At 36.1% G+C, this 72089-nt stretch overlaps 1 protein-coding gene across 1 annotated transcript; it reads left to right on the top strand.

Annotated features, from left to right (window-relative positions):
• Positions 1 to 54964: 54964 nt before the first annotated feature.
• LOC149771509 (neuronal acetylcholine receptor subunit alpha-6-like) lies at positions 54965 to 59546 on the top strand. Its single transcript, XM_089948369.1, has 2 exons — positions 54965 to 55744; positions 57811 to 59546. The coding sequence occupies exons 1-2, from the start codon at positions 55292 to 55294 to the stop codon at positions 58651 to 58653; spliced, it is 1296 nt and encodes a 431-aa protein (XP_089804495.1). The 5' UTR covers positions 54965 to 55291; the 3' UTR covers positions 58654 to 59546.
• The last annotated feature ends 12543 nt before the right edge of the window (positions 59547 to 72089 follow it).

Below are 72089 nucleotides of genomic sequence, written 5' to 3'. Positions count from 1 at the left end.
GTAGCTGGTTTTGCAAATATAGTAAACAACACTTTGTTCTGACAAATTGATATGATTTATGCACATATTCTTGAGGGGAAAAAACAGTCCCGATTGTACTGTTCATCTTTTATTTAGAAGAGCTATTTGTGTTTTTGAAAATAAATACCGTATTTATTCTAATGGGGGTGTTTATCGAAATACTCTTAGCACCAGTAACATCGTCCTAACAATCCCGCAAAACCAGCCTAAAAATAGACTATGGACCCAGCAACAAGCCTGAAATGTAACAGTTATATTTGATCCAGTTCTATAACTTCCTTTCTTCATGGGACTAATAACGTACTATTTGAATTGTTTTGACATACCATAATGGATATAAATTAATCTACAAGCCTCGATAGGTTTGAAATTTATGTTGCTCTGTTTGGGTCGTGGTGTTATTAGAAAGGGTGAATACTATTAGAATAATACCTGTATATCTCAAAACAGATGCTATCAAAATATGATACATCGTCCTAACAATCCCGCGAAACCAGCCTAAAAATAGACTAGGGACCCAGCAACAATCCTGAAATGTAACAGTTATATTTGATCATGTTCTATGACTTCCTTTCTTCATGGGACTAATAGCGTACTGTTTTAATTGTTTTGACATACCATAATGGATATAAATTGATCTACAAGCCTCGATAGGTTAGAAATTTATGTTGCTCTGTAAAGGGAGTGGTGTTATTAGAAGGGTGAATACTATTCGAAAAATAAAGGTATATCTCAAAATAGGTATTATTAAAATATAATTGTTGTAAAAATGTTCTATATAAATACTGCTGCTGTTTATTGCCAGAAATGGATGTTGTAATTAGAATTTTCGCTATTTTTGCAACAACGGCGACTTTGTATTACTGCATGCAGTTGTACAGCTTTTAAGTTTAATAATATCACCACCATCACCGCTAATATGCATTTTGTACAAATGAAGACTTTATTCATGGTCATTACTCTCCTTAAATGAGCATTTTGACTAAACGGATTTCCCTAGGTGAACTAGCTGAAGCTCAGACTCAGAACAAACTGACTAAATGAACATTTCTGACTTTATTTACAACTTTATATTTCATTTACAGATTGATACTTCATAATAATAATAATATTACTATTTTTGGTTTAGTTTGGTGCTTTACGGCAAAGTAACACAAATGGGTTATTTAATGACGAGTCAATTGTCTTGTTCAAAGACACACACTGGTAGGTGACACAAGCTTGTCAAACGGCAGGATTCGAACCCGCACCCTTTCGTTAGTCTGTCGGGCGCATTTATCACTGAGCCACAGCGGCTTACTAAAATAAAATTAATAATAATAATAATAATAATAATAATAATAATAATATTATTATTATTATTATTATTATTATTATTATTATTTTTATTATTAAATAAATCTGTACACTTCCCTAAAACCTTGCAGAAAAATAAAGAATCCTAACATACATTTGTATACAGCTATCTAGCAAATGTTACAGTTACCAATACAGTGTGGACTTTGTGTTTCAGTGTTGAATTCTCTTTTCGTAATTCCTTACAACGCCATGAAAACAAAAACGCCTATCCCGTACAATATAGTATAAATTTAATGATAATTAATTACAACTGCTTCTTTGGGGTGACATGTGTAACCAGTTTTTATTAGTATTGTGTTAAAAAATTATTGCAACAAACCACAGTTTTAAAAAACAGTCACTTTTATGAATTAGACCACATCGTTTTGTAAATTATACTGTATAATTGAATTCAATGGAACGCAGAAGAATTTATTCATATAGGCACATCATGATTGTGTGTTTATACAGTTATATAAAGCGTGATCATTGTACATCAAAGCATACATTTACAAATTAATACTACAAATGAGACAACACATACATACATATGAATTATAACGTGAGATAACAAAGGATGGTTCATATTTTAAGATGTAACAAATACACCAACAAAATTACAGTCTATGAGAACTATCTTATATCCTTAGATATTCTTACCCCAAATACAAATTATTTCCTAATATGAAACTTAAATATTTCACACATTTAAACATATTCCGACCAGTCTGGAAACAACATACTGATGTCAATTTAGTTGTAAAATAAAGAGAGTAAATTGTAAAATAAATCTTTATTTCTAGCGTGTGATTTGAATAAAAAAAAGTATCTTTCTCAAGTTTTCTAACTACCACACAGTCATTAAATAAGTATATACCTACTTGCTGTACCCTGGCTGTATATATATATATATATATATATATATATATATATATATATATATATATATATATATATATATATATATATATATATATATATATTGTGTGGACATGTACAGTTAAATTAATACCATCCAACATTTGTGTAGGGGAATGCGTACATCACAAGCGCACGCGTAAATTTAAATCAAAACGGTGTATGTGTGTGTTTCAGTGACATGCAAATTCACACACAGCTTAGTGTGTAAAGAGACCTTTTCCTTTTTATAACCGACCAATATTCAGATATTTGCACGACAGTGGCATTTCAGATTGACCATGAGAAAGATATACTTTGAACTATACTAAGTCAACATACTGGTAGAGAATGGTAGCTAAGGATATTTCTCAATTCTATACTCCAGAAAGTACAAAACAAAACCATTTCTTTTCGTGGTTTAACGCTTTATGTACAACGAACTAGCAACCCGTGATTCCAAAGTTCCGGTTATGAGTGAAGTGTGATTACCGATTATTAATGAGGTGTGATCATATTGCCTTTTCTACAAGGTGTCTTTGTTAGGCCTTTATTATTTACTGATTATGAATTTGGTCGCTTTAACGACCGCCATTCTTCATCTGGCTTTGGCGAGCCAGGTAATAACAAACGTTATAATGAACATACTGTTCAAAGGCGGACCACACAATGCAAACGCATTTTAAAAGAAGTAGTTGTATATTAAAATATCGCGACTATCGTACTTGTAAGAACTAGAAAATAATGTTGTGTACAAAAGTACAGAAATACGATGATATATATTTGACAGATATATAACCGGTGTCCATTAACTCTCTCGAGTGAAAAAATAAAAAGTTGCAAAAGTATTTTTAATAATATGAAATGAGACACGTATATTGTATGGAAAAATAAATTCATAGGTACAATTTTGTGATACAATATAAACAGGATATCGTTGTACTTTGAAAGTTTTGTTTACGTTGGTGTTGTTGCTGTTTTTATATTGAACACCTCAGAAGATAGAATGGCTAATAACCGAACGTAATATTGAAACTCCTTACAACTTGTTTTTCATAGGCTGGTATAACATTCAAGCAACATATGTCGTACAAAGTCGTTACGATTTTTACTAATAAGTAGAACAGTTTCGAATTGATAAGGAATACAAGTCTTAGAGGCACACTTATATTTCAGTATTAAAATGTTTTTGTAGCACATTATGGTCCCTATATTTAAGGTCAAGGCCAATGGTGAGTGTGGTCGTTTTTTCAAGTATGTCCCATAATTTAAAGCAATTCGGGATAGAGGGAACAACTATTTATCTTGAAATAAAAAGTATGTAGGTTGCAGAATAGATGTAACATCTGCAAGGTCAAGATCATAAATGAAAAATTTGATTCTTTTTCTTTTTTATTTCATCACTATAATTATGAAGCCCAATGGGATACCGAGATACAACGTGATAGTATGTACCAGTTCCATAATTTATTTCCAGCATCCTTGGGTTATATTTCCAAGGTCAAGTTCACAAGTCTGTATTACTTGCTTGTGTTGATGCTCGGTAATTCCATAAACCATCAAAATAAAGGGAAAATTATTGGCTCATTTAAGCATTATTGATAGTGTATAAGTTGCTTACTACGTTCTACATTTTCCAAATTCGTTTTAAAGTAAGATGTACACATGGTTTACTACATTCGGCATTTTCAAATTCCAGGTAAACCTAATGAAGAAATTAATTGTAAACCAGTTTGCACGAACCTGTACATATTAGAATAGCCGTTGCATATTCAACTACCGCCATTCTGGTTTACCCTAAGGAACTAATATACAATCCTCAGTAAATAAGATGCCACATTAACCACTTCTTACAAAGTAGTACGTACGTAGAACGGACGTTTTAACACTGAGACTGATTGTCACGATAATTCCTATTTATTATTATTATTATTATTAGTAATAGTAGCAGTAGTAGTATTGATTGCAGCATTTTTCTCATTCGAATGATTAAGCTTTGCTATCTAGTGCGAAGGTAAGACACCCTACTTTGAGGAGCAACTTTTACAAAAGAGTCAACATTCAATCCAATACCATTTTAATATCTAATGTGAATTTTATGTTTCCTGAGTACCCGATTTAAAATAACCTCCACAATGCATGAAAAAATGGACAGGTACAGTAACAGGGGAATATTTTTCATAAATTGGCCCGTGTCAAATTTCTTAACTTACAATCTGCTAGGATTATTTAATAATTAAAGATATAGATTTATTTGGGAATTAAGTGTTTTGTTTCTAGATTGTATTGTTCACGTAATTGATGTGACAGATGTACACCTCCCTTAGTTACTTCACATTATTCAGACAGTGAAACACCCATACGTGAAACTTACAAAATATGGGAAAATAGTGGGGATTATAATGTATGGTATTGTTCTTTCTGCAAACGTCAAACTGAACATTCATATTTTAATGAATAGTATTCATATTTAAGCACAGAAACAAACATAGTATCTATACGTATTATTACACATTTTCCATAAAATCACAAACATACTGTTATGAATGGTGAATGCCGCCAATGGAACAGTCTTGTAAATAATTACGCACAAAGGGTTTTGCGGACCATATTTTGGGGGAAGAAAAGTGTTGGCACACTGACTAACTTTCTACCTTTATGACAATACTGTAAAGTTGACATCAGAGATTCATAAGTGACACTTAAGTATAATAAGAAATGTATCACTATTATACTTACATCTATCTTTAAATTTCTAGAATCAGTTGTTAAAGGAGGAAGTTTAAAACTAAGTAGAGAAAGTGTTGGACATAATGGATGAACCAGATGTATGTTATGAGGTAAATATTCTGTCAGGTTTATGCCATATATTTGTTCATTGCTTGTCAGCATTCTTGTAACAATAACTTGCATATAATATCTGGTCACTTTTATTCTTTATACTGGTATACCAATTTTTATTTGTACCAACAACTTGAATTCTATCCAGGCAGGGTATCAATAATTCATCTGCTAGCTAGAGAGTACGTTGTCAGAAGAACGAAGCATTGTTTCCTCCTGGTATACGATTGCCCAGACAAAAGTTGAATTACTTCAGCAACTGCAGGTAAAGGCACCTGCTTGTTTTCTTGTTTCTTTTTTCTGAGGGGTGGGAGTGGGGTGGATTTTAATAAAATAAAAGAACCATTATTAAACTGAGCATACTGAACCGTTATAGTTAGGTCAGAAACTTTGGTGGAGTAAACAGTGAAGATTTTTCTTTTGAAATTGTCAGGTTTTCACTGAGTATTGCAAGCACATCTATATCACTCCCTTCTTTTCTTTGTGCAGGTCTCAGTTCGCATGTCAATATATTAGGATTTATTGTTTGGTCATGCTGAAGGAAGCGTCAGCTTAAACACTGTCCAATATACATGCTGATCTAAGTGCAAGAGAGGCTGACTTTGACAGGTAAAGGTTTCCGCAAGAGTTATGTTTTGCGGTATATAATTTTGTAGTAACATTATTTTCCTTTATGCCATTTTGCTAGATAAGGTCTGAACATGTAATAGGAACCCAACTAGTGACGAAACTTATTTTGAACAAAATGTTTAATCAAGTTATCAGTGGATAATTTCGTTAATTGGCCCCTGTCAAATTTCTTAACCTGAGAGCGATTTTCTCAGCTTTAACTCTTTAATAATTAACAATAAGGATATATTTTGAATTATTTGTTTCGGGATTGTACTTTTTTATTTAATTCTCTCACGAAACGGCAGACTATTGTATATTGATAAATATTGACAGAAAGTCTGTTGAAATGCCCTTGCTTTGTGAAGCGGATTTGGTTCTTCATTTTGTTAAAAATGTTTGAATTTTGGCACCCTATAATTTATTACATTGACTGGGCTTATCCAATTATCCTACAAATGTTTGTTTCCGGTACGCTGAATGAAAGAGATGAAGAGAGACAAAAGGAAAATTTGCTAATTTATCAAAACTAAGTCACTTTAGCGTGAATTTCAGGTTTTTTGTAATGTAGTGACAATTTCTGTTTTTCTCACTTTTAACACCCAAAAAAATGACCGATGTAAATCGTGCATGGAATCTTTGTACTTTTTAAGAAAATATTTTTTTCTGTCTCCCTGTAAAATGCAGAGTGGCTCTAGACACACGGAAAGAAATATTACGATTTATATAGCAGAAGTTGTAAGTTTCTTTACCGTTACATTAATATATAATTGTTGTGCAAAAGCAGAGAAAGAGAGAGTGAAAATAATAGTTTGTAAACACATACCCGAAAAAAGTCAACACCATTTTATCTAAATCAGAAGTGTTTCATGTTCTTTAATCAGCCCCGCTAATTCAGGCATCAACAAACAAATGAGGAGGAATGATTAGGGTTAGTCCATCTCTCTTCCTGTCCAAAGGACAAACAAAATAAAATTTTAAACTAATATGAATCAGAAGCCATTTTGATGAAGAAAATGTACACAATGGTATCCACACGCTATCGAATCTGGTCCATCTAATCGACTGTATGCCTCTACCTTCTCACTTCCCAGAATAATCCCTTCATTTCTTAACAGTCAGGATTTTTGTCGTCACGGCACCAATGGTCATGGTTCAGAGATCTCCTCAACCTTTCTGTGGACACTCCTAATAGTTACCACTGAGGAGGAGTATGATGTTGCAGCATAGATGGTCCCTCTTGCACAACAATCCACAGATGCGCCACCACTACGCCCGGCTCTTGTCATTGCTCAGTCTTGACTAAATCTCTATGGATCCTGTTCACTTCGATTCACTGTGAGAATTGCAGAATAATATAGAAAATGCACACCTTACAAATCTACGAGAGCTGGTGGTGGTATCAGGTTGTTTTTTTTTAAAGGCATTTTGATTTAAAAGTAATGGAGCATTTTAAAGGCTTGGTTATTGTTAGATATGAAATGCACAATAGTAGCATCTGTTTTACTTCCAAGACATAGCTTATTCCCTCCAAAAGTCATCCCGTGGATAAGTTTATACTATTTTTCTTTACCTATTGTTTGTTAGGTTTTTCTTTATTCACTATATTCTATGGTAATGTGGCCTGTCCAAAGTCAAGTTGACTGTCTACCTGACCAGAATCATTTATATTTTTAATTCTATAAACAACTATTACATAGTTTATATTTCTTTCTGAGTGAAGTCTATATTTAGGATCATTATCTTAGTCTGAGTTAAAGAAATAATGTTCATTATGTTCTAATTTTAGTAACACACCTTCTAATTATAACTTAGATTGTTCTAGAAATTATCTTTTGGCCCTCATTGCTATGGTTCTTTTGTGTCTTAGTTTTTTTTTTACATAATCTTGTTGACTGGAAAACGTAAACATCTGGACAAAGATCAATCAATATTGTGTTTAGTATTTTGATTTGAATGAAACTGTTTAATCAATTATTCTTCTCTGGACGTACAAGTGCTCTATAACATTCATGGAAAGAGATAACTTGGAAGTAAAGCGAATTAAAACAAGGAAATACTGGATTATATTAATGTGATTCAACAAAAGACTGTTGGCAAAACATTACATTAGTACACCAGAGACTACCGGCCACTACAAGCACATCAACACTTTCAGCGTTGGAAATTATTTGGAATGCTACTTATGTTTATTCAGAACTTTATTCATTATGACTTGTGTTAGTAATTCTAGGAATATTTGGAATTTATTTTGCATACCGGATGTTCTTTTTACATGTTCACTTTGGAAATAAATTATTTGTTGAATATTTACAAAGCTTGTTGCTTCTCACTCTCTTTTATTACTTGTTTTAAGACTATAGAGTCGTAATACTAAGAAACTAACTTGAAAATATCATATCTATAACATGTACTTGTATATTAGACTGCATTCAGATATTTATTTTGAACTGTGTGCATAAAATAGATATTTGGTAAGTTTTCTAGTTTCTATGCTATTCTTTCTGTTCCAGCTTGCATACTTTTGAATATTCCTGAGAGGTTTTAAATTGTGGGATCATAGATTCTAAATTAGAGTCTAACCCCTGTTTGACCAAATAGGTTTATCTGATATTTCTCCATGAATTGAAATTTTACATTATTTTCCTCCAGTGCCTCCGATAATATTGAGATACCAGTATTGTAAGGTGTATTGTGAGTCTAAAGTTGCATCACGACATCGCCATGTTTTTGCCATATTTTGTTCTGACTAAATCGTCATGTTTGTTCTAGTTCACAACCAAATGTCAAGGCAAAGATTAGAGTTTTGTAAAACTTAACAGTCTTTTCACTTAACATTAGTACCCCATATACAAGTGTCTACTGAAATGTACCACCACGAATCTATTACAATATGCCAATAATGTACCTATTGAAATGTACCACCGCGAATCTATTAAAATATGCCAATAATGTATCTATTGAAATGTATCACCACGAACCTATTAAAATATGCCAATACTGTACCTATTGAAATGTACCACCACGAATCTATTAAAATATGCCAATAATGTATCTATTGAAATGTACCACCACGAATCTATTAAAATATGCCAATAATGTATCTATTGAAATGCACTAACAATGACGACACAGGTCCTCTTATCTACATTGCAGTGCACTGACAACTGATTTACGTCAGGTGGTTTTGCAGGGAGAGTATAAGGAAAAGAATCAACTGAGTTGCTGTGAAGTCACAATTATTTGTGGAGTATGGATTTTGTGTAATATTCTGCTTACTACAAACCACGAATTTAAAGACCAACTAATTTAAATATTCCTCTGTTAGGGCAAAATGACCGTTCTCATGTCCATGTACGTACTCATGAAACAGGCTTTGTGTACCATATGCACTCAACGAAAAACCTTTGTGTACCCTACATACACTTGAGCTGTCATTTGTGTATCATACATACTGATGAAATACCCTTTGTGTATCATAAGTACCTATGAAATAGCCTTAAACGTTTGAAATTAAGTTGAAGTTTAGACGTCATCACGCAAGAAAAGTGTGACTCTTTATTTGCAACTGAATTTATATCTGCAACTTGTATTAGTATTTTTCTCTCACAAAAGGGATATTTTGAGTAGTTTCAATTTTTTCATTCATCAGACTGAGTACAGTTTCAAGATATTGTGAACAACGACGAGAATGATATTCTTGTTGCTGTTGAACGTGATGATGATGATGATGATGTTGATGATGATGATGATGAATCTGTGTGGTCAAAAGATAGCGATGATGTCCACATTAAACATTACATCATTTCTGCTCTTAATTTCATCACTGCATTCTGACAACTCACTTGTTAATTACCATAAAAATTATAAATCATTGTCCTTGATTGTACAATGTAGCAAAGAATTATGAGCAAAAATGAAGGTTGGAATAATATAATCAGTGCCACCTGTTGTAATAAAGGGATATTACAGTTAATGTTCCCGTATGAAAACAGTATGCTCAGTATCCGGTATTATGACAGTTCTAATGACAACAGTATGCTCAGTATCCGGTATTATGACAGTTCTAATGACAACAGTATGCTCAGTATCCGGTATTATGACAGTTCTAATGACAACAGTACGCTCAGTATCCGGTATTATGACAGTTCTAATGACAACAGTATGCACACTGTCCGGTATTATGACAGTTCTAACAAAACTGGACATATCCAAGGGTTACCAGAATCCCCGAGTCAACTCACTGATCTGGCTGAACGCCAATGTGTCGCTATATAAATTCAGATAAAGTACTGATCGTTTTCAGATACTATTTTTAGCTTTCCCGTAGCCGCATCCGATACGGTCATGCGCATTTTGACGTAGGGCAACTCAGAGTGACCTACACTTCTTACAGGAATAGAACAGTTGTCATTATAGATCGCCGCAGATAGTATTAAACAATAATATGCCAGCACACAATTATAAGAGTTGAAATGTACGTTTTCATCAAGTATTTTTAACAATAAATGAGTATATATTGCTTTATGTTACTGCATCGTGACTCTCATCTAAACTACGCATCCCCCCCACCCTAATGCCTGCATAGTAATAAATAATCCGAAAATAAACAAGTTAACTTGTCTAATTAGCAACAAGCAATGAACACCAAAGGCGGCACATCACATATTAAGCAGATTCATCAAAGGTTTGCCCTTTAGTTAATATATTAAATGGGAATGAATGTGAATCCCAAAACTGCTTATTATACATTGGATTGGCTAAGAAATGTATTCTCTCTCTCTCTCTCTCTCCTTAGTTTGCTAACTCCATGAAACAATATGGATACTAATGATGAGTTAACTCATCCTGCGATACATTTGGATTGGCCAGTTGCTACAGTACTATCAACTATGTGCATTGATGATGCTGTATTCACCTGTATGCATCCATCCACTATGAAATTAATTATATGCAACAAAGAGATTTGTAAGTCCTCGTGTTTTCTAGAGTATATAGTCTTGAAGAGTCATATAAATACACGTAGATTTGTACAAATTGTAATTCTGGTCACATACGAAAATTGTCCACCCACCCTTTTCCTTTAAGAAATGGTTCATCCAACTTTGTAAGTCCTATCCAGGACCGCTGACAGAGTAGAACAAATTCCTCGAGACCACAACGGTCAGGGGGTCCACCGTTGTTTCAATTTGTGATTCAGTGGAGTTTTTTGAATAATTGTTCCAATGGCCCACAAATCCTGTCCGCTGCCCTGGTCCTCTCTGATTTTTTTTGTGTTCATATCTCCTTGTCTGTTTTAGGCAGGTTACCGAACTTATTACTCACGATTTTCAAACACGCTATTTCTGTGAAGGGTGTACAGATATCAAACCTTTAAAAAATTGTTTGAAACTTTCTTCACGAACATACACCTATGTTCATGACAATCGCTTAAAAGTTGTCCTGCGTTGATTGCGAATGCGTTAAATATTGGAGTGGTAAAACCCAGAATCGACTTCCTGAAAAAGGTTTATACATTGTTCCGGAAATCTCATTTTAACTATATTGGAAAATGGCATACACTTTCTTAATATGTATGCATGTTAATGTGTTGATTTCTCTTGGCATGCTGGTTGAGGAACGGTGATTTTTCTTTGACAGCCTGGATTTATTTGCTATACCATCCCGTGAGTATAAGGGAATTTTATGAAGCCCTACTTCTGACTGACCGCTGTCCATTCTGTATGCAGATGGTCATCCATCTGAAGCACTGGCTGGAAATTGACCAGCCATAAATCATATGTTGTCAGTGTGTGTTATAAATTTGTTTATGGCTTAAGTTTCAGTGTTTCTAAGAAATGAATCAAAGGCTTCACGTGCAAAACAAATTTCAGTTACAGTGGCATGCAAAATGTTCTAAAAAGGATTTCTGGTTCAGACCAAAGAATCACTGCCCAAGGGAGGGAAAGGAGGTTGTGGGGGGGGGGGGAGCTGGAAAATTTATGGGATAATTTTAATTTAGGCATTATTTAATGTAACGCAAAGGCATTAAAGATAACTAGGTAATGAAAACAGTCGTGTTACAATTTTTCTAATCGACCAGAAGCTTACAACTTTTCATTCTAACTTTCGATTTGTCTTTCGAGACTTCTTTATAAAAATAAAACAAAAGAAGAATAAAGAAGATTTTTTTTTACTTGCTACTTTTAACTTCGTATAACAGTATACTATCTGGAGCATTGCAATCGCCAATATGCACCATTTGCCACTCCCCTCCCTTTTCTCATGCACCTACATGTTTTTTTTTATTAATCTCATTATTGTGAAACACTTAAGGACCCACACATTACTCATTAAAACAGACGAGACATTTTTAAACTGAACTGAACGTTTTGAAGAAATGTCTTACGGATATACAACTTTTCCCCAGAACTTTCTTTTAATAAAAGAAATAAATCCAGCAAAATTCTAATTCCATATGATTTCATATTTCTGCGCTAAAAGGTAAATTTTTATTTATGTTGTTGTTGTTGCTAAAAACAAAGAATGTAAGTACTGTATTCATTATACTCACAATTTTAAAAATCATCGTGTAATATGTTTTTCCTAAATGTTTCCTTAAACAGCCACGCTATACTCTCTTGTAACATTATCCACGTATCCGGTAATGCTATTTAATTTAACTGGACTTATGCTGCTGATAAAATTCTTTGATTTCACATACATGTGCATTAATATGCACATTCTGTAAGCATCATTTGTTTTTATGGGAGTGTGTGTGTGTGTGCGTGGGTGTGTGTGTGTGTGTGTGTGTGTGTGTGTGTGAGAGAGAGAGAGAGAGAGAGAGAGAGAGAGAGAAGATTCACTATAGGATTAAATGAGTATCGTTGGGTATTTATCTTTATAGATTTGTAAATTTTACCTAATCACTCACAAAGTAAATAAAGTCCGATGTATGTTATGTTAACTTTGTGAGTGATAAGATAAAATTTACACATCGATAAATATCCAACCATGATCATTTACTACTTATAATTCCATTTACGTTCTTTATGCCATCATATCAGCATATTCTTTAAAAAAGCGTTCACTTTTAGGTAGCTCAAAGTTTTCTTTCACTAGCCTCTTCAATGTGACAGAATACATAGTCCCATCTTCGTTAGCCAAGTGGTCAATTTTTATGTAATAATATATTATAGCCTATAGGGCAGATTGTCAGAGTGGATCATGCCAGCTAACTAAGGAGTGATATCCCGTGCTCGTAATTTGTCCCTGACCTTTACTAACAGCTGCTGGAATAAGTTATCGAAGCGAAAGGCAATACTTTCTGAAAATTGTCTTGAATAGTCTGTCATATGTTTTCTTCCGCAAAACATATTATTGCTGGAGTGCAGATAGGTCTGGGAAATGACATTATTTGAACTACAAATGTGCAATTTTAATCTGGGGTTTATAAATTTTGACCGGAAAGCACCGGGGTGGGCGGGTGGGCGTGTTGATATTATTATGATGTAAGGCGTTGTTATAGATAAATTGTTACATAAAATTACCTGGAAACAGAGGGAAAATAGTCCGCAGAATTTATCGATGTGTAAAAAATTCCAGATCAGTAGCACGTGGCCGTTTATGTTCTATCAAATTATAGAAAAGGATGACCGTTCATAAAAATATAAATTATTTAGAGATCTCAAGCCTTCCACGTATCCTTACGCTATATCGAACGAGTTCTTCCTCCAACTCGGAGGAAAACACATATGTAGCCCAGCCTAATTTATTTGACGTTTTCAAGATAGTTTCAGCTATATTTATCAACGACCATGAAGCACACTACGATGTGTTTAAAATTGAAAATACATACTTAGAATACTTGCACGATGAAGGGTCTCAAATCCGATGGGGCAGATCTTTTCATTTAAAACAGGTGTGTCCGTCCTTTTCACGCGAGGGGATACATTGAATATTTGTGCTCACTCGGGTGGCTGTTTAGAAACTTAGACTACGTTTTTAACTACCCTTTGGCTCAAGTTACTCAACTTTGTGGGGCCCTGAGTGTCCGCGTGGTCTAAAGCGCTCACCGTTCCGGATCACTGCCATCTCACCTCTGTCTGCGTGGGTTCGAGTCCAAGGATCGGCTAGCGTGGGTACGTGGGAAAGCCTGTCGATAGCTTCTCGTGGGTCGGTGGTTCTTCCCTGGGTTTTCCAGGGTTCTTCCTCCACCAGTTATACTGGCCGCCATGTATAGCCTATCTTGTGCTGAAAAATTGCGTTAAACCCTAGAACAACAACAAAAACAACTCAACTTTGGCGTGGTTGATTCTGGCCACAGTCTCTATGTTAGATAACCCCAACTGAAACTATTACAACTGAATATGTCTTGAAGAGTTGTCTTTCTTAGTCAGAACGCCAGGCGACACACTTCAGCCAGGGTAGTTACGTTTAACCAATGTCCAGGCATATGTATTGTTATGCTGTTGATTATACATATAATTTGAGAACGTTGAGAATTATTAGTTAAATATGAATTTATTTCAATTGTAATTTATTAGTTATTTCCGCATTGGGATATTGAATAAGGGAGATACCTAGTGTTGCCAATAAATCACTGGAATGGTGAATCAGCTAACAAACTTTATGCATTACGTAATGTTGATAAGTGTCTATGCAGACGATTCCAATTTTACGTTCATCTGGACAAGTTACACGTCATCAACCGATGAGCATATATACAAAGTTTAATCTCAGTTTGTCAAAAGCCACGAACCTGGTTTATTTCGCAATACTGTATAATGGAAGGAAGAATCAGACAACGACTGAAACGAAGAAATATATTCAACTCCAGCCTTACAGAGGTTGACTGATTTTCATAAAAAGAAGAACTATATTAAACTCCGGCCTTTTACGTTCACGATTTTGAACTCTGTGACATGTACAACTTGAACAGTACTGCAGGGAATTTACACATTGGTTGTATCACGTGTTATTAATGAAGCGTGATGTGTTCTATCTGTATTTACCAATTTATCGAAGGAAAGCCAAATGCACTCTCAGAGATCTGGGTTATTTGTCGAGGATTATATTTTCTGTATTGCAATAAAACCTCTTAACACTTTCGTATAAGACTCGTTTCACATAAAGGACAATATTTATGAAGCCAGGTTCTTAATTTCACTGCAATAAGTGATTTCTTTTATTAATTTGCAGCCTGTAAATAAAGTCCAAAAATGTGTGGTGTTTTTGTTTACAGACAACACTATCACTAAAAGGAAGAATCTTAATAAAATATTTGTGTATCAATAAGACACAATCTAAAATCTTGACATTCTTTAGATACTTTGTCATGGTATCTCCACTCTCACGATACAATTAGCATATCGTGCAAGTATTTCGTGACTGCACCTGAAATAAACCATGCTGTCATCCTTGGGGTAATTCGAAGTACTTATCCTCTATTCACAGAGGTCAAATGATTGTCCGTCTTTTAACGGAATCCGCTTTTTACAAATTCAACTTAATGATGAAGTAGATAAGAATAGTTGTATTTGGTTTGTAAGTAACTGCTAACAAACCTATCATTTGTGCATAGTCAAAAGGAAGTGAGCCGGGAAAACGCATATTTTAACATACCGACTTAATGTCTTCATGGAGGTGACATAAAAATGCGGTTACATGTATTAGGGTTACGTGTGTATATAAGCAAAGTCTCTAGGGCGGCTGAAACTAAAATTTCATGAAATCTATTTTTCAGTCATGCTTCATTCTGGATTATCTGGAATGTAATTAATGCAAGTTATTTTGATTACCTCTGCATTATATGCCATCTAGACGTATCCGTCCCTAACCCTCCACCTTTATCTGCTACTAAGAGAAACCTCCGTATGATAAATAGAACCAAACTAATGCACGACATCCAAGCTAACCTAACAACTTGCTTACCTCCTACCGCAGAACAACTCGATAACTGTCTGCGTTCATTACTTGACAAACATGCCCCAGCTACCAAGTGCAGAGTATCAATTCAAAAGTGTTCGCCATGATATAGCAGTGTTAGGGACCAGCTTCGCAGTGCTAAAAGAGACCGCCGTAAAGCTGACAGGCTCTGGCTTTACACCACACTCACTATTCATAAACAAATCTATGACGTCGCTAAGAAGAATGTCACAAATATAGTCCATGCAGCGAAATCAGCCCACTACACTACTAAGATGATGGAAAGTTCCAGCTGCAAAGAGCTCTTCGAGATTACTAACAAGCTAATGTCAAGGAATAAATCTACACCACTTCCAACTACCTTCTCTCCAGTCAAACTTCTGGACATGTTTGCAAATTACTTCCGTAACAAAGTACAAACCATTAGAGATAAGCTTGACACCACAATTTTCAATAGACTCGTCGTCACCATACAGTTGGGATACAGAATTTGAGCGGCAAAAATTAGCAGCATTTGAACCTGTCTCTATGGATTTCGTACGTACAATCGTGATGAAGAGTGCACCAAAGTCATGTGAACTTGATCCAATTCCAACATCACTGCTGCTTGAGTGCTTAGATCCAGTATTGCCTTCACTAACTGATGTTATTAATACCTCTCTCTCATCTGGGGAATTCCCATCATTTTTCAAAACTGCCATTTAAAGCCTCTGCTGAAGAAACCAACACTAGACCATAACGATTTAAAGAACTACCGTCCAGTTTCTAATCTCCCATTCATTTAAAAAATATTAGAAAAGGTTGTTCTATCCCAGCTTGTATCTCATCTAAATTAAAATAGTCTTTTTTAGCAATGTACAATCTGCATATCGCCCTTGCCACAGTACTGAAACTACTCTTCTAAACGTAGTTAATGACATTCTCTCTGCGTTGGATAGCGGAAAGATTACAGTCCTCACCCTCCTTGATTTGTCTGCAGCATTTGACACAACAGACCATGATATATTACTTCACCGTCTCCAGCATGTATTTGGCATTCATGATACAGCCTTACTGTGGTTTAAGTCCTACTTGGTCAACAGGACACAAATTGTATCTGCAAATGGAATACACTCCAGCCCAGTTGATCTATGTTGTGGTGTTCCACAGGGGTCTGTTCTTGGACCTGTTCTCTTCATTCTGTACACTCAGTCGCTCTCAAGTGTCATAGATCATCATCCAGTGTCTCACCAATTGTATGATGATGACACCCAAATATACAAATCTAGCCACCCAACTGAAGTTGATCCTACCATCCAAAGTGCAGAGGGGTGCATTTCTGATGTGAAATCATGGATGACTTGTAGCAAGCTGCAGATGAATGATGATAAAACTGAGGTCATTCTGATCACAAAACAAAGACTTTCTCATTCACATCCTTTACCTCAAACAATAAATATCAGTAACGCCAAGATTAAATTCACACAATGAGTACGAAACCTAGGTGTTACTCTGGACAGTACTCTCACATTGCACCAACATGTCATGAACACATGCAAGGCTGCATATCTTGAGCTGAGACGCATCAGCTCAGTTCGCAAATATCTTTCAGTTGATGCCACTAAAACACTTGTGTGTTCATTAGTACTTTCAAGACTGGACTATTGTAACTCAATTCTGTCTGGTTCATCTCAATATCTACTTTAGAAACTTCAAACAGTTCAAAACACAGCTGCTCGGATCATACTTAGAGTACCACAATCAGAGTACACCTCCCCGCTGCTCTGTACCCTACACTGGCTATCCATTCGATCCAGAATCAAATACAAAATTTGTTCTCTGTACTACGTTTCACTGTCGGACTCTAGTCCAACATACCTATCCGATCTCACCCATGTGTACACACCAGCAATATACTTACGCTCCTCTTCTGACAGTCGTATGCTCATTATTCCCACTATGAAAACAAAGTCATATGGACAGCGTTCTTTTGCATACCAGGGCCCAGCAACGTGGAATGAATTGCCCACTGAACTTAGACACATAGACACAGTGATCGCATTCAAGAGGGCTCTCAAAACTCACTTATTTCGACAGCAAGAACAAACTTAAAGACCTACCTGAAATATTCTCAGCATGTTTTTTATTTTTTAATGTTTTTCTAATTTCATGTTGTTTGTTTTTGTAATAATATTATCACGTTTCTTATCTTATAGGTGTTGTCTAATGTTGTAAAGAGCTTAGAGCTTGTAAAGATTAGGCGCTATACAAAGTCCTCATTATTATTATCATTATTATTATTATTATTATTATTATTATTATTAAATTGTTAGAAGCTAATGCACAGACTATCAAATATTTAAAACTTTTTTTATAGTGTGTTATATTTTTTCGAATGTTCTCCTACTGACGTTATAAATAGATGCATTCTTTGCGAACGAGATTTATGGTAACTTCGCGCTTTTAATGTATTACATTGTATCGTCAAAAACCTGACGGTGGAGAATGATGGCATCAAAATGGCAAAGTCAAAGTATCGAAAATGTTTGAAATGTAATATTTATGACACAAAATCTCGCAATCAGTATTTGGATTTCAAGGCGGAACATTAACTATTAGACTGATTTTCATTGTGGTGGTAGGAACGAACATTGACACAGAAAAGACGTTTGCATTTAGTATATTATCGCCATTATCACGAACGACGCATAAATAGTAAAATTATTAATTCATTAAATAATATAGGTTTTTGTCCACTGTTGAAGTATATTGTACTATGCGATAGCATCTGTCCATGAAGGACGACGTGCAGGATGACTTACAAAGACACGAAATTTAATAGACTTCGCACCAGTTGGGTGCTCTCCACGTTCCAGGCTGTCTCTCTGTTAACAAACTAAACCGACAGTTTGTTCTCTGTGAGTATCACTCCTGGACCTTCTCGCAACTTTATGTTTGGATCATACTTATGAAAATATCTGAATCATTTATTCGTATAATTTGGGGGTAGGAAAGAACAGAACCAGATTTAGAACAAGTGAAACTAATAGCCGTCAGCTAAATCACAACCTTTAGTTTTGTTTAATCTTGACCTTAAATCAGAAGCTGTTTTTAGTTAAGGCAAACAATAATTTTCGTCTCCTGACAAGGAAACTTTTTGCGAGTGTTACAAGATTATCTTCTGTTGCATAAATTTGCTTTTCATTCAGTTCTGCTGTTATTTGGTTATCTTCTACCATTCAATTTTCTTCCTCCATTCGTTCTCCTTAGTTATCCCGTTTTGCTTCGTTCGGGAAGAAGTTTGGATGTTCATCGAAACGATATTTCATAATAAACTTGTAAAAGTCTCTTTCAGAAATTCCTATAAAACAATATGTGACTTAGGATGTTTCTTCGATCTTATATTCTATTTGGTAGACACCTCTTATATAGCTGCTTGACAGTCTAGCGGTGGGGATACTTTTGGGCTTTCGATGCAGCCTAATTCAAAGTGGTCACATATGGCTGCTTATGCTGCAAACTTTCGTCTGTTTTAAAGACTTTGTACTAACAGGACACCATATAAAGAACAAAGGCTTACAAAGGACACAATTGATGAATTTGACTTGCATATTTAGCCTCGTTATTAAAGACACCTGTTTACTAAGGATCCATTAAGTGTCCCTTGTTGGAATTGTCAGAGGAGGCAGATTGATACTGGAATTGATATAAATCAAGCAAAATAATTTAAGGTTAATGTTATTATTTTGGAGTTAGGGCGTCCGCCTCGGATGCGGGAGGTCGCTGATTCGAACCACGGCCGAGTCACACTAAAGACTTATAACAGTGGTACTAGCAGCTGTCTCGCTTGGCGCTCAGCATTAAGATGTTAGTGTTAGAACTTGTCGGCCTGGTGTCAGGATAATGTGCTAGACAATAACTACATGCTGCCTCACTGCAAATGTCGTAGCGATATGACTGAACGTTTGTCAAAGCTACGTTCAAAATTCTAAATTGCACTCACTCTCTCTCTCTCTCTCTCTCTCTCTCACACACACACACACACACACACACACACACACGCTGTACCGTGTAATTTACCTTATGATTTCAAATGAGTGCAGTAGCAACACTACAATGTAATTAAACCCATTTGTTATTTGTACCTCGATAAATTATGATAATTGCCAATTGGTAAAATTGTTTGATAAACTGCCACTTGTACAAGTAATTTATGTTATATTAGAATACAAAGTTTCACTAGAAGACAACAAAGTATAAAAACGTTTCAAAGCTTGTCTAAATGAGAGCACATCTACAAATGTCTACATAGTGTTCATGTACTCAAATCATAATGACTATGTATTCAGACAATAGTGCTCACGTACTTAAATTAATCAGGTGGTCATCTATTCAAACGACACTGATGTTACGGATGAATAAAATGAACTTTAGACCTAGGTGTAAAACGGGGCCAAATTGTTGTTGTTGTAGGGTTTGACGCCTTTTCTCAGCACAAGATAGGCTATACATGGCGGCCAGTATCAATGATGGAAGAATCCGGGAAAACCCAGGAAAGAACCAACGACCAACGAGAAGCTACTGGCAAACTTTCTCACGTACCCACATTGGCCGAGCCCGAGACTTGAACCCACGCAGTCAGCGGTGAGATGGCAGTGATCCGTAACGATGAGCGCTTTAGACCACTCGGCCACTCCGGCACTCAGGGGTCAAATTAATTATAAGTATGATTATTATGGACCAGGTCAAATTTTGGTGCAGTTTCAGAACCTAAAATTATATTGATTGCTTCTTCTTTTTTAAGTTAATTGAACAATTGTACATCTTTGTACATACAATAATGTAATATCGACACTCTCGGGAGTTATAATTAATTATCAGGTATACTTTCTGCGGTAATGCTTATGTTAAAGTCAAATGGTCAAAATAAATGGTGTACCTTATAAAATCCATATTGTATGTCGTCTAAATGTTTGTTTCGGTGGTGGGTATAGTTACGGTTCCCTGAACAAGGTCACATCGAAGCGTTTCAAATTCAAACCACTTGTTTTTTATATAATTGTCTTGAACAAATGGTATGACAAATAAAAATTTATGAAATGTAATGGCACACGCTAATGATCTTCTGTTTCGTTTAGACTCGCCGCACACTTTACACTTACGTACTTGGACGAGTATCCCACATGCTGAATACAACCCAGAGGCATGTATATCATTTTGATAGAGGAAAATAACTTCTTCCTTTCAAGACATTTTATATTCACATTATACTGCATCTTTAATTCACCTGGTCCCTAATTACCATGACAAAAGTTAGTTCTGACAGGGTATAGCGCCATTATCATATCTGTAATATCGAGGTGTTTTTGTCACCTTAAAGTAGAGTTATTTAATTAAGAGAATTTGATTAGAATCAGTTGACTTCGGGGATGCTTCTTTAGTGTCCCAAATAATTTATCTGGATAATAGTTTTTAACATTGTGTTATAAATAGGCAGAATTATTTTAAATGGCAAATATAAAATGTCTAGGCCGAAAGGGAAATAAAATCCCAAAGATATTAGAAATTTAAAGGTCACGCTTGCAAATTATTAAGAAATAATAGCGGCTTCTCCATTTCAAGCCAACAACAGAAGAACGATTGGTATTCTGCACGAGTAGGTTCCCCCGCCTCAATTCCACTGTACCCCCCAACATATTCTGTCTCTTCCAAGTAATTAGTAATCTATATCAAACTGAATGTAAGAAAGTGTTCATTTATCAGGGAAAATATATTTTACTGTAACATTAAGGATTTGTTTCATACTGTACTTTTGAAAACTAGTTTTGTTATTTGCTTATCATATATTCTTATTTTCACATACTTGTAACTTTGATGTCGTCAGGATTAAAAGCGTATTTGCGATAAAGATAAACTACAATCCCTGCATTATAATGAAATCATAATTTCAATACAGTTTTGCATGATAGTATACATTATGTGACAACATGCAACCGAACTATCGTTACAGAACATGACTATTCATTTTTTTCCCGATTTTAAGTCTACATTAAATTGTATAGATTGATAAATTGAATCAAAACATTAAACGAAATTGTGGCTCTTTTCCTGAGGTATAATTTTTTATTATTTTGGTGGGGTTTTTTTTTGTGAAGGGTGCGGTGAATGTCTCTATGTATCAGTTAACATTTAAATCAACTGTATTGCGTGCAATAAACTGAAGATGCGAAGTTCACATGTGTACGATATTTTCATAATTGTTACATGTTACCTTAGTAGTTAAACAACAATAATACACAACAGCGTAAATATTTAACATATTATTCGTATATCAGTTCGTTCATTAACAACTCAGTTTCCGTGTGAGACATGGAATTTATTTCACAGACCTTAACCAAACTATTAAGATCGGTTACCAGAGAGAGAGAGAGAGAGAGAGAGAGAGAGAGAGAGAGAGAGACGGAAATAGATTTGTGGTCATAAAGTCGTAGGTGCAAGTCACTACGACCGATCAAATCGAACTGGAATTCATGTAATCAATAACCTAAATTCTGGATTACGCACCTTCACCAAAACCTTCCTGGTGTTCAACCTACTGAACAAAAAGAACCTTATTGATCTCGTGTTTAAACGGTTAAAGGTCAAGGTTGCTGATAACGACCATAGCTCTTTCGTTTCCATGCATTACGATAATTTCTTATATATATATATATATATATATATATATATATATATATATATATATATATATATATATAAAGAATTTCCCCGGCTTTCCTCACTGGTTATACTGGCTATTTAAAAAGGACCTTGTATATCTTAGGTATAATTAAAAGAACCTTTAATTCCCTTTATTTTGGTGTATGATTGATGGGTGTACTATGGGTTATAGTGTATACAGCTTGGCCTTACTTCGAATGTGCACCTTTCAAAAAAGTGCTAGCACTACTTCGTCATTTTCACTTCCTGAACTTAAGAGGTAAATTGTATAAAAAAAAGAGCCAATAACTTTTTTTTACATTTTATATATTTGGTAACTCATTCATTGCACTTTCAGAAGCTGGTATTGTCTAGTCTGGCAAAATTCATTTTCCCTATTTTAATAGCTGCTATGTATAGTGTTCTTTAGACTAATTCAGGCTGATTTTGTAACACAAGGGAGCAGTAATTTTAGTTAGCAGTGTGCTTAAATCATGTACAATTTCCAAAAGTACAATATCCAAAGCAGTATCATCCACATTACATTAATATAGCATAGAGGTATGACAACATTCTCTCCATTGTGCATGTTTTAAATGCAAACAACTTCACCTTACATACGTCACTCTCTCTAAAGTACATATTAATTGGTGAGCGCCCCATAACAAGAATTAAAATGTCATGATCAAGGCCACCTTGACCCTTAACAAGATTTAAAATGTAATGAACAAGGATATCTTGATCCTTAACAAGAATCGCGGCGGTTATATTATTTACCATATATGGTATTCTTATTCACTGTGCATTCTATAAAAACTGAAATCTGAAACATCCCATCCTCGTATAAAATTCCTGCAGTGTAAAGGTTAACAATGATAACGTCATTTAATAAAGTATTTCTTCTTTTCAGTTAATACTTAGGATCATTGGTAATTTAATACTTTGGACGGTTGGTTCAATTTAATACTTTGGACAGTTGGTAATGTATTACTTTTTATTCTATTCTTTCATCTCATGTGTACTTGATGATAGTTTTTGTGATACAATGTTTATTTGTAATTGATACATGCGGGTTGTTACGTTAAAAAAATTTAGATAAAACATCAGAATAGTATACCATGCAGTATTACTCACATTAAATCATAATTTTCAACACAAGAACCATTCAAGTGCATAGCTGTATATATTATTTTCCAAATTTGATAACAGGAAATATTCCCATACAATTTGTTCTCAATTGACATTCTTTTCAATACGACGTGATTCCTTTATCCTTCATGCAAACATGTTTTCTGTCATGCGTGGGGCAATTATTACCGCCTTTATGCTTTAGAGTATAAGTTTTGGGGGAAGTCTAATAAAATACCTTATATAAACGAATAAATGTACAGACCCAGAGAAGAAACGATTCGTTTTGGAATATGTATTTCTTGTACCATGGTGAATGTTTTTAAATAAATATCCTATTGTGCTGATATAACCGTATTCTGAGCGGAAACACTGAAAATATATTTTAGGGTGAGGAGAATTATGTGTTTCATCATTGGTCAGTATATATTGTTGTTGCATTAGATCAGAACAAATGATCTCTTGAAGAAACCTAATAGTTAGAAGAATCACAATCCAACAGATGTAAGAAATTAGAAACATTAGAATTAAGAGAAGAAGATGTTTCTCGTTGACAGATACTATCACATGATAGTGTGTGTGTGTGTGTGTGTGTGTGTGATTTGGATTTTTAACGTAGCTTTAACAATATTTCAGTCATATCGCTACGATGTCTGCAGTGTGGCAGTTTATAGTGATGTCTAGCATTGGAGCATCGTGCCGCAGACATCTAGTTTGATGTCCCACATAGTCACATTATCCTGACACCAGGCCGACCAGTCCTAACACTAACCTCTTAATACTGAGCTCCAAGCAGCATAATTATATTTGTTTAAAATCTATGTCCAGTTTTCTATATTTTGCGGACCGTCCCTAACTTACTGCCAAACATGTGAGAGTCATATCCAAATCGAATAACCCTAAAATTGTGAATTTTTCTACTTTTTAGTAGTTTATTATTGTTCGTGTACTATGCGTGCTTGTATTTTCCTAAAGATTTGCCGAATGAATTAGGCTTGCAGTAGTCGTTGATTCGTCATCTTATTTTGTGTGTGTCAGCGTCGTGAGTTTGCAAAGCGAAACAATAAGTATCTTTTCAGGGCCAAGAACATTTTATCTAAAGAGGTCTTCATGGGTCAGAATGAAAGCCGTTTGTATGATAAAGGTTGGTTTTTGTGTTTGATTTTTGTTTGGGTGTTAATGGCTGTGGAGGTGTGGTGCTATATTATTCCAGTTATATATGTGCATGGTATGTGTCCTATACTGGGTGTGTTATATAGATTTGCATGTTTGGTTTTTTGTTGTGGGGGAAGGGAGGGATATTTAGGTTGGGTTATGGGTGTTATTTATTAGGGATGGAAATGTATTTTCTGTAGGTCCGGGTTTGGGGCGTTTATTTTATTTGTTTGTGGTTGCAATAACTTTTCTGGTTTTATTATTTCCTCCCCCGAGTTTTTCTTTTCTTTTCCTGCTCTTCTTTAGTAACTGATTAAGTAGTTGTTTTTTTCTTCTGTTCCGGATCTTCTTTATGTATGCTGCTCTTGCCCTGTTCCCTTCTCTTGCTGAATGCTGCTTAATTTCTTGTTCATCTTTATTCATCTCTTGTTACCAGATTTTCTCTCGTTTTGCGTTATTGTCCTCTGCTTGTGTCCTGATCTTCTTAATTTCTGCTACTCTTGCCTTTGGTCCCTTTGTACTGCTGAGATGTCCATTTCTGTTGCTGATCTTCTGAATATCAGCTTTTTGTTTCCCTTATTTCCCTTGTGCTGCGTTGTTGTTGTCACGGTCTGGTGTCACGATCTTCGTTATTACTGCTCTTATTCGCCATGTTGGTTCCTTGGTCCTGAAGTTTGGTTTCCATTGTGCCCCTAACCTGACTGATCATTTAAAACGTTTGTTGACTGATTTCGTTTTTATTATGGTCATTTTGGGTTCCCTTGAATGATTTTGTATTCGGTTGTCATGCGCGGCCTTGATTGTTGCCCTACTGGTTTCCTTGCCTTGATTTTGTTTTTATTGTGTTAGTAGTATACGTTTAATTTTTAACTTGATGTTGATATTTCCCAAACCGCTGTTGATGATGTTAGTGGTTAACTATACAGCCGTGTCTTACCACCAGTTTGATTGTTTCTTTCGTTGTAGCTTGTGTGGTGGATAGGAAAGTTTGTTTTGGTTAGTACCCCATTTTGACTTAATTCTGTTTTTCCAGGGCCACTCTTTTTGTCTTAGTCGTTGATATAACGCTTTGTCTTTCAACTACTTTGAATATTTGTTTTGTTGTGGCCAGAGAGGAGGGTTTAATTTATTTATTTTAATTAGTTTGGAATTAATGTATCGTCTAGCTTAACGTTGTCTTTCTTTCCAGGTCACTGTTTAGCTGTTTAGTTGTTGCTACAGAGCTGCGTCTTTAGACCACTCCGGTTATTTGTTTTTTGTTGTAGCCAGTGTGGTCAATTGGGTGTACGAATTGTTCTTAGATTTGAGTTGCAGTTTTAATTTTATATCTGTCCACTATAAACTCTGTTATTTATAAATTATATGATGATATTGTATGTTATCGTTAATTTGTTTTATTTTTGGCCTCTAGTAACTCCTTATATGTGCTCCGTTCCTGTTCGTATGGGAAGCTGTTTCTCACATGTCTGCCTGTTTTTGAAGTTGTTCAGTTGTGGCAGTTTCTACTAGAGTCCATTTTATATGTTTTCTTGCACATCCTACCAATATGATTCTTCCAGTTCTTTTCCTATTTATTTATAGTTGCATCGTATGGATCTTTGATGGTCGAATACTATATGTTCCTAAAGACTTTCTTTTTCTTTTGTGCATTTGTCTGCTTGTGGACAAATGTCGGCGGCGCGTACGACAAGTTGTTTATATTGCTGGACCTGTGAATTCGAGAGGCATTAATATTGTCGCACTGAAATCGTGCCATTCGGTCTTGGGCTGTCACTGACACAGAAGACATTTGGCTTTGGCAAAATGGGAGCATGAATACTTCAGGTGTCTGATTCAAAAATCGGACTGGCAGCGTTACTATAGAAACATCTAGTGAAACCCAGTAGTTCTAATGATAGTTTTACTTGAACAAAACTTGAAGCGATATCATTCTCAAGATATCTAAGAAGGACTTAGGAGTAGAAAGTTTTATAATCTCTTACCAGGAATCTGAATGAGGGACGGTCTCTCATAGGGCAAACGCATTTCTAAATTTGTTGTATGTTTGCCTGGAACCAAATAATTCCTTAAATCTATCCGAATCGTTAACTACGTCTGTTTCAGTTAGCCTTTTGATATCTTTTCCGATGTCGGCTTTTGTTGGCGTCAAAATAATGCTAGCGGAATTGAAGTCAGGTACCGATATGTTTAGAAGCTGACATCCTCTGATAAAATTGTTTCTTCCATTCTTTGAGATAGAAGTACATGCAGTTTCCTAAAGAGAATATACAGGTTCAAGTGAACAGGTTTACTTTTTGTTAAATAAAGTCGCTTTAAAACGTTGCCTAAAACATACATGCAACATTTAGGCCATATTGTAACTAAACCTTGATTGTTAGAGCTGTTCAAAAAGGGTTTGATCAGTTTTGTTTTATATAACCATTTATTGGTACAGTTTTCAAAAATCATAAATTATCCCACTTCATATAGAACTTTTTTAAATACCATTCGAATAAGCTAAGTGTTATGTGTATTTATTTTGCGTGTTCTTGGTACATGTATGTAGTTTTTATTTTAGGTGGATTTCTCATGAGCTATAAATTGGCAATTGCAAGCTTTAATTTCAATATTAATAATAATCCTATTTATGTGTTTGGAGTTATTTCTGGTTAGCTAGTAAAGTCAGGCTGTTGAGTACTGCGATGTAAATCACATGGAAGGTATTGTGAAATGTAGGTTTGAGTATTGAAATTTGTTACGTAGGGTTATATTGCAATATATAGACGTAACTGAGCATATTAATTTCTGCTTATGTCAGGATTCGTTCTTGTTCTTGATGTATGTTCAGTCTACATATATATTTGATCCTGTGCTTGGATTTTGTTAGAGACTGTATGTATATTTAAGCTATTGGCTTTACATAGTTCTCATAGAATTAAAGCAGCATTTTGGAAATATTCAGATTTTTTCAAAGTGGTTCAGGTAAATGTAATTGTAATATATCAAGGCTGTTGGCGCTTCAACACGTTCTTTTCGTACATCAGCACATTCAGGACAATTAATTCATTCAGTACACTGATCTAGTTTGAGATTCGGAACTCTAAGTCACGTGGAAATCAGATAAATCTCTTACACCGTCCGCTTCATTTTGTATTCAGCATATGTCCGTTAAAACAAAACTGTCTTACCCTCCTTTCCTTTATTACAATGTGAGTCAACCGCTTCTTGAGATCTTACATCGGCCCAAGCTGCAGACAAAAGGAGGAAAATCAACTGCGACAATACCATAGAATCATATTGTCGTGCTGCTAATGCCCTGCGGGATAATTTCCCGAAAAGAAACAAGATACCGAATTCGACACTTTTCATTACGCCCGTTTTATTTTAGATGCCAAGATTCTTGTACTGAAAGCGCGTCGTCTAATACGATTTGTACACTGACCTCATGAGTCTAGTACACGGTCACTATAGCTAAAAATCAATTCATTCTGAAGTGTGTCAGTTTGCCTTGGTATTTGGCTTCTTTTGAGGTAAACATCTACGAGACTATTAAAGATGTAAGTAAGGAACATTCATTTCTTAGTATTTTCCAACTCTCTCCGCCTTTTTGATGGTTTGGTTTCGATGAAACTCGGATTTTCATTTTAAGTTTCAAATGGAGGCCAAAGTTGATTACAAATATGTCAATTACTGCATAACTGCATACATATATAATATGCAGAATTAAAGACATCCACCCACCCCGAAAAAATAAATAAATAAAAACATGAAATATAACAAAAGAAGAATACAAATGTACAAGAAAAACAGAAACAAACGCTGATATTATGACCATCTGTCCTATTATTGTAAACATCTATTTATAGCTTGTATGAAATTTGCCGATGATTATATTGGATGAGTGCATGGACTCATGACAATAGTATTGACCTGATTTTATGAGATATTATTTCTTTTAACACTAAAGAGTGACCCGTACATTTCTGTTTCCCTCGTTCCACACACACACACACACACACACACAGAGAGAGAGAGATGAGAGAGAGAAAGAGAGAGAATCCAACACTCTCCTTTAATTTACTGCACCACTTTCATACCCTGGACATTCTTCTGTCGTAGTTTCTCTCTTTCGTTTTCATATCTATGTAATATTTAATCTTATGTTATAAATTATTTTCATTTGCTCTGTTCGTTATTTTTAACTTGTTTTTATCCGTTTGGAAATATATTAATTCATGGCGATGAAATATGCTGAGTGAGGGAGAGAGATACAGCTATATTTTCGGAAGCAACATTCGTTTCCATATTAATTGCCTATTTTTTGTTCTTTCCGATCACCTAATCCAATAAATAAAATGTAAGTACCGGAGACAAGGTTCGCTTCAGCCTGCTACTATATCATTAATCATAAATCCATTTTATATGAGTTAGCCATTTAGTTATTTGTACATTGGCTATAACTGTGACGCTGATCAGGGGACATACTGTCTTTACCCTAATATGACAATAAAACCCCTTGCAAACAGCGTCGACATAAATCTGGAGTTGCATTACACAAGCAGGGTAGAGTATGCGACTGCACCTTAAAGTCACCAGTAAAATGGAATGTTCTGGCCACGATCTTGGGGTGCATTTTGGTGCTTTTTAACACAGAAAATTACATCTACAGAACTGACCAAGTATTCTCGGAATTTGTTGAGAACAAACAATAGAAATAAAGATAAAAGTCCGAACATTTTTCAAATTTGATACTTTAACCAGTATAAAGTAAAACTAAAATGAGACAAACTTGCAAAGTCTTGTTAACTTTATTTGTTAGACCAGCATGACAAATCGCAATGATGCAATTAGATGCCATGTATGATAAAAATTTAAATGATGTAATTATACCCCATGCACCATATTTAAATGTCAGTGATGCCATTATACCCCTTGTACCATATTTAAATTTCAACAAAGTAACTATACCCCATACACCATATTTAAATGTCAGTGATGCCATTATACCCAATGTACAATATTTACATTTCAATAAAGTAATTATACCCCATGTACCATATTTAAATTTCAACAAAGTAATTATACCCCATGTACCATATTTAAATTCCATTGATGTGACTATAACTACGTACCATATTTAAGTTTCAGTGAAGTTATTGTACCCCATGTATCATACTTAAATATCAATGATTTCATTTTCCTCTTGTAATTATACTTTCTGCCATATTTAAATTTCAGTTATATAATTGCTCTCCATGTACCATATTTAAATTTCAATGATGTACTTTTACTATTGTAAGTATACTGCTCTACCATGTTTAAATTTCAATGATGTAATAATACTCTTGTAATTATACTGCACTACCATATTATAATGTCAATGACGTAATTATAGTCTTGTAATTATTATACTGCCTTACCATATTAAAATGTCAATGACGTAATTATACTCTTGTAATTATACTGCCCTACCATATTAAAATGTCAATGACGTTATTATACTCTCGTAATTATAATGCTCAACCAAAATTAAATTTCAGTGATGTAATTGGTCTCCATGTACCATACTTATATTTCAATAATGTAATTATACATTATACTCTTGCAATTATGCTGCGCTACCTTATTTAAATTTCAGTAATGCAATTATACTCTTGTAATTATACTGCTCTACCATATTTAAGTGTCAGTGATGTAACTGCTCTCTATGTACCATATTTAAATTTCAATGACGTAATTATACAAAGTCTACCCTATTTGAATTTCAGTGATCTGATTACACCCAATGTACCATATCTAACTTTGGGTATTGAGCTTGAGCGTGCGTATCGCATTCGAAACGAATACTTTTTTCATGCAAGAAACTCAGTCACGAAACACTGTCTACAAACAAACATACTTCTATCTTAAAAGCAATGTTCTTTAAACCTAAACCTCATTTCAGTTATGAAATATGAAACCATTTTCTGAATCATACAAAGTATACCAAATATTGATTTTTCTCTCAAATCACCAAGTTATATCTGTTTTGATTGGTACATTTGAATTGCTACGCTGAAATTGCTCAGTAAGAAACAAATTGTCAATGCATGTCCGAGACCTATCTTTTCAAGTGCTTATTAAAGTTCGATGCTATGAAGATGTTTAGAATATCCTTAAAAGGGAATCAGAAGTCACAGCTTCTATTGGTAGCTGAAGATGTTGAACCTCTTTTATCGTGAACATGGGACTTAGAAAACAAAAGATCTAAATTGGGATAACTTTGCCATGATACATTTTGAAAACCACAATGGATTCCAGAATGGATTATACTGTCTTACAAAGTTTGAAACAAGTATGAAAAAGTAACTTTAACGCTATTTTATTGTGCATGACTTTAAAACGTTGTTTGAAATACATAGACACATTTATTTATTGACTGCTAGACAGGTTTGTTCGTGTCCAAGTGTTTAAAAAATCATCATTAACTTAATGATGCTGATACATTCTCGATCGCTAGTCAATCCATTCCAGAAAAATGACGCCTCTGAAACTACATTCATCGTTGTTTACATTCTTACAATGATGTACAATCCAAAAATCAATGCTGAGACATTGGATCATGTAAAGCTTTTGGTAACCCAAATTGTCACAAACAGTACCTATAACAAGGCTGCTAGACCCACTTACGAGTAAAATATGCCAAAATATGTTGTTATTGTCTTTTATCTTACAAGCATAATATACTTTGACTCCCGCAAGGAAACATTGGCCACTTCGGGTACCTTGCTATTAGCTACAACGATTATTATCTGCCATGGAACTCATCTGATTATAACAACCTGGAGAGTATATTTATTCCCCAGCACAACGTGTGGAAATCGGATATATCACTGCAAAATGGCGTATCCGAATTGAAAGGACTTGGCTCCAGTAGTTTATTTGTTTACGTGTTGAGTGATGGCAATGTGTATTGTTATCATTATGAGGTAGGTACTCCAGTATATATAAATTTCGTCAGATATAGTGTTTGACAAGCGTAATGCTGCCTCGAATTGTAACAGCTCAAGTTTTCACTATCATCACGCATCAGCGACAAAAGTAATTTGGTTCAAATGATCTGTGAAAATTACTGGCTAACCTCATTTTTCGCCAAACTTGAATTTGTACAAAAGCAGGAAAAAATATTGGTAGTTCTGTGCTTTAACGAGAAAATGTATTAAAGTGCAAAACTGAGCTTATTGTTCAAATTCTTTAGTTTTTGCGTGGTGGTGTAACGTACGTTTTATAAAACAACATACATACGTAAACTCGCGACACTAATGATACGGAATCATGTTGTTTTTTCATATTGAATTGTAGTGAACAAACTGGATAGAAAAAACAAAAGTATGAAGCTCGTCGCGGCAGGCTTCACAACGTTATTTCATTCCGTGCATGTCGCTGTTGTGTAGTGTTCCATTTCATTAGTCATTTCAACAATCGAAGCATGCCTCATACACTAATACATTTTTATGTTTTTGGACACACTGTGCATAGCATGAAACATGTTTGAATCAGTCCATAAATTCCGAATTTAAGTAAATATATACCAAAAGTTTCTTAAAATCCAGATGGAAGTTTTTAAATATATAGATGTAGCAACACTAAGTCGCATCTGGTCAACTGCCGATACCTTGATCAACAAATTGGTTGTTCCCATGCAATTCGTGTCTGAACTTTGAAAACAATCACATTGTACAGTAATATTAAACTATATAGTTAATAATCAAGACGAATTTAGAATTATTAAATAAATAAAGAACCAATAAAAAGTTTATATGACCGTTAGATTTGTGGAACCTACCCTGAGGTTCCAAAGGGCTTCACGATATTGCTATAAACTGATTTGTTATGTGAACTCAAAATATGTATCAAGACGTTCAGAGATAGTGCTAAGTCACGTGTTTTTCAAAAGAAACTAAGTTGTATTTCCAACAACACATCTTTAGTATCGCTCTCATAGATTTGCTAGCATGCTCCCGATAGGTCAGTACTGGTCTGTAAAGGCAATCGGAAATCACTCCATAAGTTCTCTACATGACTCAGCCTGAGTATTTTAAATATAATTTTAGTACACATCATTGTTTAGATACAAACTTATTCATTAAACTCGTGTATATTTTTGTTGCACATTTGTCGATATTTTTTCAATTATTCAAATAAATTTTCATACGATAACAAAAAACATATTCTTTCGCGGAAGTATTTAGTTTTGAACTATACACTTTGTCTGACATAAAGTAAAGAAATCAAATCTCGTAATCTATACTCAGCCTTAGGACTTATAACGATGAAATACGAGTCTGAGCAGAGCAGAGAATGTTGAAAGAACGTTATATAGTTCCATGACAAATTAGGAAAGTTTATTTTCAAAACCACTCGTAAGGCACTTTGTTGGTCATGGGCCTGATTTATGTGCCCTAGTTTACAAAGGCTGGCTAATCCACTTCATTCAATATTTTATCTTTATGGACACTCTTCCTAAATTAAAATTATTTTACGTTTGACAAGCTCTCATTTATCACACGACTACTGTATAATTACGTTAATATACCTATATACCTCTCTGTATCTTATATATAGTGCGGAAGTACGTGTTACGGAGGGGAAGAAGGGATTTATCCTGGATACGTTACAGGAATCCGGTGAAGCTGCGGTTATATTTTCAATCAAGTTAAAAAGAAAACCACTTTTCTTTTTATTAAATGTCATCTACAAAGCACACTGTTGTCTCTTCTGATCGTCTGTATATTCAAACGTCCTACATAATCTGAAGAAAAGGCTTCATTTTCTGCCACAGTATTTCTTGGTCTAGCTGTCTTTTTTACCATCGTCATGACAACACTGTCACATAACTCAGAAAATAGTTTCCTTCCTCCGTATTAACTTGACACTATGGGATGGCTTTTGTAAAGAACATGTTTATTTTGAAGTTCAAATGGGACACGTTTATTTTCTTTTTTCAGTAAACAAAAGTGGTGACATCCGCTTAATTGCGTGAGAATACGCTAAATTCAGCTGCTCCAGCTTTACAATTTGTGGTAATTTGACGGCTCGTCAGAACCGATAAACTTTGATTTTATCTATCTTTCTATCTAGTCAAAAACACTTAACTGACATCCTGAAAGCTACTTGCGTTACATGGAGGTAAAAAAAGGAGAATAAAAAAGAACAACTTTAGTAATAAAATTTACTTTTTGAATAATTTCAGGTCAGTAATATTGAAAGAAGAATAATGAAACATAGTAGAACTCTATCACAGATAAGTTTAAAAATCATTTGTGTCTTGACGCTGCTCATATACAATTTATATTGGAGATTTTACGTTGGAGTACGTTACGATAGATCTAAGGGAAGGATGTCAAAAGGAGAAAATATGAGTCGATTATCATACTAATTTTGTTTCATTATGGGAATCATGCACATCTGTCACTTGTTGACTAAGTTTACATCATATTAAATGGAGTTCAGCCCTGGATGAGACGAATCCTCTATACTGTATATATTTCTTAGATCTTAGAATTTACACACAGAAACGGCAACTGTAGTACACTATTTTAACAAGTAAGCATGATATAGTCCTGTCCTGCATTCTACATGTTATCACTCAGTATAAATGGGTAATATTACAGAATTACCAGAGCTAACGGGTAACCCTAAGGGTTTAACAATATTCCTCAATACATAATGAATAGTAGAAAATATAATTTGAAAACAAAAAACTCGGAGTGATATATCCAGGAAAACGGAGGTAAATTGTTTATTAATGAATGTGTTCATTATCGTCATCATCATCGTAAAGACGAGAGGAAGTTGTGGAAAAAATTCAGAAAATGATTGGATAAAAAGGGTGAAAGAGACTTTATTAGCTACGCACATATAAATTGCAGTAAAGTCGTAGTTCTTAGATAATACGTAGATCATGTCCTGACTTATGCCGAATGTAAATGCTAGTGTGTGCATGGTTGCTTCAACAACAGTCAGAAAGAAGTCAATACAGTAAACCAGTTTGGAGATTTTGTTTTAGAGTGGCTCTGGAGGTAATATACATTAACCAACATTTATATTCACCATCAGTAGAGCAGTACAGACAAATGTATGCTGCAATTCGGCCAGAACATGTATAGTGTGTATATTGTGTCATTTACTCGTTGCAAAATTTTTGCCATTATGTATTTTATAATTGTGTAATTACCGCAAAGTTCATAACTATATCTAACCAATTTAAAGCTAACACTTCCATCCAAATTTTCTATAATAAAAGTCTGTAGTGTTTAAAAAATACATAGGCAGTCCCTTTAACGTCTATTGATTAAATTTATAGAGAGTTTCTAAAGCCAGTGAAATAAGTGTATTTTGAAGAAAACAAACATTGTATGTGATTTGGATCCTCTTCTCTCCCCCTCCCATATTGTACATCACATCGTTATTATTATTATTATTGCTGTTGTTGTTATCGTTTATATTGTGGCCGCCTTCCTCCACCTGTTTACACTGCTTTTCTAATGTTGTTAAGGTTATATTGTTGTTGTTATTGTCATCTTGATAGTTGTTACTATTGTTACTATACTACTCCAAAATTATTAAATATTAGTTGAGCGGTGAACATGTTATCTTGGTAATGTATGTTGATATACAAAAATATAAATTCAAAGATAAATGATCTAGAGTTCAAGGAAGTGGACAAACAGATTTGATCACTCTTTTGGATTGGACCTGTTAAAAGTGAAAAAAGATATCAATAAAGAGAATAATTTACAAGGTGATTGAAATCCCTAAAATAATTATATATTGCTTGCTTCTTACCAATATTTTCTATACATTGCTAATATAACTGTATGAAGTTCGTAAATTCTTTCTAAACTGTAACCAGCTAAACATTGAAATAATTTGTCATCACAAGTGAAAAATAAAAGAAAAAATCTTCTGAAATGCTACAAATAGATTTCGTAATTAATACTTCACAGTAGAGCTATAAGTAAATTCCCAGTGGGAAGATACAGGATACATTGCGTAATTTACCTTTGTAGTAGATATCAACGATCACTTTCAAGTAAAGAACATTGTGTCATTCTAGCTGATAGTTCTTTCTTCTGTAGTCTCTTTATATTATGTTCACGTACGTATAACATATTTTGAACACAACACAATGCATAAAATACTACTATTAAATAATTATTTGGAAGAAAATCATCTAGCATTTCTTCATTACTTCTTTTGGTATATGCTGACCACCCTTACTATTTATATTTGTATTTTTTGCCACTGTTTTCTTCTATTTGCCTTCTTTGTCCCAATGTATAATAATTTGTCTATAACTTAGTAAACCATACTGTGTAAAACAAGCTATCTGAACTCCGTATGTTTTAATCAGTGAACATTGAGACTCACAGCGATGATGAAACTGATTCACCGTCAGCGTGTTCATCGACTAAGGTCCTAAACTGCAAGTTTCTTCATTCATTATATTTTGTGGTGACGTATTACAGCTGATATTTCGTAATAATTATTTCACAACCCAGGCCGTTTCTTGATCAATTATAAGAAACAAATAAGAGGATGAAAGATTTAGGTATATTAAAGCCATCCCCGACAACAACGAAGAAATTAATTCCATTTACTATGAAAATATTCACCATTTCTTCGCTGATAAACATGTTCCGAACATGCCCCATGAAGTTATTACACGGGGTGGCGAATGAAGGTCTGTGCTCTGTTTATCTTTAAATAGTGAATGATTCGGATATGTAATAATAAGCCATTGTATATCTACGAGGAGGAATTTTTTTTAAAGCTATTGGGATGTCAAGCGTCCTAGGCTGGACTATATTTTAAGCTGCTGATGTTACGATTATCCCTCTACTTAGATCGCTGTCTTGTAGATATACAGTTAATTTTACCAAAGTGTTGACGGGACAAATAGAATGAACCTTATAATACATTTGCTTATCAATTGCAATTCTGTTTTTATTCAATGCTTCTAGTACGTAAACGCATATCAACAATGAAGTAGCATTCTACGAATCTTGTTCTTTCATAACAGTCTTATCTTCATTCCAGCATCCACCTAGAATGGTTTTCCAGATATAAAAAGGGTGCAATGACTATTGTAATTCTTTGGCTTAAGAATTTTCAAGGAAGAAAGCGAGACCAATATACCAGCTGTATCAAACAGTGTATTAATGAACAGTTCAGCGGGAAAGAAAATGATGTTTGTGTCCTTTTGTTACTAGTGTTTGTTTTACATTCACGGAAAAATAAATGTACTGATCTACTCGAATGACAGGTTGCTTTGCAATATTAACAATATATTAATGCTTATAATGGCCAGATGTAACAGTGAGGGATGCACTTCGGTCAGCCTATTTACACTGACTTAAAATATTATAAAAATCTGCATGTTTGAGTAGAATGAAAACTCCACAGTCAAGCTTGGTAAAATGAAAGCCATCTTCGGAAAGTAACATACCTCATATCGAAACAAATCTCCAAATATGTTGGCGTTGTGCCGATATATTTCTCTCCCATACCTCTTGATGGTTGACCCTCAATCAGACAGCCAACCTTACGGTAGAATACATTCTTGACGAGTGTATAAACATCCACCTTGTGAGACAGAAGATCTTAGAAATATTGTTTTAAATATTAACTCGATTAATGACATTATGATTATGCACCTACCCGAGAATATCTTGAATCACTTGAGGAAATAAGGTTAGTATACTTTTCGACCCAATATTTGAAGGATTCTATATTTTGAACATTTATCTTTTATTTTATGTACATCTGGCTGAATTTTAGCATCTTTATGTTTTATATTATTTATTGAAATACGTCATATTTACACTTAGTTGGAACAGTCTATCTTTTGTTCATTTTCATACGTTCATCCAGGTTTTTAGGATACTGTTGGTCAATGAGAACGTTTCCTAGAAATTCTTATTATTGCCTGTAGTGACTATATGTTTCGTCATTGGTGCTAACGTACAAAATTCCAATTATAACATATCTCATTCACTATGTCCTTGTTGTCCTTGTTGTCGATCTACTCCTCGGCAAGTATTTATACAATTCGTTGAAGAATCGCTTTTGCAATGTGGTTTCTTTGTGACAATATTGTTTCCAAGGCCTCCTCTAATGTGGCAAGAGTGCAAATTATATGTTGTCTATATTGTCCGCGTCGGAAATATGTTATAATGGACGAGTAACTTTTGCAAGATTACTTGTTCGTGGACAAGTAAATTGTGGACTGCAACCTGAATGGGCAGTAGTTTCCGTTTTGTCTGAGTCATATTTGGACAAGCGCCATTCATAATTACACAAGTGGGTATTATACGAGTGCGTTGTATATTTACGTAATGTATGCTGACATTTATCGATTACGACTGAAATCAGTTGCAGCTTCTATAGATACAACCAATGGAAGCAGGCAGTACCGGTTTAGGCGATTGTCTTTTAATGGTTACATCAGAAACAAAATTTCCTTTGCTGGTGGACAAGGCATCCCCGAGGATGTGTCGTTTTGAACCAATTGCAGGACTCTTTTGAGCCATCATTCATGAAGTTTCCCGGGAATGGATCTGGATGGATATTTTTTTAACAAAATTTTGGCCGAATGGTAAAGAGTTGAATGAAGAGTCAACAAAACGGACTAAACCTAAAATTGACTATGACAGGCAATATATTTTTTAAATTATAAGACAATAAGCGAAACTTTTACTACAAGAGGCACATATATCCGACTCTATATAATGTACCAATATTATATATATATATATATATATATATATATATATATATATATATATATATATATATAGAGAGAGAGAGAGAGAGAGAGAGAGAGAGAGAGAGAGAGAGTTATAAATATCCACCAGACAGAACAGAAAGTGCTATCTATATAATAGAATGCTTGATAATAGTAGGCAGAATTAATATTTGATACAAATAAAAAAATATCATACAGGTTAGAAAATTTCTTTATAATTTAAAAATATATTTGTATTAATTTTCAATATCTTTTAGAAACGTTCAGGTACTAAGAGCATAATACTTATCCATTTTTAGTTTTCATTTTTCAGATATATTAACGATACAGTTGGATGCGTCTGAATATGAACATTGCAATATTTATAATAAGAAATTAGCTATCTAGTGTATGAAAATTGCAAATATTTACTGGCAAATAAGGTATGCGATGCGTGAACATTGCAATATTTTTATTAATAAATAAGGCATGGCATGTGTGAACATTGCATTATTTGTACTAAGAAATATGCTATACAGTGCATACATTTGTCTCATGATTATGTTTTTATACAATGTTTTTAAGTCCTGCCATTGTTAATACCCATCGAGACCTTCAAAACTAATTCTATAAGAATCAACTTGTATCTTTGATTCTATTAAATTCTACACGCATGAATGATTCCATTATCAATAACGATGAAGCGTATGGTATGTTGAAAGAATACAAACATGCATGTTTCTTCTCTTACTATATACGCAAACATGCACGTGCACATACGCAATTTTCTGTGACAAAACTCAAAACAATGAGCGACCCCGTCCATTCAAAGAATTATTCGCATCAGAGTTGGCGGAATAAAGATTACATGAAACGAAGACCTTAGAAACTTTTTTACCTCTGTTTGGGGGCGCACACCAGTTATTGTGTACTTTTGAGAGAGTGACGTATGTAAGGTGAAGTTGTTTGCATTTAAAACATACACAGTGGAGAGAATGTTGTCAAACCTCTATGCTACATTGATGTAATGTGGATGATATTTCTTTGGATATTGTACTTTTGGAAATTGTACATGATCTAAGCACACTGCTAACTAAAATGAATGTTCCCTGCTAAAGAAAAATCTGCTTGAATTAGTCTAAAGTACACTATCCATAGCAGCTATTAAAATACGGAAAATGTATTTTGCCAGACTAGACAATACCAGCTTCTGAAAGTACAATGAATGAATTACCAAATATATAAAATGTAAAATACGTTATCCGCTCTTTTTTATGCAATTTACCTCTGAAGTTCAGAAGTGAAAATGACTTAGTGGAGCTAGCACTTTTTTGAAAGGTGCACATCTGGAGTAAGGCCAAACTGTATACTCTATCACCCATATTACAACCATCAATCATACACCAAAATAAAGGGAATTAAAGGTTCTTTGAATTATACCTAAGATATACAAGGTCTTTTTTAAATGACCAGTATAACCAGTGAGGTGAGGAAAGCCAGGGAAATTTATTTTCTTCAAAATCTATGCAAAATACGAAACTGTAGAGCGCCACCTTTGTTAACGAATTTATATGATGATGATGATGATGATGATGATGAGGATGATGAGGATGAAAACATTCAATAATAAAATTCTTGTATGCCCGTCTCCTTGGATAGGTTACCGTGAATTGCGTTTTGTATCATATACTCATTATCAATTGTGTTATGAAAATCACTATTAAACACTCATTGTGTTATGAGAATCACTGTCAGTAATATTATCTGATGATACCGAGTGATGATACATCGAATGTAGGACAACCGTGTGTCATGCTTTAAACGTGTAGTAAAGATTGTCGTTTCTGTCCCGAAATTGTATTCTGCGCGATTATGATTTCGCTTAAACTGTTCGAAGGAATATCCAAAAGCACGTGTACATGCAATAAAATGCAAACTCCCAAACGCCCAACTTTCGGACTGCACTCAACATGCTGAGCTATCAACCCATATATCTCCGACTTTTGTTCCTCACCAGTCTCGCCTTCCTATTTATCTCACAATGCTTAGATTCCAAGAGGTTTACATATGGGGATTCAGGGTGAAAACCTGAAGATTTCATTGGGTCAGCTTAAACGGGAAGTTATGTATTTTGTACATTTTGTTTGTGAATAATATATAAGCTAATTGATTACAGGTTGTACCAAATAAAGACCTATCCGATGGTTTATTGGTTAGAACGTCCGCAAATGATGCGGAAGATCGTGGGTTTGAACCCTGACCGAGTCATACCAAAGACTTATAAAAATGGTACTAGAAGCTGCCTCGCTTGGCCCTCAGCATTAAGAGATTAGTGTTAGAACTGGTCGGCCTGGTGTCAGGATAATGTGACTGGGTGGAACATGTCTGAAGCATGATGCCCCAGTGCTAGACATCCCTTTAAACTGCCTCACACCGTAGCGATATAACTGATAAACTGTTAAAACTAAGTTAAAAATCACACACACACACACACACACACACACACACACACACACACACAGCCGAATAGGGCTATATCCACTGCATACTATGTATAACTAGCACTTCAGTGGCAAAGTTTATTACGAATCCTCTCTCATATATTGAGATACACGTTCCTTTATATATTCGACACAACCCCAAATACAATTATCCCTCTCTATATTAAAGTCACTTTCACATCCAGCTCAATACAGCTTTTTGTCAGTTTCAGGATAGAGGCATCAGCCTGGTGAACTTAAATATGGGACAAAGAAAATCAAATTTGTAATAATTTAATGTCGAATTCATGAAAAGAAATGAATCATTTACAGATTTAGTGAGCAAGAGCTACATGGATTTCGATGAGACTGTTTACAACTTTTCAACCGAAACGTGTGTCGATCACGGAATGGACATTCACCGCAGATGCAGTATTTGATACAGTAGAAGTAACAGCATTCCATTTGCTGAGTATTTGTCCGATTGGATGATCACTGAATGCAAAAATTATTCTTCATCAAGAGGTGTTGCTTAGAATGCATTCATATGGTGCTTTATGCATTTATATGGATTTTGTGATTCCCAGATTGAATAATTTATCGGCCTGATATTTGTATTATTTTGATTTGAAGAATACCGTGATTAAATAACTTTCTGCCAGGTGAGAGACCGGCATCTATAGACATTAATATTATGAAAGAAGTGAGTTTCTTTTTTACTCCTATAGGTTGACATTCAGGTCATACTTGTCCCGGGAGCGTGGTGCAAGATCCATACCACGTGGTAACAGCAATGTAACGGAGATTTCTGTGCATTACATGCATCACGTTCATCTGGATAGACTCAGTATGTTCGTGCTGGACAGTTTCATTGATATTTTCAGCTCTCCGACATGTTCAGTTTAATTTGCCTAACTTATAATCATGTTGTGGCATTAGTCTTGCAATTGGATAATTCTAAGTAGGGTGAATGGGCCATATCCCGACATATGTAACCAATACCATGCTATTTAATGATAGTCGCCATTTCATTCCCGATAACCATTGGCATAATTGTAAAATAAAATGGTTGAAGATGGTGGTGCAAGTAATATCAAACAATTATAACCATTTGCTTAGGAGAATACTGAGCAAGGATTTCAAAGGCTCATTTGGTTTGATATGTAAATATGTTGACATATAAAAAAATAATAAACCACAAACACTTCATACAATGTCTCCCAGCTATGTGATAAACTTAAAACAAATTTATTTTCAAAACTTAATGAAAGTAACCAATGCCTAAGCGGAAATAACATTTATTTTTTTAGGACTTTGGGAATAAAGGTATTTGAAGTAATTCGATCAGTAAGGAGGTTTACTCATGGATCGCAAAGACAGAAAAATCAATGGCGTTACTGGTGTATGTCCATATATCCAGCACTCTAAATTATATCGACGTACCAAATTTTCCCTAATTATGTAAATCCGAACTGAGTTTTCATTTTAGTATAATTCTACATATAATTCCTATGGGAGACTTTCAACATAAATAACTGTTGCGCATTTAATTAGAGATGATCTAACCTCAAACAGCGGGTCCCGGAGTGACCAAATTGTCTAAAGTGCTCGCCGTTACGGGTCACTGCCAACTCACCTCTGTCTGCGTGTTTTCGAGTCTCGGGTTCAGTCAATGTGGGTATGTAAGAAAGCTTGCCAGTAACTTCTCGTGGGTCCGTGGTTCTTTCCGGTGTTTTCCTCCAATGGTGTATCGTCCTGCTACCTGGTCTGCTATGTGAGTCTCCTGAAGACAGATTATGTCAATATTATGACGGTGGGTTATAGCACTATCATGGTTCGTTTGGCTGCTGAGAGACCCACGACGTAAAGTTATAAAACTCGTAAGGTCGGTCCATGGCTTAAAAGTCAGCGGACATTGCCACTTCGGGGGCAGCTGTTGGTAATATCACGTAACCGGGATGCGTTGCTGAATTCGGTTTTGAAAGTTGGATCTTTTGCTTCCCTAGACTCTGCTGAGTACTGACAGGAAGCGTGACGATAACGTGGATCCATGCTCTCCACACTTGGTCAACGTTATGAGCAGAAAAAGATACAAACTTTATTTGACACTGTACTGTACAAGAAAAAAGAGGACTCTGACGTTGACTAAATTACTTGGAACATCTAAAGGGTCTGAAATGTCTGAAACGAGTCACACGAATGAAACTTCCGATGATATGACTAATACTCTAGCAGTAATGACTATCTCCAAGAGCAAATTAGTTAGACAATTGTTTTTTGTATTAATATAACGATGACATCCACTCTTCACTGGATATATGAATATCATTGCAACAAAGCAGAAGAGTAGCGGCCGAAACACCGGAAACATTTTTTGGAAGCTATTACTACAAGCTATGCTGCAAAACCTATTGAGGAAATTTACCAACGTTCCAAGACATTTCATGTTATTGGGTATATGAGTACATCGTCTGGTCGTATTCGAGTTTTGCAATTCTTTGCAGTGATAGGTAATTTGAGCTATTTTGTGCTGATAGTTAGTTGGAATTTATTTTATTTGAGTTTGCACTTGCAACGGAATTTTATGATAATTTCGAAAATAACGCCTGTTTATTTAATAAAGTCTGATTTAATATTTCGAATGACCATAAAATCGCGTAATGGATTATAAAGTTTTATATCCGCCAAGCCTCAATATCACTGTACCATTTGATGCAGAGTAGGAAATAACAACTAAGTTATTTACCATTGGCTGGTTAGGTCAGATGGGTACATTAACGACATGGGGTATGGGTGGATATAAGTATGTGTGTGCATGTGTGATTTAGATTTTTATCGCAGCTTTACCAATTTTCCAGCCATTTCGCTACGATGTCTGCAGTGTGGCAGTTTAAAGTTATGTCCAGCACTGGGGAATTGTGCTGCAGACATGTAGCATGATGTGTATACAAGTAAGTAGAGTGGGACAATTAATTAATTCTTATTTCCCTATGTCCTTATATTAACATCAGTCTGCAAATGTGTTTAATAGTGTGTTAAGATATAATCTGGGAGAAAACCTTTGTTTGGACGATTTATTGGAGTAAAATATTAATCTATGACTATTGTGAATTAATTCAAAGGAGTCCTGGACAATGCCATTGCGATATATCATGAATTTTGAAATACAAGTATATATGACGATCTGGAATTCATTCGCAACACTCGATTCTTTAGGACTTGTTTAGATTTTTGCTAGGATTACTTTGGATTTAATTATAAAACTATAAGTTCCTCTTCAGCGGTCCTTTTTTAGTTTCGAGAATTAAATTATGTGCTAAGTTTGACAAAACTTGCTGGTTTCTCCTCATTCTGTTACTTAGATTATGACCATAGGGTCTAAATAATATGGCTCTTATGCTGAAATGAAGAAAAGTCATGGGATATATAGGATACGACCTAGAAAAGTAACAGAAATATGAAACCGCTCTTATCACACTACTTCCTGGTGTGTTGATGTCTTATCATAACAATAAATATTAATAAACTGGAATCTTCTATATGTCACAAACTGCTTATTGCAATAAAAAAAGGAGAAATGATCAAGGCATGTCGTAACTAGCTTTGCTTTAATTGTACTAAAATTACGTATTCAATTATGTATATTTGTCTTCTGATTTTTTTAATAAAATTCATTTCATGCTATCAACATAGAAATCCAAACCTGTTTACAACACACCATTATAAAGTAGCCATCTTGTCCAAAATATGTCAATAAAATGCCGTTATATATTTTCATCACATATAATGGTGCAGTCGGTCCTTTTTGGACTGGTCAAGTGTTGATGTCTTTGTTATGATCATAATGACATTGTATTAATGTATTCTTATTTTTGCGATGACTGATGTAATTGCTGGAGGTAAGCACATGAGTGGACATACAAACTAAAATGGAATACAAGACTCATAGAACAAGATACTCTCCCCTATACTAATTTCATGCATTTGTCGAGCATTTAATAAATGCAAGCAATGCAATATGAATACTAAAAATGCACGAAATTCACATACTCATGAACAAAAGTTTATTAAAATATGGTAACGGTATATGTTGGTCGGTCTCTAGTACGCCAACGCGTTACTAAACTGGTGTCTGTTTGCTTGGACCCAGATAGGTCCTTCAACCTATCCAAGTAGTTTAATCCACATATTTCAGATAGCCTTCTGATCTCTATACCTAAATTTGCTTTTGCCGGCGTCAAAAAGTGTGCTAACAGGATCGGGGTAACGTACCAATATATCCAGAATAAAATTTCTCCTTTGCTCATTTGAGGTACAATTATATGAAGTTTTCTACAGTGAAAATATATGATCAAGTTAAGAGGTCTGCTTTATTCCGTTACGTAAAGTCGATTTAACACGTTGCTTTAAGCATATATGTAAGATTTGGGCTATATTGTAATGAAAACAAGATTGTTTGAGCTTTCTCTGTTTCTGTAAAAGGGCTTTGATTCATTTTGTTTTCATAACCGTAATAGCTATAGTTTTAACATACCATAACTTATCCCACTTCATATAGTCTTCTTTGAATATCACTTGGTTAAGCTAAGTCACGTGGAAACCGTACAAATGCCGTAGCCGTATCCAACGCACGTCGATCATTTTCCATTTTGACACATTGATTTGTCTCCCTTTCATTGTTTACGATGGCAGCCAAACACTTCGGAGATCTTACATCTACCAAATTTGCAGACAAAAGGAGGAAGATTAGCTCCGACAATACCATCAATTAAATTATCGTGCTGCTAATGCGCAGGATTACTATCCCGAGAAGAAACAAGATAACGGCTGTACAACTTTTCACGACGCCCGTTTATTTATAGACGCTGTGATTCTTGTACTGATAGCGCGTCGTCTAATACTATTTGCATACTAATCGCCTAATTCGAATATTCGGGTGCTAGCAAACTATATAGCGAATAATATATGAATTATGAGGTGTGTCAGTTTGCCTCGAGTATTTGTCCCAGAAAAATAAATAAAATAAGAGCAAGAAATAAAAACAGAAGAATAAGGACGTACACGAACAAGAGTAAGGAAATGCTGATATTATGGCCATGTTTCCTATGAAACGAATTTTATGATTAGCTTAGACGAGTGTACAGATTGATGATATTGACTTGATATTATGAGATATGATTTCTTTGAACACTATATATTAATCCATATGAGTATATGTCCCTCATTATACAGAGAGAGAGAGAGAGAGAGAGAGAGAACAAACAAGAGACTACATAGAGGTAAGGAGTGAGTAATAAGATGGGTAAAGTCATCATCACTAGCCAAGGTTCGATTTGTAAATCCGGTCTACACCTTGGCGGATCGATCATATATTTCAGTGCCTATGTTTGTCACTTTCATTGGATGCGGTGGCAAGCTACCGCATCCAGTCCAAATCATGTAGTTAAACAAAGAACACTATTCCTACATGATCGATACAAGGCGAACACACAACTAGAATGGACTGATAAATACGCAATTTTCCTCTGCCAGTCCGTGTTTGTACAAATACACCCTTAGCTTTAAATACGCCTTTAATGGCTTCTCTTTGGTACGTAGTCATACATTCGGTGTTAAACTTAAAGTGCTTCCTTTTGAAGTCATTTACCTCAACCATTTTCGGCCAAAGTACAAAGTAACAGTGCACCGCTGTTACATGTCATTGGTTACTTGGTTTTACATTACTCTTTGGCATCCGTCCGTCTACGGGAGACGATGGCGTAGCTCCAAAGTACACTTTTGTTTATCCTTCTTTTTAGCTCTCTTTTCAGCTTGTTTTATGCTTCTCTTTTCCTCTGCGTTTTGAACTCCCTGCCTGACAGCTAGACACCAGCTGGAACGGTTGTTTGCACAGCTGTCCCAGTCGTTGACATTGATGTTTGCTGTCTTCATATCCTTCTTGCAAACATCTTTGTAGCGCAGATGTGGTCGTCCAGTTGGTCGTGCATCTTCTGCTAACTCCCCATATAACAGGTCCTTGGGAATGCGACCTGGGTCCATTCTCTTAACATGGCCGAGCCAGCGAAGGTGCCTCTCGCTGAGTATGGAGAACATGCTGTTCATGTTGGCGCGTTCTAGAACCTCTGTGTTGGGTACTTTGTCCTGCCACTGGATGTGCAGAATGAGCCGCAGACATCTCAGGTGGAAGCTGTTGAGTTTCCTCTCGTGTCTTGCATAGGTGGTCCATGTTTCACTGCTGTAGAGAAGTGAGCTGAGCATGCAGGCTTGGTAGACACGCAGTTTGGTCTTCTCTGTGAGGTTGGGGTTGTTCCAGACCCTCTGGTTAAGTCTGGCCATCACTGCTGCTGCCTTGGCAATCCTGCCGCCCACCTCAGAATCAATGGAGAGTGAGCTGGAGATGTTAGACCCGAGGTATGTGAAGTTCTCGACAACTTCCAAATTGTACCCATCAATGTAGACTGAGGGAGGGGAGTCTGTGTCCTGTGCCATGACATTCGTTTTCTTCAAACTGATGGTCAGTCCAAATTCCTTACATGCATGGGAGAGGCAGCATACCAGCTGCTGAAGTCCATCTCCCGTGTGTGATGTCAAGGCTGCATCGTCGGCAAAGAGCAACTCACGGATGAGTACCTCTGTGACTTTAGTCTTAGCACGGAGACGGGCGATGTTGAACAGCTTGCCGTCAGCACTGGTATGGATGTACACTCCCTCGCTGCAGTCCTTGAATGCGTACTGGAGAAGCATGGAGAAGAAGATGGCAAAGAGCGTCGGTGCAAGGACACAGCCTTGTTTGACTCCGCTAATGACTGGGAATGCTTCAGATGTTGCGCCATTGAAGCACACTGTGCTGTGCATGTTCTCGTGGAACGACATAATGACAGCAAGCAGACGTGGGGGGCAGCCGATCTTCTGCAGGGGTCTGAAGAGTCCACTCCGACTAACCATGTCAAACGCCTTCGTCAGGTCTATGAAGGCAATGTAGAGGGGCATCTGCTGCTCGCGACACTTCTCCTGCAGCTGACGTAGTGAGAAGATCATGTCAACAGTTGACCTGCCGGCTCGAAATCCACACTGGGGCTCTGGGTAGACGCGGGAGGCTAGGATCTGCAAGCGCGCCAAGGCAACACGACGATGCTGAGGAGGGAGATGCCCCGATAGTTGTTGCAGTCGCTACGTTTCTATTTTGTTTGTGCACAAAGTGACGATGTTGGCGTCACGCATGTCCTGTGGGATGTATCCCTGTTCCCAGCAAAGGCAGGGGAGTGTGTGTAGGGGCTGGAGCAGTGCTGGTTTTCCGCTCTTGAGGACTTCAGGCGGAATGCCGTCGCTTCCAGGAGCCTTCCCACAGGCAAGGCAATCGATGGCTTTTCCGAGCTCTTCCAGGGTGGGCTGTGTGTCTAGCTCCTCCATGACAGGCAGGTCTGGAATGGCGTCCAGGGCAGTTCCAGTGACATTGTTTTGGGTTGCATATAGCTCGAGATAGTGCTCAACCCATCGCTACAGTTGTTTCCCCTGGTCTGTGATGACTTCGCCGGTCTTGGACTTGAGGGGGGCTGTCTTGTAGCTGGGGTGGGGGCCTGTCGCCTTTTTGATACCCTCATACATTCCTCTTGTATCCCCGGTGTCAGCAGCTGTCTGTATACTGTTGCAAAGGTTCAGCCAGTAGGTGTTGGCACAGCGGCGGGCGGTCTTCTGGGCGTTATTCCTTGCAATCCTGAGGGCTTGTAATGTTCTGGGGCTAGGTGCAGCCTTGTATGCCAGGAGGGCTTTCCTCTTTGCCTCAGTCACGGGCTCCATCTCCTCCCAGTTTGCCTCATACCAGTCGACATTCTTTCGCTCCCTCTTCCCGTAAGCTGTGATGGCTGAATTGTACACAGAGTCACGGATATGGGACCACTTGGAGTCAATGGTGTCATCAGGTGTCACTTTGGTGAGGGCTTCCTTCAGTTTGCTGATGAACTGCTGTGTTTTCTCTGGGTTGCTTGCACAGCAGGTGTTGATACGTGGGTGACCCTTCTTCTTGGCGTGGTGCAGCTTCTTGGGTAATATTCGCACCTTGCTGGCCACGAGGGAATGGTCCGTGTCACAATCGGCACTGTGGTAGCTGCGGGTAAGGAGGACACTGGCCAGTTCTGCACGCCTGGTGATGACGAGGTCTAGCTGGTGTCAGTGGCGTGAACGTGGGTGTCTCCACGACACCTGGTGGATCTCCTTGCATTTGAAGAAAGTGTTGGTCACACATAGGCTGTGGGAGCAGCACATATTCAGCAGTCGCTGACCATTCTCGTTGATCTTGCCCCTTCCGTAAAAGCCGAGACAGGTGGACCAGGCCTCATGGTCAGCTCCCATCTAGCATTGAAGTCTCCTAGTAAGTAAAGGCTTTCATTGCTGGGGATACTGGATATTGCCTGATCCAGAGGCTCATAAAACTTGTCTTTCTCCTCGTAGGTGGAGCAGAGGGTTGGGGCGTACACACTGAAGATGTTGACCGGGCCTAAGGATGTTGACAGCCGGAGGGCAAGGATTCTCTCAGTACCTGATGATGGAGGTTCAATGAAGGCGATTAGCGTGTTCTTGACGGCAAAGCCTACACCATGCTGTCTAGGTTCATCCAAGGGCTTCCCCTGGCAAAAGAATGTGTAATTGGCTTCCCTGATGGTGCCGCTGTCAACCAGTCGGGTCTCCTGGAGGCAGGCAATGTCGATGTTCAGTCGGGAGAGTTCTCTGTCAATGACGGCAGTCTTCCGTGCATCATCGATCTGCTGTAGGTCAGTGGTCAATCCAGGACACATGGTCCTGATGTTCCAGGTTGCAAAACGAAGATTTGGAGTCTTTTTATTTCTTCTTTTAGTCTTTCCTGGTGCAGAGTTTTGTGGCCCACTTGTCGAGATGGTTCTCTAAGCTCCACTCACCCAGTGAAGCAGGCAGGCCATGGCGGGCAGCACCTTACTGACTGGGGGCTGCCCAGCTTGAGGCGGGCGGTAGCTGTCCAGTGAGACCTGGTGATCTCTCCCACCGTCAGAAGTAACCCCTGGCGCCAAGCTCTACGCCAATCGAGCTTTGACTTAGAACCTGTAAACTTCTACTTCTCGTGTTGTGCCGACGCTGTACGACGACGCTGGCGTGTCCTCTCCAGTGGAGCTATGAAGCCTGGGCAGGGTGGTATGGATAATCAGCTGTTGCCCATGCAGCAGATCCCCTCTCTCCACGCAGCTGGTGTGCCCAAGGGAACGACGAATGCCGATCCAGCTTGGCACCAACGGCGTCGCAGGAGTTGCCGGAATGACGTTGAAGTCAATGTCATACCGCCTTAGGGACTCCGTCTCCGGATTTTCTGTCGGGGTTTACTCCCTTAGCCTTTCCCATGAGTGGGTATAGCCACAAGGCAGCAGAGGTTTGGAATCGGAGTTTTCCTTCTCCTAGATGAGCTACCATCCAAGGTTTACGAGTCCCATCTACCCGAAGCAACTGGTTTTAAGGCGCCAGTGGGCCGCCTTCACCCCTTCTCCTGTTAGTAGAAAACATGGTCTGCCGGGCTTTAAATCTAAGCCACTCGCGAAGGCCAGGAGCTGGATTTTAGTTGACAGAATCAGTAAGAGACGCAGGCCGTATGGGGCATTTTGGAGGATTGGGGCGCTTGTCTCCCACTCCCACCCCTGGCAATGTCAACCTTAGACCACAATATATATATATATATATATATATATATATATATATATATATATATATATATATATATATATATATATATATATATATATATATATATATATATATATATATATATATTGTGAGACCACCCATCTTCCATTCTTCCACTGGAGTTAATTTTCTGCATATGAGATAAACATATGCATATGTTTGCTACACAAGCTATAAACCTAGTTTTACTATTGTATGTGCCATAAATCTGAGTCTCTCTGTACACTTGAAATCTTGTTAGTAAAACAAACATGGAAGAAAATGATTGGTGGTGCATTATGTGTCTTTTGGTCTGGGAAGGGGGAGGGGGATACAATTTTAAAAAATTCATTCAATACATGACAGACTATATTCATGGCAGCCAGTATATCTGACAGGAAGACCCCACTGTTGAACCACTGACCAGGGAAAGCCAGCAGCAAGCTTTCTGGTACAAAATGTTGGTTAGGCCAAGAATTAAAGAAGAAGAGGAGGATGATGTGAGTAACCTGTGGAGGTGAACACCTAAGACCACTTGGCCACCTGGAGCCTTGGCATTATGGGATAGGAGTAAATAACTACTGACAGTTTGGTGCATATTCTATATGCAAGCATATATGATAATGACTATAAGATAATACTTACTGGAAAGACATACCTTGCTTAAATATGTTAAAAATGATAAATGGGGTGTAAACAATGATTAAACGATTTGTGTTATCTTTTTCAAAACAGGAAATTAAGTGGAGCTACAATATATGTAACTACTGCTTGACATGACTTGACAATTCTCTGCCAAAGAAATAAAAAAATATATGAATAAATCTTTGTTCTCCAAAATTTATAAATAAATAAACCATTGGTGTCATGAATTTACAAGAGTCCCTATCTAAAGGGCTGAGACTCTACTCTAAATGGCTCTAAAGGGCTGACCCTCCACTGGCTGAAAAGAATTTTCAGGAATCCAAAAACCATTTCTTGTTTGTAACTGCTGAGTGATGATGACAGGATTTGTGGCATCCATATTGGCTGTAAGGTTGGCAAAATTTTGGTGTTAATATGACCATCAAACCAGGAGAAACAGTAACAACAACATTTTCAAGGTGTCATTAAGGCAGCTATATTTAATATAAGATTGGTACCATTTTCAGTTAGGACATCTAGCTATCACATGCAGTGTGTGTGTGTGTGTGTGTGTGTGTGTGTCTGTGTGATTTGGATTTTTAACGTAGCTTTAACAATATTTCAGTCATATCAATCACTATGATGTCTCAGTCTGGCAGTTTAAAGTGATGACAACAACTGAGGCATGTAGCATGATGTCCTACCCAGTCACATTATCCTGACACCAGGACGACCAGTCTTAACAAAATATTGTTCATAAATTCTGATGGAAAAGGTTCTTAAAGTTTTCAATTATTAGATATTTCATATACTACATTTTTGCTTCTATACAGAGTAAAGAGGTAGCTAGCTCAGCTGCCTGTATTTTGCAGATGGAGTCACCATTTCAGAAGTAACTGACCAAGGCCAAACATAGAAAGCACCTTACTATCGTTGATTTCAACCAATTAAGTTTTCATAACTTACTCAACAAAAACTAATTTTGCATGCCACTTTATAAGTTAAATAAGGGCCATAACTCATTGAAAATGTGATAGAAAATTGGGAAAATCGAATATGAGTTAGTTCTTCTGAATACTAGGCACATTACAAAATTTGGCTTTGATTAAAGAGGCCTTAAGAAAAGTTACTGAGTAAAAACTAGAATGGCGACATGCAAACTGACAAAACAGGACAGAAAGGATGGGACAAAACCTGTCAGTCTATGCTAACAAACCTCACTGATTAATGGTTGCTTGCAATGGTCGGTGGAGAATTGGTTGGAACTGTATACCTTGACTTTAAGAAGGCCTATGACATGGCTGATCATAATCTATTTGCATGGAAACTTTTCAAAGTACAAATGTTCTCATTTATAATTCCCATATTTAAAAAATTCATACCTGACAGAAGCTTACAAGTTGTTATTGGTAACATTAAATCAAAGGTGATATTCATCAACAAAAGAGTTCCACTGGGATCTATTGTAGGGTCTGCATTATTTACATTGTTGCTTTCCCACTATATATACAACATTGAAAAAAACCCTGATATATTGATGATACTACTTTTTCTGATTCTAATGTTAAAACTCAAGTTGATAATACAGATTAGCCTACCAAAAGTCCATATTAATGTTCAAAGTAAAGAATGAACTTTGTCCACAATATCTGAATGGTATGTTTCATTTTATGTCAGAAAAAAAAATACCTGGGACCTATATTGAGATTAGTTACAAGTGATCATTACAAAACACCATTTCCAGAAAAAAATACTTTAACAAAAATCATTTGCTTACTCTGATGCTTTTCCATGGAACAAACTCCCTAAAGCAATTGATCAGAAGCAAATCAAAATGTGTTAAAAAAAAACATAGTATGACTAGTATCATTGTATGCATTGAAATACATGCGTGCCTATTTGGTTAATGGATTTCAGATACGCTTTGTGTTTTTATATTTAATGTTTGTAAGCATGCTTTACTATTTTTAATTTACATGTACAATAAACTATATCCTGAGTGTCCCTTAGTATATTGTACTGAGTTACACTCATCAAAAAAGTATTTATTATTATTTCATTATTATTATTATTATTATTATTATTATTATTATTATTATCATCATCAGGGAAGATTTGGTTGTACTAGAACAAAGAACTCCTGAATGTAGAGAATACAGTGTAGGGAATGTGCAATCGCAGAAAGCAGCTGCTTCACACATAACTTTACATTACTAATGCGGACAAAACTGATGAAATCCGTTAGATGTCTCCATGACAAAGTACCCAAATATCTGAACGATCTGCCAAGGTATAGATACGGATAACATATCGGAACTTTAGCTCGCGAAGATGGGGCAGAGTCAACCACTTTCCTTTCATTTCCTTCGCCACTACTATCGACTGAATCTTGAATTTAACTATCATTCCATCTTTGTTTGTCTTTTCCCTTTCCATATCTATTCTATATTTGACTTCATGTTATTAATTATTTCATTTCTCATGTGATTCTGTTTTGCGCAATCGTAAGAAACGCTGTTCGTTCTTGTTGACATGCTTCTTATCCTTTCGCAAATATATTATTTTATTATTTAAGGCAATAAAATATGTTTGGACCGAGAGAAAGAGAGAGAAAGAGAGAAACAAAGAGAGAGAGAGAGAGAGAGAGAGAGAGAGAGAGAGAGAGAGAGAGAGAGTGCGTGCGGTGGGGGAGTAATGTTTTCGAAAGAAACATACAATACCATATTTATTGTCTACTTGTTTGTTCTTTCCGAGTATCCAATCAAATAAATAAAATGAAAGTACAAAGTTCGCTTCAGCCTGCTATTGTATAATCAACCATACATCCATTTGCCATGAGTTAGACATTTAGTTATTTGACCAATGGCTATAACTGTGACACTGATCAGGGGACATAATGTCTTTACTCTAAGCATCGACACAAATCTGGAGTTGCATTACACAAGTGGGTAGGGTATGCGACTTTAGTTTGAAGTCACCAGTAAAATGGACAGCTTAGACCACGATCTAGCCGCTCATTTGGTAAATTTCAATGATGTAATGATGTAAGTAGACCCCATGTATCATACAAATTTAAATGATGTAATTATACCCCATGTACCATATTTAAATTTCAACTATGTAAGTATACCCCATTTACCAAATTTCAATGTAAATGATGTTATTATACGATTGTCATTATACTCCTGTACCATATTAAATTTCAGTGATGTAATTACATTCAATGTACCATATTTAAATTTCGTTGACTTATTTATACTCTGTTTATCTATTTATACTCTGTTTATCATACCTAAATTTCAATGATGTAGTTATATTTCATGTACCATATTTAAATTTCAACAATATAGTTAAATTTCATGTACTATTTTTACATTTCAATGATGAATTCCATGTACCGTGTTTAAAATTCAGTGATATAATAAAACTCAATGAGCCATATTTAAATTTGGGGTTTTGAGCTTGAGCGTGAGTAGTATCGTACTCAAATTTCAGGATTACTCACAGGGCCAGTTTTTAAACAGATAAGTGTAGTTGGCCTACATAATCTTTTTACATTAACGAGAGTCACTAAAAACTGTCTTCATGATTATGTATTTCTGTCTTAACGGGAATGTTCTTTAGACTCAAGTCCAGTGTAGATACTTTAGGTTGAATAAGAAATTTGAAACCTTTTTGTCAGTCATACATGGTATTGATTTTCCATTCAAAGCACCGAGTGAAATCACTGAGTGAATATGTACTCAAAGAATTGCCACAACGAAATTTTCCAGTAAGAAACGACGCTTCAATGCATGACGGTGACGTGTTGTTTGAATTGATTATTGTTCTGTCGTTGAATAAAATAGCATTGAATCACAAGAAAAAGACTTGCAGAGATAATACTAAAGCTTATATCGGTAGCCGAAAGAGATGAATCTCATTAACCGTGAGCACACACCAGACCTGAATCGGGATAACGTATTATGATACATTTTAAAAAATAAGAATGGATTATACTGTCTAAAGTGTTTAAAACAAGTGTGAAAAGGCAAAATCATTTTACTGTCTCTGGACCATGACAAATTGTTTGGAATGCAAATATCCATTTATTTATGGACTGTTTAACAAGTGTTTTGTCTTGTTGTTTAAAAGCATTATCATAGATTTTATAGTGCGCATATATTCGTGATCAATCCCAGTGAATATGACGCATCGGAAACTAAATTCAATGTTGTTGATATTCTTAGTGATCGTGTGCATGTTTAAAGTCAATGCTCAGACATCGGATGAAGCAAAGAATCTTTTATCTCAAATTTTTAATGCGTCTGCCTATAATAAGGCTATTAGACCTACTTACTATCAAAATACGACAACCGATGTTGTTATTGACTTTTATCTTACAAGCATAATAAACTTTGACTCGCAGAATGAAAAACTGACCACTTCCGGTTACCTTACTATTAGCTGGAACGATTATTATCTACAATGGACTCTATCGACTTATGGTGACCTGACAGGTACATTTATTCCTCAGGACAACGTGTGGAAACCGGATATATCTCTGCAAAATGGCGTATCCGAATTGAAAGAGCTTGGCTCCAGTAGTTTGTTTGTTTACGTGTTGAATGATGGCTCGGTCTTTTGGTATCCCATTGGGGTAGGTATTTCTTTCTGTACAAATATGATCAACTGTTATCGCGTTTAAGAAGGACCATTCTCCCTCGCATTTTAACGATATCCTCACGCATCAACAATAATATTAATTTGGTTCAAATGATCTGTGAGCATTACTGGCTAAACCCCAAAGTCTTTTCTATACCGTTTTCATGCTTTTACAAAAGCATGAAAGAAATAAATGTAGTTTTGTTATTTGATCATAAAACATTGCTAAAGAGAACAGAACAACTAACGTGAACACGTTTCTTTCCAAAATTCGTTAGTGGCGTGTTGTCTAGTAAGAAACAATATATGTAAGTATAACTTTATTAACACGAATGTTGAGAAAAGACGTGTAATGTATTTAGGATTGTGTTGAACAAATTCTATGGTAAGAACGAATGTACGGAGGCTCTATGGAGGTCTTCGCAACAATATGTTTTTCTTTACATGCCGCCCTGGTGTAAAGTATTCCGTTTTATTAGGCATTTGAACAATAAAATCATGTATCGTACACACTAAGTCTATAGGTACTTATGACTTTATGATGAACTGTACAGTATATTATTCGACACATGTAGGACTCAGCCCATATATTCTCAGTGGATGGAAATTAATGTAAAACGTTTCTAAAAATCCAATAAGCCGTTTTAAAGATATGGCCAATTAATTTTAAACCTTTAATTTGATACTAGTACTTTGGGCTAGACAAATCAAATTCGCGATATATTGGTTTACGAATTAACTGTTGCCATAAGGTCCATGTTGGAACTTTAAAAATAATCACACAGAACAACGGTATTAAACTATATAGTAAATAAAATGAAGTCAGAGGATTAGATAAACGAAGAATGAATTAAAAACCAGTTTAAATGACCTTGAGATTAGTGCAAACTTCTTAGAGATTCCAAGGCGCTTCACAAGGGCGATATTGCTTATTAACTGATTCGTTATTTGAATAGAAAATGTTATGAAGCCACTCAGAGATAGCGCTACGTAGCATGCTTTTGCAAAAGAAATGAAGTTGCATATGCAACAAAACATCGTTAGTACTGCTGTCACAGATTTACCAACACACTCATGATGGACCAGTGCTGGTTTGTAAAGGTTCCTACAAATCTGCATATAGTTCTCTTAATGATTCAAGCTGAATATTTTATATATTACAAGTATATTCACTTTGCTTGTAAATTTATCAATATTTTCATATTATTTAAACAAAATATTCGTTCGAAAAAGAAACTAGATTATTGAGCAGGAGTACTTTTTTGAACTCTATACTTCGTCCTTAAGCCCGACTTAATGTCAAGAATTATTAAGTCTAGACTCAGCTATAAGATTTACGTTTGTGAAATACGGACCTGGGCCAAACATAGAAAGTCTGGAGATCGAAATGTAGTTCTCCGACAAATTAGTAAAGTTTTGGGAATCACGGGCTAGATTTATGGAACCATATTTACAAAAGCTGGTTAATCCACTTCAATGGTCTTTAACTTATTTGGCACCTTGGAACTTTATGTAAACTCTTTCTAACAAAGCTATTTTACGTTTGACATATTCTTATTTATAACATGAATACTGTGTTATTTACGTTAATATACCTATCCGATGATTCTCATATATGTAGCACTTGTACTAACCCGTCTTCAAGTTACAGACGGCGTCATAACGTCATATAAAGGAAAGGCGACACGAAGCAGGCATCACATTGCATGTCAAAGTAATTGTACTAAGCTAGACTGTGGTAGGTAAAATGGAATAAGTATTAAAGGCTCGCAAACTTAGAAACGTTTAGACTCGTTTCATAAAGTCAATTGGAAATGAGCACTCATGTAAGATTCTTTGCATTGTATATCAAGTACTCAACGACCATTTATGGGACATCACTGTATCCTTATGCTGTACCACGAATCTAAGGAAGGGCCGCAAATGTGTCATGAGAGTGGGCTACAATTTGAACCATCCTGATGAAACAGTCCTTAGATCTTATTGAGATTGAAAAATAATTCATTACAATTTGAACACAAATCATTTGGCAGCCAATAATTTGCTCAATTTCTTTTCCAGATTTTTGAGTCAACATGCGGAATTGATATTACCTACTTTCCTTTTGATATTCAAACTTGTACCTTGAAGTTTGTGGCATGGAGTTACACGAAAGTGGAAGTAAATGTTACGGAGGGGGAGAAGGGAATTATCCTGGATGAATACGAAGAAAATTCGGAATGGTCAATTGTTGACACGAGCGTAGATACGTTACAGGAATCTTCTGACGCTGCAGTTGTATTTTCAATCAAATTAAAAAGAAAACCACTTTTCTTTTTGTTAAATGTCATATTACCAGTCATAATGTTGTCTCTTCTGAATGTCTGCATATTCGTACTTCCGGCAGAATCCGGAGAAAAGGCTTCGTTTTCTGTGACAGTATTTCTTGCTCTGGCCGTCTTTTTGACAATAGTTACAGCAATATTGCCACAGAATTCAGAAAAAGTTTCCTTCCTGGGTATTTACTTGGTACTAATGGCCGGTTTTAGTACTCTGATCGTCATTTTGACGCTGTTTATACTTCGTCTGAATTTTAAGGATGTTGATGAGGACCCTATCCCATCATGGCTGATTGGACTTCAAGTGATCGTGGAAATAGTCCGATGCAGAAGACATAAAAAGGTGCATCCGGCAATGATGAGCAAGGCTGAGGTTCCTAATTTTGATTCTGGTCACACAATTTCTACTGAAGAAGCAACTTCTGTAATGAAAAACTCAGAATCACCAACACCAGACGAGAAGCCTAAAATCACGTGGAATCACATCTGCAATGCCCTCGACTTCATTTTCTTTTGGATTTTCTTTATAGCAACATTTATCACCACAGTGACAATATTTTCAATCTGTTCAAAAAATGCTGCATAACAATGACTTTCCTTCCACCTCTTTTAAGTCATAAAACTTCTCATTATCTTCCTTTTGATTCAGTGTTGAGTCACTGTGAATTTAAGTTATGCTATCTGAATCTTCAGTGAACTCTGTCTTGGCGGTTATCTTCTTACACAGGACACCAGGACATAAAACTCAACATTTATGAACGTTATATTTGCATGGGCCTTAGATATATCAAGCATATATACATCTATGTAATCTGTGGATAAAGGGAAATAAAACTGTCCTCTGTTGTAGACGTCGATGTAATGAAATAAACCTAGGTATGTGATATTTGTATTTTACGTTCCTGTTTATTGCTAGTTATTATTAGCTAGTTAGATATTATTTGTTGATTGTGGGGAGTCAGTATTGTGAATATTTTTCTCAACCCTATACATTTTCCAGTTTATATGAGCAATATTCATAATGTATAGTATTCACGAGACTTAGTGGTAGCAGGGTTTAATTTTTCATAAACTGGACACTCGCTGATTTCTTTGCATAAGGAAATGTTCTCAGATGTTTGAATAAATAAGTGTATAATAATGTTAGCTAGAAATAATCCGTTGCATTAGATTTGTGTCGTGTTCTGTGGTACATGTCGTGTGATACCAATCTAAGCTTGGTTTCTTTTAGTGTCCATTTAAAGGTGAACAAATAAAGTCCTTTATGAATCTGATCTGTTGTATTGCTACCGACAGGAAGTAATTTGAGGTGGAGTTGAGTATCTTGTTAGAGAGGGCGAACCAGTCGTTATAAAAGTGTGTAGTAACGGACGTATTTTTTTTACTAGACATCAGGCCAGTTAAGCATCGTTTTTAGTTTGAAAATAAATTATTAATTCCTCAAAATTTCTCATGCTTGAATTAAAATAATCAAATAGGTTTTGAAGTGAGTTCCTTCCCTGTCAGGATTCATGCAGTTATAAATGATTTTGTTTGATTGATTAAAAAGAACCTTCTGATTGAACCATCCTCCCAATATCCCCTACTCTACCTCTACCCTCACCCCGTTTTCACTAAACGCAAACTTATTAAACGTTTGTCAGTTACTTTCTAAACTGTAGAGATATTACAAAATTCCCGTACCTGCGCGCATGTTCTTGATTAGCAAACATATGTTGGCAAAATAATGGCCATTTTATTTCGCAACAGGAAGATTCATATAAGGGTAGACAACGGCTGTGTCCATTTGGTTGCTAAACGGTTGGGTCAGGGACGGCACAATGAGGCGGGTTGAATAGACAGAGCCGTACAGAGAAGGCAGATGGCTTTCTGAATTACGGTTGATTAATATTTATATTTTTTTATTTATTCTGAGATTCTTATGTGAAGACATATACAGCTTTTAGTGTAAGTTGTTTGTGGATTAATCACGTGCGTGATTAACGTCCACAAGTATTGGTTAAAAGTCGATAGTTAACCACTTATAACTTGATTTTGTAAATTAGAATTCGGTTTTGTACTTTAATGGGATCCGTCTGAAATAACGCCATGATTTTTTAAAGGGCGTATTAGTTTTATTAACTTTCTGTGCTTTGTGGTGAGAAATGTAATATTTTTAATTGTGGTTGTTTAGATCTTTTTTCTATCACTGTAGCATTTGTGTTTTAAAAGTGATGTTGATTTTAGGATGCAGGGTCCGCTGCATGGACTAAAAACAACGACGAATTTCTCGCTATTTAGCAGGGGCACTAGGTCTCTAGTGACTTGTAATTTTGTAGAAATGCTTTGACCTGTAGAAAGTATGCTCTTTTTTCTCAAATTGTCGTTGTGGTTACGTTGTAGTCACTAGGGGAAGAGTTGGTAATGTTATAAACCTAGAATATCTGATCTTTGCATTTACATCTGCATTTATAGATTTGTTAGATTTTTAGCTATCATTTGTTAATTATGTGTTGGGAATATATATCTCAAACTGCGAGACAAGCGAACCTGTTCCATTCCCGACAGCAAAAAGTAGACTTCTTGTATCTCTTCCTGTTACCCTTCATTGTCCTTTCTTGATAGGTATAACTATTCACAGTCCAAGACTGTACATAGATAAATTGGTCCCGAATCTACGTTTCTATGAAACTAAACTATATACAATAATGAGTAATAATTCGTACTATCTACGTAACAATGGAAGATTAACTGCAGATATCAGGTATATTGAAAAAAGTTCTAAACACTGCTGTTCAAATACAGAAAGATTCATTAAAATTTTAACATTTATCACATAATTAACCAATGAAATTAAAACTCCTATGCCATATGAGTTGTTTATATGTATCAGTCGGATATAGACCGTTCTTCTAACGACACAAACATCCAACTTTTAAAGCAAATTTAATTCTTGAAAATTACTTAAGATTCTGCTATGTATTGAGCTATAAACTTATGACATACAACCATAGATCTTTGGAAGGATGAAGCTGACAAACTTTAGATTTAAAAGAAATTAAGTGCAATACCTGTGATTCAGATAATATTGGGAATGACTACCATTGCTTATTCGAATGCTTCTACTTTATTACATACAGAAAACTATATACTGATTTTTTTTTACAAATATAATAACGCACTTAGATGTCAACATATTTGTACAACTAATGGCCTCTGTAAACTACTTCTGAATTTATTGCTTATCATTTCTCCTGAATAGTTTATTTACCTGATGACTTGAATATTGATATGAGCTTTACGCCCATTCCACATGCAACAGGTATTCATTGCACTCGTCCATCTGCAAGTAGAGAAATTAGAAACCTATTAATTTAGTGACACAATATGTGTTTCACTCTGATTGCAAAGACAAGTGTGATGAAAGGTTGAACTATCTCATGAATTAATATTCTTTCATCGTCATTACCAAATCCATATTTATACATTTAATGACAACTGGATACTATTTGTGAATTTATTGTTTATCATTTCTTCTCAATAGTTTATTTACATAATGACTTAAATATTGATATAACCAATGTACCTTTTCCACATGTATCAGTTATTCATTGCACACATCCATCTAAAATTAGGGAAATCAAATGCCTGCGAATTCAGTGGAACACGACGTTTTCCGCTCCATTATTAAGGACAGCACTGATAAAAGTTTTAGCTATCTCTTAAATTAATATTCTTTTATTGTCATTAACAATTCCACCTAAGCGTGTTCTTAGTGAACAAAACATACTATTATATAAGTTTGTATGGCATGGGTGAAAGAACAAAATCAAATGAAATAATCCTTTGACGGACTTTTATGGAGAAGATAGCTGTTGTTTTTCGGTTTAATGTCAAATAGGCAATATATGGCAGCAACTCTAATTGTCGGAGGAAGAACCCGGGAAAACCCTGGTATGAACCACTGATCCACAATAAGCTATTGACAGCTTTCTCACATAACCGCATTGGAAGTTCTCGAGACTTGAACCCACGCGGACAGAAGTAGTTGCAAACGGGTGTAAAGCAGGGAAGTATTATTAGCCTTCTAATTTTTGTAGTATCTGACACGTGGAGATAAAACCACAAATTAACATTGGGGAGACATTTAAAGGTCAAAAGTGTTTAAAGGATCAAATGTGACACTTGGGAATTAAACGGGAATTAACATGACAGTGGCACTTGGGTGGTGGCACGAGAGCTAACATTAGTCTTTCTATTTTATGTAGTATTTGGCATTTATCGGTCAAACGGAAATTAACATAGGGAGGCACTTGTGTGGTCAAACGTGTTTATAGGCTCAAAAGGGTTTATAGAGGCAAATGGATTTATGGGACCAAAAGGGAAGGATATTGGCATAGGGTTTTCAAGTTTGAGTTGAAAACACAGACACACACAGAAAAAGAATTACACACAATAGCGACAAAAACACCTATGTCAATAGTGGGATAGTAATTTTTTCTAGAGATCTGAGTGCCACTGAAAATGGTCCTTGAGTTTTGTTAAACAAACTGAGATAACATACATCGCATCTCACTGATTTTATTCTCGTCTTACAGGGGACCGCACAGCAAGACGGTCTTTAGACAGCCTTACCTCTCCACATAAATCATTTTCTTCCAAATAGAAGTTTCCATCATCTTGATGATGCCTATGACGATGTCGCATGCATAAGGTAATCCGGGTTGAACAGTATCCCCAAAAATGGGGTAGATAATTTAACGTCTGTCCACGTCTTATCGTGAGAACAGATGAATCCATGGGATAAGGTGTTTATATTTATAGTCTAAGATAGAAAGGGATTAAAATGGTTCAGCAATACAAAATCGCGTTACAAAATTCAGTCAGAGCGCGGAGACTCTCTTACAATCAGAAGAGATTGTTGCGAGTCGTCACTTGCCGTATATCAACGCGCCAGCTTTCCTCCGCAGTGAATCGATGCGACATAGTTTAAGTATGGCAGAAACTATGTAAACAACGTATTGGGATGCGCTTGCGGTGCATACGAGAAGAGATGAAACAACAGGTACAAAGACAACAATAATCATTCTTCCAGAAGAGGATTATTTTAATTTAGTGGATTTTCTTTTGCCTTCGCAAGAAGTTTTATCCGCACCAGTACCTTCACCGTCTTCTCCATCGTTACCTTGGCAGAGGAGTTTAGAAAGAAACAGATGAAGAATTACAGAAAGTTTTACAACAGCAGAAAGTTGCAGAAGAATAATTGATGATTCGACAACAGCAAGAAGATAAAAGAAGAAGAAGAAAAAACATGAAGAGAAGAGCAAGTATGAAGGACAGAAGAATTACAACGAAAGCGAAACGTTGAGAGTGGCACAAGAATGTCTGGCAGAGTAAAGTATCTGGGATAAACGTAGTAAACTTCTTTAACTCGTTCCAAAAGAAAGAGACCTTCAAATGTCAAGCACTCCATCACTAAATTTATGGTAACTAAAACTGAGATGTCATTAGCAGCAGTGAACACTGCCAAATCATCCACAGAAGCCGGAGAATATGTAGGATGTGGTCATGGTAAGGATTTAAAACGCTTGAAGCTAATCATGTCAGGTCTATGAATTTGTCAAAAGAACAAATGCCCAACGGTTCTTTTCAGTGCCACGGAACTGTCTAGAAGAGATATACCACTTACAGATTGCCAAACCAAGTAAAACTTAAATCTCTTTTCCCCGTGATTGAATGGTGCGCGTGTGTGAGTGCCCATATTTTTATCCAAATTATAAAAGTCAAAATAAAGAGAGAATTACGTTTATATTTTGGGTATATTCTCTGCTTGAAATCACTATGAATATTTCACAAAAATATCACAAAAGTTCATTTTCTTATTCTTACACTGTCTTTCTTCTTGTAGTTTCTTCAGCAGCATGGACTTTTACTCGTCTTCACATTATTGTCGTGATCTGTATTTCTTGCATTACGTGACGCACATTGGTACTTCTACGTTTTCTGAAGGCCTCTCGTCTTCTTCCTCTTGATTCTTTTCTTGGTTCTCTTATATTCTGAAGGCACTCTGAAGATCAATGTCCTTTCTGCTGACAATGATTACAGGTATCTTGATCTTCATATATCTTTACTCCTCGTTTCGTTACTAAGACGATGCAAGCATTCTGAAGACCAATGTCCTTTCTCCTGACAATGATAACAGGTATCTTTACCTTTGTCTGTCTTTTCACCTCCTCGTTTCTTTACGTAGACGATGCATGCATTTTGAAGACCAATGTTATTTCCCATGACAGCAAGTATCTCGACTTTTATCTCGACTGTGTTGACTCTTCCAACTTGACAGTTTGATAGCTGAATTGATAATCTGACTCTAAGAGACTAACCATATATATATATATATATATATATATATATATATATATATATATATATATATATATATATATATATATATATATATATATATATATATATATATATATATATATATTGTCAGATGCAACGTTTGTGCTCAAGATGAAAGGGTTACAGGGAGAAATTAAAAAAAGGAAGTGAAAACGACTTGCCGTATCGCCTCACACACGAGCTGCTCAAATTCGTGAGACCTATTTCGAAGACAACATGAGTAAGCCTGAACCAACACACACTTTTGCCACAAATCATGAGAGTCCAGATTCATCCCAAAAGAACTTCGTTTGGTCCGTTACATTGTTAGCGCATTTGAGAGTCGCAAAAACGCACTTACAGAAAATTTAGAACGACGGCTTACAACTACACCGTGCAATGTAAGGAGATCTAGTCGTGTGTGTAAAACTTACTCAGATTAAATCGTGCAATCTAGATGAAACAAACAAACTTTATCAAGGAGAAAGCAGACACCAAATGACGATGGCAATCGGTGTCACCCAACACTCTCTAAAACGTTGTGGTAGCAGTTCACTCTCGCGATCTTTCAGATTACACGGTTGTTTCTTATCCAACACCATTTCCATCCACTGCAGGTTGAGATTGAGAGGTTGAGAGAGAAAAAACTACGGTAAAACTGATATGTTGACAGAACAAACAAGATCACCGAAGATAGTGACTTCCAGAAATTTTGAACGACGACATACAACTATAAGGTGAATTTAAACAGTTTAAGTCACAATGGTTGCTATATAGTTGTATGTAATGTTAATACATTCACACAAGTAATATTTGTGCAAGCGAAAAGACACATAAACAGAACTTAATGACGGTAGAACTATATCTATATGTATGTATGTATATGTGTGTGTGTGTGTGTGTGTGTGTGACATAAAACTGACAATGAACAGTGCAAAACTAGTATTTGACTGGCCTAAGCGCTTTCAAGTCGCATAAAAAAAATCAGCGTGCAAGTACCACGGCACGTGACCAGAGCCATTAAGGTTGACCCCGTAATTTTCAACCCAGCTGAAACAGCAACAAGAAAAAAGAATGCTGGCACACACACAGGAGTACCAGGTTGGGTACCAAGGAAAGAAAAGATGGGAAATATTGCCTGATGTTCTCTCGGGCGTCGTAGTTCTGGTTAATACATGCTTCATACAGCTGGGCGAAAGTACACCAGCTGTACTCAGACAGGAGTAACGAGCGACAAGCAACATCAGCCGGATCCATTTAATATGGAATAACGCTTATCCATTGCTTTTGTGCTTGATTACAGCGAAATGTAATATTTACATCATCACACACCAAAGACCTCGGAATTTAACTGTACCAGGGTGTCGTGTTTAACGTCTTGAGGTCTGATATACGATGATTACCAAAGGCTTGTAAAGAATGAGACCGACTAGCCTCGAGTATCTCGATTTCATTGACTCAAAGGCAGTTCCTGTCACAACACCCTCCCTTTGAACATAAGTTGGTTGAGTGCTTTTCTTAATTCCATTCCATTTAAAATACTTCTTCGCTCGCACAGATCTAAAAAGGGACTGGCAAAGAACACATCTGCTACAATAAAGCTGTACACAGCTCCAAGCTGCGTATATTCAGTATCAACACAAACGCAGAGAGCGCCTCGCTCACTTTAACAAGCAGCTGTTCATCATCTTGCTGCAATATCTTATCAAGACGTTAGTGAAGCCGAAAGCGAGTACTATCTAATGTTTGGTCAGAAAGCAAATAAATCCTCCAAAACGGACGGCAAACTTGACGATGAGTCCAAGCGTTCTGACTTTGCATACCATCGCCTGAGCGTCAATTACATGAGCTGAATGTTTATTGTCGGTATCCCCGCAGTAGTGGATTTACAGGTCCTTATAAAACATTTACTGTTGACAGCATCAGCAACGAAGCGATGGGGAGCTTTAAATGCAGTATCATATGCCGCAAAATGTGACAAAGTCCCGCTCTTATCCCAATCAATGTTGCGGCAATTCGCTGATCGTGTTGCAGGCATTCACTTCTGTTCTATGCTCCCCGCCCTTTCTCGTATGCCCATCATTCCATTGTAAAGCTCGTTGGTATAACAATTTACATAGTCGACCCTTACCCCACAAGTGTGCGGGTGTCAAGCAGATGTAAATATTTTATGGAGAGGAACGCTAAAATGGCCCTGGCCTGGAGTTTATGGCCGTTGTCAACTCTCGGCCAAGCGCAATGTCCAGGTAAGGCGGGGCGATGCCGGCGTCCACCGTACATAATGAGTTGCGAAGAGATGGGCATCAGTAAACCCAAGAGATCATGTTTGCAGTCGAAAGCGTGACTGCAAGATGTACACCTTTGTTTCAGCTGCTATTTTTCTTGTCCACGATATCATTCTTCGCTTTTGACGCTCTTTATGGCCTAATACTCATAAAGATGCATCCCCGCATCGACCGCTTCAGTGACCTAAGTGGATAGACCGTCCGCCTCGTCATACCTAAGACTATTAAAATTGTACTAACAGCTGCCTTGCTTGACGCTCAGCATTAACTGGTTATTGTTAAGACTGGTCAGGATAATGTGACTGGGTGGGACATGATGCTACATGTCTGCGGCATGATGCTCCAGTGCTAAACATCACTATAAACTGCCACACTACAGACATCGTAGCGATATTTCCAGGAAAATTGTTAAAGCTACGTTAAAAATCCAAATCACACACACACACACACACACACACACACAGACACACACACACACACACACACACACACACACACACACACATGCTTGTTGCCCCTGGGAAGCAAACAGTCATTGATTTTCAGTTTAACAATCTTGTCTGGAAAGTGGGGCTCAAATAAGAATTGCTGAGTACAATCCTACAGGCACATCTTGTCTTTTAAACGCAGTCCATTGTTTTCTGTTTAGTTCAAAAAATATTCACACCAAAGAAATCCTGGCCAGCTCATTACTGTGGCATAGTTAAATGCTTGTCTTGAATGCTTCGTAGATATGACTCGTACAATACACAGCTTACAACATGATGAAAACTATCCCCATCATAGATAATTTAGGATCAAGGCTCTTTTATCTTTGTCTTATAAAACAAATAGTTATATTGTTTCCAAATATATTCAAGAAATTCTTGCGATATTGTTTATAGTGTAACAATCGCATAAAATAAAAGATCTATTTTATTTCTGCCGCTATTATTTATTCCATAATCGGCACATTTATTGTGATTAGTATGAAGTATTTAGAAAAAAAGGACCTTTATAACAAATCAACAATAGAAACCTTACTCGACAATAATAACGCGCCACATGACAGTACCACCAAATATAATAGCCGATAGTGGCCTGACATTACTTAAGACGAACACAGTTCTGTATACAATTATTTACGTACAAATTCTGTTTCGATTCATTACATTGTACGTTGAATTTAAATGTAAATATATCGTATAATAAAACAATATCCATAAAAATAAAAACTGCACATTTGTTGCGAAGGAGATATTTTCTGACCAAACACTTTTTGTATAAAATGCAAAAAAATGCATATCTTTCCAAAATGCCATTTTGGCAAAATGCCACTTTTTGATTTTAAATACACCTTGATTTTGATAGGTGACAGAGTTGGGTTAATTATCCAATGACATTAACCATAACAACTTGAATACATGTTTATCCAATGACATTAACCATGACAACGTGAATACATGTTTATCCAATGACATTAACCAACCACGACAACGTGAATACATGATTATCTCGTCTCTGCATCAGAGCCTTCTTTTAAAATTACAATAACGTTACGCAATTAGTAATTACCCACTAATTTTGCCGTCAGGTAAATTTCATAAACATTTTTGAAAAAAAGGAATTACAGGCTTTCGGTTGATATATGCAATATGTTTTGAGTGTGTGTGTGTGTGTGTGTGTGTGTGTGTGTGTGAAATGTTGGGAATAAAGCCTAGATCCCTACATTTCGGATTTAATTAGTATGAGTTTCAATATGGAAATAGCCCTATTGTCAAGATACTCACAGACAAATTGGAGTTATTTAAAGGAAACAAATAATTAGACAAAAGATGGATATGTATTAGGGGTTTTACTGAGGTATGAGTCATTTTGACCTCACTTTTTATTGAACTTAGCCAAAAGTGAAATTGATTTAGAATGAAACAGTTTAGTCAGGTAAATGGCCAGATGAAGCATGCAAAATTGAATGGGCATGTAATAAAAAGAACGCTATGCAAGATAAAGTCAGCTGCCCTGTCTCTGATGTAATGTCTGGTGTTGGGTCACTCCTCACGATACAGTTCGGGGAGGGATTGCAAGCCATAGCGAATCTAAACCTCATAATTGACTTGGCCCACAATTCATGTCAGAACGTAGGCCTTGAAAACATCTAGAAATAAATCGTAAAGTGTCAATGTTACTTTGTTTACAAGAATGTCAAAACCGTTGTGGCCTGTCTAGATTACAAACGTACTCGCATTCACGTTGGTTGATATTGAAAGGATTTTCCGGTCCAAGGCTATCGGTTAGACATATCTCCCTCCCCCAACATAAATGACCTAATTTCAAGAAGGTTTAAAAATGCGGTAATTTTGGATATATGCCCTTGTGGCTCGGCATTAAGTGGATAGTGTTAGGACTGGTCGGCTTGGTGTCACTATAAACTGTCTCACTGCGGACATCGTAGCGATATGACTCAAAAATTGTTAAAGATACGTAAAAAAATCCAAATCACACACACACACACACACACACTCGCCGTTAGAATGACCTTTAGACGTTGACATTAAGATCGCCAACGCTAAGCGTGATGAATTGAAGACCAACCATGAAACCCCCACGAACGGTTGTGTATGTACTGCTGCGTCGAGGTTGATTCCCCGTTCTTAATAGGCAGTGGTGTAACAAATATGATGGAAGACGACACCAGGCGTGTTTACCTTTAAAGCAGATACACAGTACCAGGCCAAAGTACTGTACATTACGACACTGGTTGGAATGAATGGCAGATGACGCAAAAGTCCACAATTGACGCAACGACCTCGTGCAGATGTGGGTGAACGAAGTCAGTTTCTTCTTTGGTTCGCTGTCACAGAATAAGGCAAAGAAATAACTTGGTTTTGTCTTAAAACAATTAGACTATTTCTCGTTGTACATGCATAGGGTGAATGTGTTTTTCCAGGTAAGCGACTGTATTACATGTACCTAGCCACAGATTACTTGTGTCGGGTATCATGACTAACATGAGGTGCACGGGTATTCTACCCCGACTTGTACTCACTCTCCTATGGATTTAAGTAAGACGAATCACGAAAAACCACACTGGTCATTTTTGGATCACGTCAAGGAGTATACACTCTCCTTTATTCTCCAGCCATAGGGGTAAGTGTTACATTTACATTCTATTTATTTGATAGGCGAAGCTTATTCGGTTTGTACTGTGTTATCGCGTAATAATGTTTATTACAACGCAGATTTTTAAAAGTACTATCATATATATAGAAATTATGCATAAACTATTATGTCCCATTTGGTTTTATTATAGCTGCGTATGTGAATCTGTAGCTGCGTCTGTGCGTCTGTGTGTCTGTGTTGGTAGTAGCTGTGTCTGTGTTGGAAGCTGTTTCTGTATTGGAAGATGATTCTGACTGTGTTCGTAGCTGACTGTTATAGTAGCTGACTATTATGGTAGCTGACCGTGTCTGTAGCCGTGAATGCATATGAAATGTTATAGTGAATATAAGTAGAGCGGTCCGAAGCTGTACGAAGCCGTCTAAAGTTTCTTGGAGTCATCTGGAGCTTCCAGAACAACGCTGTCTGTTGTGATAACATTATTGTGAATCTTAGTCTTGATAAGATTATTGTGAATCTTAGTCGTGATAAGATTATTTTGAATCTTTAGTTGTGTCAAAGATTATTTTGAATCTTAAGTTGTTTCAAAGACTATTTTTGAATCTTTATAATTTTGTTCTTGTTGAACAACATACTTTTTAAGGGGTAAGTGCAGCCCATGAGGGTTCTTGGATCTGCACTTCATTTTATTCAATATTTGTTTTGTTTATTTTCAATTGTATTTTTACATCATATATTTATCATTATTAACTCATTCATAAATTTCCATCTTTCTTACATTGTGTTTGGCTTGCTCATTTCGTCCAAAAACCCACTCGGTTACAATTCTGCGACATTCGCAACAGTAGTTTGATGTGTTTCTATCAGTGACAGGCTGCGAGCAAAAGACCTTATTTATGCTCGTTTTCTTTTCTTTCTGTGCTACCTGTAAAGTGTCGAATTTTGAATTGTATTGAACCTTAAATTTGAATGCATTGAGCATTAAAGTTTTATCATATTTAAGCCAGAAATGTCTTCGTGAAGGGTCACTTCGACCTTCTTTTCTCTCCCCGTGTTATTATTAAAACTTGAAGGCTAGCATGTATGACTCAGTGAGATTGACCAGGGCATTGCAATGCCATCCTGAGAAAGTAAGCATTTGAGCTGCTAACCGCTTGATAGGAACCCATGTCAAATTATCATTTTCAAAGGAAAATTTATATGTACCGTAAGATCTGACGAAAAAAATGATTATCCTTGGAAAAATTTAGGAACTGCTTTTACGATTGGGAAGAACAAATTAAGCCGTACACTTTGAGAGTAACGTGAATTTAAAGTGACGACCATGGTCGAAATTCTTTCGTCTTAAATTTCCTAAAAGAGGAGTAACTCTAATCCGAGTAAGCCTAAAAGAATAGTGCTTTCCTTGTTAAACAAGAAAAGGGGACCATGTGGCTGTCTTGTTTGAAAAGACAGTTTTAAGTGCTATGACGCAAAAATTCTAAAAGAGGACAGCATTAAGGTACGCAATTTTAATTTTGCACGTAATGTTCTATTTTTAATAGTTTGTTTGATATGCCTAGGATCCATATTATGTATCGTTTATTCAATTTCATGGAAATATGTTGATGCTAGAGTTGTTATGCAATTTATCTCTTTAATATTAGTTACTAGTTCATTGATAGTACTGATGATTGCATGCTATCCAAGTTTTTATATGTGCAGGATTTCATAGGGTTATATGAAATAATGTTCTTGGTCTGTTAGGATGATACTGATTATCGTGAGTTGACGATAATCGCATATTTATATCTGATTTTGTAATATTTAAATCTTGTAAGTTAGGGATTGCTGTGAGCTATAAGTTTGCGAATTTTAGGCAATAGTAATGGAGCTTGTAGTATCGTAGGTAAAGATATACGGTAACATTAGATATACCGCTAACATGTTAATTATGGCCTGTCGCTGTAAAGCGAGGGTGATGCTCTATCGAATTAGTTCAGAATGTATGCAGTGTAAATAGCTCGTTTGCTTCTGAGTAACGTAAATTAGGTAATTTCTGTACGTGTAGAAAGTGGTATATGTACAGATTTAGGGTTAATTTTGTCCTTTAAGGAACGTCTTTCTCGAGAGACGGGACAGTCCGAAGACGGAAATACGAAAAAGGGAGTGATGAGTTCAGAATAAAGGACTAGGAAGTCCAGGAGGGGTGCAGTGTAGAGAATAGGAAGGCTCGAGGAAATTGGAAGACGTTGATACACGGTCAAGAGGGGAAGGTGATGCAATCAGTCGTGGACAT

The sequence above is a fragment of the Sinohyriopsis cumingii genome, unplaced genomic scaffold (genome assembly GCF_028554795.1).
Source record: "Sinohyriopsis cumingii isolate HCF-2022 unplaced genomic scaffold, ASM2855479v2 utg001791l, whole genome shotgun sequence".
NCBI classification, from domain to species: Eukaryota; Metazoa; Mollusca; class Bivalvia; order Unionida; family Unionidae; genus Sinohyriopsis; species Sinohyriopsis cumingii.
Note: the sequence above shows the minus strand (reverse complement) of the source record. Positions and strands in the feature narration are given on the sequence as shown.

Excerpts from the sequence above, each read along its gene's own strand:
- LOC149771509 (XM_089948369.1), top strand. The coding sequence starts at position 55,292 with ATGACGCATCGGAAACTAAATTCAATGTTGTTGATATTCTTAGTGATC. Across the intron at positions 55,745-57,810 it reads TCTTTTGGTATCCCATTGGG|ATTTTTGAGTCAACATGCGG; the intron begins GTAGGTATTTCT and ends TTTCTTTTCCAG.